Below are 60,664 nucleotides of genomic sequence, written 5' to 3'. Positions count from 1 at the left end.
AGAAGTTAGATTATGCAATTGAACGAAACTAAATTATATAAATATTATTTATGTATTTTTAGAATGACACACGCCATTTAAGAGCTTCCAATAATAGGCAAATAGCATCTGACAGCTTGACTGCGGAATTTAAAATAACCGGAATCCGGAACCTTTCTTTACAGACCTCGATTCTAGACGGAAGCGCAAACGCTGGAAACACGTGTTACTGTTTACATTCAGCCGCCGCTGCAACTATGGATGGTCTCAGGGTATTAGAGCTTTACAGCGGCATAGGGGGGATGCATTACGCATTAAAAGGTATGTAGGAATATCCGCTTGCTATCACTTAGATAACGAGGTTTTAGATACCGTTACGTTAACGCTGTGAACATGATGTCATGTATGTTGTGTATGTCATAAATGTCACTATGAATTGAAAATGGGGGACCCTGATGTAAACAAGACAAACGTCTTTCTCTGGTCTGCATCCCCTTAACAATTGTGTGTATTGAGCCATACTGTATTGTACCCATTCTGCAATCTGTTAAATAAAGTTTTCATTCATCATTCACTCATTCATTCATTCATTCAACATGCAACACAGCTCTCTCCTAAAGCTAGAAATCGCTCGAATAGAATAGAAACGAATAGGGTGAGTGAGAAAGTCTCCTTGATGTCAAATCTGGGACTGCTCCATAGACAAAGAATGGGGCACTGGCTTTGTGGAGCGTTGAGTTATCACACCCAAATTAGGTCATAAACGGCTGCTTGTGAAGCAGGTCTGACTTGTCACACACACATTTGATTATTTCGGGAATTAATCACTTTTAGGGAACAAAACTGTATGTATGCCATACACACGAATATACACACGAATACATTCCTCAAACTGCAACACATTGACAGCTTCCTGCATGGCAGACATTCAGTCCTTTCTATCGCTTGCCACTATCTCCAGCTTCTTTTGCCAGCCACATCTGACCAGCACCTCAAAAATACATAATCACCAAGGGGGTAAAACACTGAAACTGAACAACACAAGAGTCATTATAACAACATACAAGTTATTATGCCATAATTGCCATCATTCTCCAGGGGAATACGCTTCCTTGTGGAACACCACAGCTCACTGGGAGGGGGGGGGGGGGGGGGGGGGTGTACTGTTTACCTCCACCAAGATACTAGGCTACTGACAGAGCTTTAAAGGAACGCATCAACATTTTGGGAAATTAGCTTATCATCTTCTCCAGAGAGAGACAAGAAGATAGATACCAGTTTCCTCTCTGTGCGTTCAGTAGAACGCTATCTGGCTGCACTTTAGCCTAGCTTAGCCCAATGAATGGAAGCGGACAGTGCCGGTTAGCCTTCGGGAGAAGTGTGAGTTGGACAATGCCTAGGCTAACCGGCACTGTCCACTTCCATTCATTGTGCTAAGCTAACATACATTAAGGAAACGTTATCTTCTTGTCTCTCTCTGGAGAAGACGTTAAGCTAATTTCCCCAAATGTTGGCGTGTTCCTTTAAAGGACACAAAAAAGGACATGCAGATTCATAACTTTGAAACCAGACCTTTAAAAATGTATTGCATGTTAGCCCACAATATCCCCCCCCCCCCCCCCCCCCCCACAAAGAGCAATATGGTATTTTGACCACTGTCCATATCATTTAGCCTATTGCCTCTGATTGACCGTTGACACAGTCTCACCCAGTCGTCTCTCCCTCCAGAGAGCGGCGTGGCGGCCCAGGTGGTGGCTGCAGTGGACGTCAACACTACAGCCAATGAGATCTACCGGCACAACTTCCCCGACACGCCCCTTTGGCCCAAAACCATTGAGGTGAGTTGTGGTCTTGGTGGTTGCTGGTGGTGAGGTCAAGCGGATTCCTAACGTCCGGTTAACCCTTTCACTACCACACTACAGAAGGTTTTACTATCACACTACGGACGGTTAGTAAAGGGTTAACCTTCTGTAGTGTGTGATAGTAAAGGGTTAACCTTCTGCAGTGTGGTAGTGAAAGGGTTAACCTGCTGTCGTGTGGCAGTGAAATGGTTAACCTTCTGTATTGTCACAGTGAAAGGGTTTAAAGGGCTAGTCCACACTTTAACCGGTTCAATTGGGGGACCCTGCTGTCCTCGTCATATATCGATCAATGCAGACCGTATTAATTAATGTTGTGTTTCTTTTTCAAATGTAGCCAAGTGTAAAGACCCTAACCCTATCAAAACAGCAGTCAAGGTGTATATTTTCAGCACTACGTTTGTTGAAAAATTATTTCAAGTGTTATTAGTCAAATATGAGTTTCTCTGAATAACGTGAATTCTTTGTGCATTGCATCAGAAAAAGGAGAGTAGTCACGCAAGGAAATGACTAAATCTGTCACAAACCGGGAGTTAATTAAGGTGCATCCAAAAAGCTAAATGTTAGCATTTGTTAGCATCATGCTAGTAGAAGTCAATGGGGGTAAGAGGGGAGGGCTTCCTCTTTGTTTTTTTTTAGCTTTTTTTGTCTGCTTCCAGTATTTCAAAATCCTAGTGCTAATGCTATGTGGATGGACCGAAAAGGAATCGGATAGCCTTGTCAAAACGTGGACTAACCCTTTAAGGCAAATTTCCTCAGTAAAAGCACATGTACAGCACAACGAAAAGAAGTTTGGTATTTGCACTCTGTAACATTTGAATCTAATAATAGTAGAGAGTAGGGGGGAGACGAAGCAAAAGAGGGATCTGATCTCAGGTCAGCCGGGGTCGCCTGCCCCGTGTTTGCAGAGGTGGGAGTCTTAATCACTACTACTACACTATCTCTGCAGAGACAGAGGCCCTAATTCGAATGCATATTAAACACGGTCAATGAACACCATTGCCCTCCTTCCCATAAGCTTCGCAGGGTGTCGTCGTGCTATTTCTGCGCCGTCCCGTGACTGTGCTATTTTAATTGGACGTCCCGGGTAAAAGTGTAACCGAGGAGGTTTTTTTAGTGAGGGGTGAAGTCCATCTGCCCCGTCAGCAGCGGTCGGTAAGGACGCACACTGTCGCCGCTTCCTAGCCTGTTTCCATTGATGATGGAGAAGACTTGGGAGGACAGTTGACTTTCTTTCAGTGCTGCTTTGCACTTCCTCCCCGACACTTCTCTGGTGTGCTGCGAGTGTGACACAGGGTTCGGGTTGCTCTTGAATGCCTTGGATTATATCCAGGGTAGGAGATGTAGATACAAATCATTGAGGGCACTCGGGAGTCGGGACAGATTTTTACATTTTTTTAATGAAATTCTGGGCAATTTACTTATTATTCTGAAAGTGACTCACCCAGTTCTGACTTCCAAAACCAAATAAAATGCTTTTACGATATGCTCCATAAGTAAAGTTCAAGTGTTTTAGTGCCACCTCCGTTTCATATGCTATGCTGTAATGTTGTTATGGCAAATGTTTTGATTCATTTACACACATGAATAAATTCAGATTTTAGATAAGTAATGATGTGGGAAGATTTTGGGGGACAACTTTTGCCCCTGTCCCTGGCTGTTTGGGGGCAGTATTTGATTCATGGGGGCAACTTTACCCTTTGGCCCTGTGTAATTTCTTATTTTCCTACAATACACTAATTATATGATATTTTGTATATGTATGTTGTTAGCCCAAAACATGCATACTGTAATAGACGGGCTCTTTTGCCTTGTGAAACAACATGTTTAAGTTAGGCATGTTTCGTAGTGGTAATGATTAACTTGGTCTGCACAAGAAAAGCTGTGATCCACTTTGGCCCCTATACACCTCCAGTGTTTTCCCATTACATGGTGTTTCCCATACAGAGGTTTATTTCATGGTGTCCCACCGCTAGGCTATATCAGACAGACACCACCAATAGATTCCCCCAATTTGATGAAATTACATTTTTAAACTGCTTACACATTTGCATAGGCTACTTCATTCCATTTTCTGACTCCCAACTGGTCAGACACACCACCGGTCCACCGCATATTCATAGTGTTCTCAAGATGTTTTTCTGTCATACAATATGGCACAGTGCCACAGCTCATTGGCCACGGTTGTCAATTTATGATTAATGATAATCACCTGCTATTTGATTAAAATCACCTGTTCTTTGCGACCAAGATGTCTGCGATCGAATACTATGAATACTAAAAACCTGTAGAATCAAATCCCTGTCTGTTGGAATTAAATGGCCTTGCGACTGTTATTCCATGTCAATTATCCTAGAATATTGTGGCTAATATTTTTAAACTTTTTCATTGTGTTCAGGGGATGACACTGGATGACTTTGACAAACTATCCTTTGAAATGATCTTGATGAGCCCTCCTTGCCAACCTTTCACCAGGTAGGCCTACGCTTTGTGTATGTATATAATGATGTTAAACCTGCACTATATAACTTTAAAAAAAATATCACTTCTTTAGCACGCTAAATCAGTTGAGCTGAACAAGAGAAAACTCATCGAACAGCGATGCATGAACCAGTGAAATACTTCCAGTATTTCAAAATCCTTCTGGTCGGCCATGAGAAGTGCCGCAAAAGCAGAAAAGGCTACAGTCTCATTTCTAGAGCATGAAATGTGAACGACACAAATGTAAGCGTACCCAAAGTTACCTTGATTGAAGAAATTCTTGGTTGCCATTTTCACGTCTTCCGTGTTTTGGTTGGGAAGCATTTCAGTGCATACAATAGCCTGTGTTTCCGCAGTGTTGTAGTATTTGAGTCCAGGACACAGACTCGAGTCCAGGACTGATTTTCAGGACTCATGACTCGACTTGGACTTGAGCACTGATGACTCGGACTTGGACTCGAGCCTTGACTGCATTCGGACTCGGAAGATGCAGATGAGGAAATACAGTTTTTTTTTTATTATTGTTTTTTTTTTTGGTAATCATTTGACATAAGATATTGATGGCTAGTGTATTTGTTTGGCTATTGTGTCACAAAGTAAATAAACTCCCTTTGAAATGGTGACCGCTGTGTCATTTATGTTTAACGTATAATGTAGACCTTTTTTTCAGCTCTTTGACTGCCAGAGTGGAGTGGACTCAACCTTGATGACTTGGACTCGGACTCGGGGAAATGGGACTCGACTTGGACTCGACTCAGGCTCTTCTTTGGTGACTCAGACTTGGACTCGGACTCGAACACTTGGGACTCGAGACTCGACTCGAGATTTAGTGCCTCCACTACAACACTGGTTTCCGGACACAAGGGCTGCATTCTGATCCAAATTGGCACATAACCTCCCCTTGTTGTGTTATTGTGGGGGGCGACAGTGGCTCAGGAGGTAGAACGGTCATCTGGTAATCAGAAGGTTCAGAGCAATTCCCGCTCCTCCCGGGCAGCATGTCGAAGTGTCCTTGAGCAAGACACTTAACCGCTAATTGGCCCCGATGTGCAGGTTGGCACCTTGCATGGTTGCCTCTGCCATCTGTGTGTGATTGTGTGCGTGAATGGGTAAATGTGAGGAACAAATTGTAAAGCGCTCTGGATAAAAGCGCTATATAAATGCAAAAAATACAGTAAATTGTTTTTGTCTTCCATTTAGTGAGCCCTCTGGTGACAACATTCCTGGCATATACAACTACAGTAGTAAACCCTTCAGGTTCTGTAAGGGAAGAACAACTAGTAAACCCTTCAGGTTCTGTAAGGGAAGAACAACTAGTAAACCTTCAGGTTCTGTAAGGGAAGAACAACTAGTAAACCCTTCAGGTTCTGTAAGGGAAGAACAACTAGTAAACCTTCAGGTTCTGTAAGGGAAGAACAACTAGTAAACCAGTCTGAGTCTATGCGAGGGAAGAAGGAAGAGGGAACACTATCTGTGGAAATCGAATTGAGATCTCAATATCTTTTTATTTGTTTGCTTTTACAATCCGACCCCCTTTAAACGGCACAGCGTATGAACAGACAAGGAATTCACTTTAAATAAAGAAACTAAACACTGAAAAACAACACCAGAAATGTTTTCTCACTGCTGTTTTAGGGACTAGCGATACTGACGTTAGTAGCCAAGCTAACGCTACACAAGCATAGCTTGTTAACCTAGTTAGCTAAGTTATTTTGGTTACACATTGGTGTCGTCCAGGCCGCATAATCAGAAATATACCATGGGGTTTAAATGTAGATAACCAGCTATGTTCTGTGCATAAATCCAACAAAACAACTTAATTGAAGCTACTCGCTAGCTTATAGCTGCTAGCACTAGCCATCATACATTAGCCTAGGCCTCTCCAGAAGCATCCATTAGGTTATAATTTGGGTTCATTGTTAAAATAAGTGGAGCCGCCGGGTAGTATATAAGAGGTATAAGAACGATTGTAATATCCGCAATCGCAATACCGGTACTTGGGGAATTGGCACCCAAGTATGGTGATAGTATGGAATCGGTAGGTCCCTGACGATTCCCATCCCTGATTTTCACCCTCCACTTCCCTCTATGCTTTCCCCCATTCCCTTTCCTGTTTCTGTTCCACTGGTGCTTCACCCCTCTCTGTCTCTGTCATTGTAGTCCCTTGTGTCGTTACCGCTGGGTGAAATGCATTTGTTGAAAAACTAAAAGAAACTTTAACTTGAAACGTTTTCCTCTAACATGCAGACTCGGTCGGCAGGGAGACATCGCCGACCCCAGAACCAAGAGCTTCCTGTACATCCTGGAGCTCCTGCCGAGGTCATTATATTATTATCACGTTGTTTTTAATCAACCTTCGCTGCCCTGTAATCCGTCCCTCTCTCTGTGCAGACTGTGAATCATCTCTTTATCTTCCCTGTCGCACCGAGCCTCCGTTAGTTGCTCTGTTTCCCTTCTTTGTCGCCGGGCTATTTCTGTCGGGCACTGCTCACATATCCTGCCCACAGAGCAGATCTATTGTTTTCCACTGTTGCCCTTGTGGGTTTTAAAGGACTTCCAGCACACTTGCTTTATGAGTGAAATTAATTGGAATTATGTCGCCCATTGTAGGTTTGGTATGATGTAAGCATGATGTAAGCACATTTAACCTTCCGTCAAAGGCCACCACAGGCGGTAGTCATTCTTTACTCATCCCCTTCTCTCCTTCTTCTCCTTTTGACCCACGTCCCTCACCGTAGGCTGGCTAAGCTGCCCCGCTTCATCCTGCTGGAGAACGTGAAGGGCTTCGAGACCTCTTCGGCCAGGTAACCATGGGGACGGCTCGGGTTGGGTCTAGAGAGCGGGGAGGGTCGCCATGGTGACACAGCCGGCAGCCAATGGGGTCCCAGGACAGGCCAGGCTGTTTTGACTGTCCTTGCCACTGTGGACCTTCTAAAGCCTTTTTATAGAGCAAGGGAAACACAAGACCGCCCGCTAGCTCAAATAAAGCCCAGGAATGCTGCACTCTCTGTTTCCTTAAGGGAACTATCCACCGCTGTTGCTTTCAGTATTTCAAGAGTCTTATTGAAAAATGACATATCCAACATTTGAAAAAGGGAGACCTGCTGTGCGAAAATGATTGCAAGTAAAGTGTGAAAGGATGGCATATTATTGGCTAACTATTAAAAGTTCTCAACTGTCTTAAAGTGCCAATCTCGAAGATCTCCATTTAAATAAATGTTAAGTCTATCTATCGCCGAATGTGGTAACACACAAGCCTATGGCCCTAGCTTATACAGCATTAGCCATAAGTCATATATTTACATATTGTATTACAAATAAGTACATATATTATTACATAATCATAGTACAGTGTCGCTGTACGTGTCAGGGTGAGTGGATGGGTTACTGTAGTGTTGAGAGCACTCTCCCACGACCTCAAGGATTGTTGAGAGCACAGTTTGCAGCATTTGTTTTGGACTTTTGCAGATACAAAACGTCATTATATGACTTATACACCACATACATATATTACTTATGGCTATAACATAACGTACATTTTCCTGTGGCCGATTAGTACTTTCTGATGAGACCATGAAATGGAGATCTTCAAGATGAACACGTTAAGATCTTTGTAAAATCTTTACCAATAATGAAAGCATCTGTGTTCATAAAATAATATTTCTTGCTGAATTTCAGGTAGCAACCCAACCCCCAAAATCTTTATTTATAGGGTTTGGAATGCACCCATGACAAATACATATAATTTGTTGTTATGTCTTGCTTTGCTTCTCAAGGGAATCATTGGTGAAAACATTAAAGGACTGTGGATACACCTTCCAGGAGATCATGGTCTCACCTACCAGTGTAAGACATCCATATACCATGACACAGCTGACCTGCTGAAGCACTGACATGCTACTTAAATAGCCTTTCCTCACAAATAACCACAGAATCTTCACTATCTTATCTCTATTATATTCTACCCTACTCTTTTCTACTGTCCTGAACCCAGCTTGGTATTCCTAACTCCAGACTGCGGTACTTCCTGGTAGCCAGAGCCCCACCAGGCAGCTTCTCCTTCCAGACCAGTCCAGAGGTGAGAGACAGCCAACACTAAAGCCTCCGACCAACACCTCTTTGAACAAATCGTTCCTTACCCTTTCCTGCTGGTAGACAAGACTACTGTTTTAACACCCAGTCGCTATCTATTAACACAGTGTAATATAGGAACTTTTTTTCCTCAGCAAATCCCTCTGAGATGCATGTATATGTAGTAGGGGTGGGGGAAAAAATCGATAGTAGTATCGCGATACTTTGCGTGGCGATACTGTATCGATACAGGGACGCCAAGTATCGATATATTTAATTATTCATAATTTTCTTTAAAGAAATATGACTTTCTTTTGTATAATTTTTTTTTGTATAAGGAAGTTGCATTGTTCATTTCAATACCTGTAATAGTACAGTAGTCCACACACACGCACACATGTGCATTCAGTTAAGTTGGAATATGACACAGTTCATAACAGTTCAGTTCAGTTTGTCAGGTACATGCAACACAGATTACAGTGTTTACATCTGTCTGCTTGAGAAAATACCATGTTCTCCAATATAAATTATTGAAGTGAGATGAACAGACTGAACTTTATTTTATTAGATAAAACATGTTGACAAAGTTTTACTTTGCAGTTGAAAAAAGGTAATAAATCGCAATATTAATATCGCAATACTCAGCATATCGCAATATATTTAGTATCGCAATACTATCGTATCGTGACTCGAGTATCGTGATAGTATCGTATCGTGAGGCCTCTGGTGATTCCCACCCCTAATATGTAGGCCTTTCACCAGAAGGGTCAGAGCACAGTGTCAGCCATGTTGGCCAATGACCGAACAGTTCCGGGAGGGTCTCTCTTAACAGCCAGGGTGCCCTGCTGCCCCTAGTGGCAGAGCACTACTGCTAGCATTCATTCATAAAAGGGGAACACTTCTTTTTAGGCTGTTTTATTTTTAGGCGCTGCACAGAAAACGTCTTTCTAACTTGTTGGACTTCCTCCAGCAAACCGGTCGCCATTGTTTTCAGCGACTGCTCACTTCTCACCTACCATTCATTCAGCTGTTGTGGAGGAAGGGTCACGATTATTCTCGAACTATTCTATTCTTCGAACCATTCCCATGTTCTTCGAACAAAAGTGTGGCCGTTCAATTCACGTATCTTGCGTAACTACTCTTACTCTACTCTACTCATTCTTCCCATGAAGACGGGAAATCAGTGAACGACATTGCTGTTAAGTGCAAATCCAGCCGTACTCTCTCCATGGTTTTGCAACAGAGCAGGCTGGATGCACAGTCAAAAACACACGTGTTCGTCACACCAGCTGCGAAACGGTCATTGTTTTTCCTTTTTGCGGCCAGATCATAGAGGGGTTTCCGCAGCCCGCTGAGAAGGACGTCCCCGACCCCTCCCACGCCACGCACACTTCCTGTCCGAGCGCCTGCCCGGAGGACGAGGACGCGGAGGGGGGAGGCGTCCTGTACAAGCTGGAGACGGCGCGGGACGCCGAGAGGAAGACGAGTCAGAACAGAGACCTTTCCGTCGGGCAGATCCAGGACTTCCTGGAGGAGGAGCTCAAGGGAGAGGAGGAAGAGGAAGAGAGGAAGGCTCACTACCTCCTCCCTCCTAAGACCCTGCTGCGCTACGCGCTAATCATGGACATAGTCAGACCTGCCTGCAGGAGATCAGTCTGCTTTACCAAAGGGTACATGGCACGCACACACACGCGCATGCACGCACACACACACACACACACACACACACACACACACACACACACACACACACACACACACACACACACACACACACACACACACACACACACACACGCATCTAGAGTTTTTTTTACACTATGGGAAATAACACATCTACAGCATTATAGAGATGTCTTCATTCTTATTTATAAATAATTGTATTACCTGGATAATACATTGGAAAAAAGCCATTGTAAAGTGTTACCAACTATATTCATGTTCTGAATTCATCAGTAAAGCATATAAATGACTCCCAGACACTGTTTAAAGGTCCCATGCATTGCTATTCCTTGCACCATTTGGGCAACTTTACACAATTCCTGTGAGTCTATGGAACACATCTGTAAAGTTTTTTTCAAAAAAAATCATTGTTTTGTTTTTCTAATGAAGTACTCAAAAGCATAATTTTTCTGCCTCAGGATTTCAGGCTGTTATTGGATGGGCTCCGCCCATACGCGCTTTGAGTGACAATCACCCACACAGTCTGCGAGTGGCAGACAGAGAGAGATTGAGGGGGATACTAATTAATTTAACTAAATTGCATTGGTAACTTGTTTCAAATGACAATATATACCTCTCTGAATATTATTGTACGGATCGGAATACGGGTGGGAGCGTGCGCAAAGATATTTTGACAGTGATATGCTGCTCCCGACTGCGGGGAGAAGACTCATCCCCGCGGCGGGTCTTTTTTTTATTCACATATGCACATCCACTGCACACACACTGCACTTCACACACACTATACTATATATATACTATATATCCACACCATATAATTTTGTATCATATATCATACATCTATTCTATTCTATTCTCCACAGCTACGGACACTATGTAGAAGGCACAGGCTCTGTGCTGCAGTCCTGTGTGGAGACGGAGGTAGGCTCTGCCTTCATTACATTCACCTTTTAGGCATTTAGTAGAGGCAACTGTCCAGCACCTTTAAAAACAAGTGTGATAGTAGAATGAGCTCAAATCCTTGTGTCACCTACATAGCAAGTAGACAAAATGAGGAGTACAGAGGGCAGATAGACAGTAACCACACTGGACTAAACCAAACATCTGACACATTGGAAAGAATCAACCCAAAACCAGAGCTAATTGGAATGCTATTTGGCCCTAAACAGATAGTACACAGTGGCAGAATACCTGAGCACTGTGACTGATCCAAAACTAAGGAGATCCTTGACTAGGTACAGACTCAGTGAGCACAGCCTAGCCATCGAGAAAGGCCGCCATAGGCAGAGAGAGAGAGAGAGAGTTTGTCAGCGAATGATCAAAGACGGATCACAGTGGTCGTTCCCGCTCACACCGCTCACAGCTTTTGCTCCTCTCCAGATGGAGTCTGTGTTTACGGGCCTGGAGCTGCTGGAGGACGAGGAGAAGCTGCAGCGTCTCTCCAGGCTGAGGCTGCGCTACTTCACCCCCAGAGAGATAGCCAACCTCATGGGCTTCCCTCAGCACTTCTGTGAGTGTCCATCCACACAGCAGCATGGATGTTGAAATCAAACTGCACTGATGTGTATAACATCTTATGATCGATATAAATTAAAGTAATTCAGAATGAATGTGTGTTTATCTTATTATTATAATGTTCTGAACTCATAACCGATGGCTGACTCAATCAGTCCTATCAACATGTGTAGACTTACTGCACTTTTATAAAGAACCAACATTAATTGAATCAAATTGAACCTTGGTTAAAATGTATCTAATAACTGGAGTCAAATTTTATAGTTTTGTTGGACTGATCAGTTAGAATCCCTATGAACCTTTCTATCCTTGGGGGTTGGCATGCTACTGTATGTGATTGAGGTCCATACAAAATGTATTCCTAATCCCTTTAAAATGATTGCAGTAGTCTGTAAGAGCATCTGAACAGTAACTGCCTCCACAGAGGCCAGACTATGAAAGGCATTCACTCTAGTACATTACACACACAGTTGTCTCTTACCGGTTTAGACAAAGAGCTTGATTTCTTGGCAAGACTGCTTTCTGTATTAGTGCAGCGGAATCATGGAATCTATTACAGTGTGACCTAGAACTAAGCACTCTTGTTTCTTTCTGACGTTTTAGATTCTTAATCAATAGCCGTCCACCATTAACATGTAGTTGTTTCTGTTAATTGCTCTTGCTTGTGAACTGTATTATTATTATTATTATTATTATTATTATTATTATTATTATTATTATTATTATTATTATTATTATTATTATTATTATTATTGTTGTAAATTTTCTGACTATGTATTGATGATTGATCTATTATTTTTAATTGATTGTGTGTTCCGTTACATGTAATGCTCTGTACATTCGGCGCCATTGAAAATTAGGGTCTCCCTCAATGACTCCCGAGTTTAAATAAAGTATAAATAAAAATAAAAATCTATGATGACGAGTCAAAATGGCTGCTGTGAAAAGGGCCTATAACAGGGTCATGTGTGAAAAAAGGCTAGGCTACCCAATGCTAGGAGGTTTGAGGCGTCTCAGACCTAGCGTTGGTACCTCGACCAGCTACCTGTTCTGTTGCTTGCTGTTTTCAGCCTTTGCCTCTGAATGACCTCTATTCTGGGATCCCTGTGTAAGCAGCTTAACTGTTCCATCATACAATGGAGAGGAGAGGAGAGGCAAACAAAACTCAACACAAAAGTCTTGAGATGAGACTAATCTTCTCACAGGGGGGGCTAGCTCATCGTGGGGATACTAACAGAGATTAGTAACCAAGTTAGTAGCTTCAAATGAAAAAAAAGAAAAAGAATTTGATGAAAAATCAGACCCCTTGCTGTGAATAGCTTCAGCGACAGGATAAGCGAAACGGGGTCACAAATAATTTGTTATTACAATCCAACTAAAATGTAATAATATCTGTCTTGTCATTTTGGGGGCGACAGTGGCTCAGGTGTTAGAGCAGTCCCAGTTCGATTCCCGGGCAGCGTGTCAAACTGTCCTTGAGCAAGACACTTAACCCCTATTGCTCCCGATGAGCAGGTTGGCACCTTGCATGGTTGCCTCCGCCGTCGGTGTGTGAGTGAATGAGAAAATGTGAGGAAGAAATTGTAAAGCGCTTTGGATAAAAGTGCTATATAAATGCAGCCATTTATTTACCATTTTGAAATTAAAATAAATAAAAGAATACTGCCAATGGCTTTCAGAATGCATGTCACTGTAACATCCATGCTGTGTCTCCGCCTCAGCATTCTCACACGAGAGGTCTGATTTCAAGAATCAAGATCCTCAAGATTCATTCAAAATAGTTTATTGTCATGTGCACAGTTAAACAGACAGTTTGCCATACAATGGAAATCTTACTTTGCCAGTCCGCCCATCACACAAAATCACACAATACTTGTTTTACTCTTTAATACAAGCAAGTGCTGAAAAAAACAAGGTAAAAGTAGATTTTTTTAAAGGTAAAAGATATATACAAGGCACAGTGAGTAACTTTGACGTTATTGCACGTTCCGATTCACAGTGATTTCTGCACACTATGAGGAACGAAACATTGTTTATACACTCTGTACTACACAATCACACAATTGTCATATCATTTAAACATTGAGGTCACAGGAACTTTCTGATCGTAGTATACGGGGTCACCTGCTGGGAAGTTCCCGATCTTAACCCTATAGCGACTTGATTCTTTTCAAAAGTATATATGGATTTTCATTGATTTGAATCTCTTTTTTTTCATATATTTTTTTTTGCAGCCTTCCCGGAGAAGATGACTACCAAGCAGAGGTACAGAGTCCTGGGGAATAGTCTGAACGTGCTGGTGGTGGCAAGGCTTATACAGCTCCTGGTATCCTAACATACAGTACACACACACAGGAGGAGACATGGAGGGGGAAAAAAGACCGTTCTCTTCACTTTTTCTCCGGTGGTTTACAAATCACCAAAGACTGCTGGAACATGGAAAGATAAAGACATTTCCTGTTTGGAACATTGGCTGTAAAGGTGGCCCTGCTGAAGGTCATGGCTTGTTACTAAGTACTTCCTGATTTTGGAAGTGACATCATTATTAATGAACAATAGAAGTTGTTCCACGATTTGTATCGTATGAGGTTGTGTCAACATTATCTGTGGAAATAAAAAAAAAAACTTTAAAACTCTTTAAGCGTCCTGCTGCAGCACCAGTGTTCTGGTCGCCCAGTCAGTCGCCGAACTACCAAGTCGGAAGTCGAGGAAACGTTGTCATTTTGTAATTTTGTCATTGTGTGTTAAGACTGGACTGCATTGTCACAATGCTGTAAATGGTAAACTGTTTATGTCAATGCCATGACATTTTGACATTAAAGGGAAACCCCACTGCGGATCTGACTCTTAACATGACCGACGGAGGCTGAATCCATACAGACGGATGAGAGTCCCAACCTCGCCAGTTTCTTAGGTGAATTATTTGCCAAAACCACTGCATGTTTTGAATAATAGTTTTAGAACAGTGGTTCTCAAAGTGGTGTCCAGGGTGCGTCTATATTAAAGGCAGCCCAAGAGTGCTTCCGCGTTTCTCTGATTGGCCACGACGCCCATGTGACCGCGCCCGCGGCAGAGCGGAAATAGGCTGCTGCTCCGGCGAAAGAAAGACAGGCATTCTATTGCCATACTCTGCGACAAACTCTAACCATAACCAACTCCGAAAGAATGCCTAAACTTAACCCTAACCTTAACCAACTCCGAAAGAATGCCTAAACTTAACCCTAACCAACTCCAAAAGAATGCCTAAACTTAACCGGCGAAAGAAAGACAGGCATTCTATTGCCATGCTCTAAGACAAACTCTAACCTTAACCAACTCCGAAAGAATGCCTAAACATAACCCTAACCTTAACCAACTCCGAAAGAATGCCTAAACTTAACCGGCGAAAGAAAGACAGACGCTAGTTACGTTTATATAGAGAGATGATAAATTAATTAAACGTAAAAAAAAAAAAAAAAAAAAAAGATTGAAGTGATTCGAACTTGTCACCAACCTGACCGCAGGCTCCACAGCAAGCTGAGGAACGAGTTGAGCTAACCGTCGATGTTAAAACGGGGGATAACGAATGCATAATGCCGCCGCAACCTATGCGTCTCTGCCGCTCCGCTCTGGCTCTGCCGCGGGGCGTGCACGGCGTTGTCACGTGGGGCGTCGCGGCCAATCAGAGAAACGCGGAAGCACTCTTGGGCTGCCTTTAAAGAAGAGGCGTCCAGCGTTCCTTAAGGCAGTTCCAGGGGGGTCCCCAGCTAAATGAGGAATAAGATAAGCTATTCCTTTATTGATCCCCTTGGGGGAAATTCGGGCGTCATAGCAACTTAGGGAGGGGGGAGGGGACGTATGGGAATGGTAATAGTAGAAAGACATAAATATAGGCAATAAAGTTTTATCGGAATATAAAAATAATAATAATAATAATACAAATAAATAAAGTGTAAACAATATTATTAACTCTGAATATAAGAATATGAGAAAGTAAACGGTGTAATTAAAGGTGCAGTGAGGTTCTGGTTTTTATTTAATTGACTAGACGTTAGCCCAAACAGAGAATATGCTCATAGTGTCTCCACTGTTATCTCCCCACCTACAATATAGACGGTCATGGAATTCTGGATAAGCCTACCGGTAAATCATATCTAAACAATAATAACCGTCTGCTCAGATTGGGGTCCCTATGACAACATCTTATCAGCCCTAATGCATATACATTTGGAGGTCCTTGAAATAAATTAAAAATAATTATGTACGAGACGCAGTGGTCTAGACTAGAGGAAAAGCCTGATGTCAAGTGACATAATCTTTTACGAAAATCCAGATATTGCGATCATGAGGTTTTGTCTCAGGGGAGCTGTGTCCACACTAGTGTCGTCAAAAATATCGAAAAATCGATACATATCGATTCTGAATATTTAAAACGGTTTCAATACTAATTTCCCGAAATATTGATATTTCATTATTCATAAAAAAAATTAAATTGTATAAGGAAGTTGCATTGTTCATTTCAATACCTGTAATAGTACAGTAGTCCACACACACACGCACACACATGTGTGTTCAGTTAAGTCGGAATATGTATGATGATGTAATACAGTTTGTCAGGTACATGCAACACAGATTACAGTGTTTACATCTGTGCTTGAGAAAATACCATGTTCTGCAATAAAAATGATTGAAGTGAGATGAACAGTTATTTTTAAATGTGTGATCTAAAGATAAACAAAGGGTTTTTAAAAGTGTTATATTTATCTTCTCTTATAGTACCAGAGAGAAGCTGAGGAGAATCAACCAGCAACAAAAGCAAATTTTAATTTTAAGATTGAACCTTTTTCCCCGTGGTTTCGAAAATGGTATCGAATATCGATACTTTTCAATGTATCGTATCGAAGTTCGAAATTCCAGTATAGTGACAACACTAGTCCACACAAGACATATTCACACTGGCGGCTCACGCTCTGCTAACTGAGCGAGACGCTCGTCCGGCGCGGAATTTCCCTCTCAGTGCAATTCTGTTTCAATACAAGAATTAGTTGATTTAATGTGACTTAAAGACAGACTTAAAGGTGCACTAGGCAGTTTCAGAGAAGGGGGAATTGTTTGTAGAGCCTGCTAAAGAATTACATTACTGTAATTCTTATAATTATTTTATCTTGTATAAATGATTTTTAGTCACTGTGAACCAAACATAAGCCTAGAATATGTTTGTGGGCCCTGCCTTTGTAAATGACAGCAGTGAAATAGTAACTTCTCAGTTCCAGCATTCCAGGGATCCAATCTTTGTTTATTCAGGGATCCAATTTTTGTTTATTCAGTTGTGAAAATATATCTTGGAAACTTCTCTGACCTCACAAAACTACATAGTGCACCTTTAATGTGCACTTCATGTGAATGATTTGGCAAGGCTAAACTGAACATGTCCCATATAACTAATTGTTTTATATTCTGATGTCAATATGATTTTCTAAAATAAATTAAAATAATGACAGTGTTTCATCTTTCTCTTTACTTTGACCTGCTGTGATACACACTCTTATTGCACTGGTGTTTCATCCCTCTGTTTACTTGACCTGTTGTGATGCTTTTATTGCACAGGTGTTTCATCCCTCTCTTTACTTTGACCTGCTGTGATACACACTCTTATTGCACTGGTGTTTCATCCCCCTCTTTACTTTGACCTGCTGTGATACACACTCTTATTGCACTGGTGTTTCATCCCCCTCTTTACTTTGACCTGCTGTGATACACACTCTTATTGCACTGGTGTTTCATCCCTCTGTTTACTTGACCTGTTCTGATGCTCTTATTGCACTGGTGTTTCATCCCTCTGTTTACTTGACCTGTTGTGATGCTTTTATTGCACTGGTGTTTCATCTAGGGCTGGACGATTAAGCGAGTTTAAATTTCAACTACGATTTTGGATAATCAAGATAAAACGATTATTGTCTCACATACCGTGTTGCTCTAATTTTGTCTTGTGTTGTAAATGCAGCGCACCCTTCCTTAACAGCGGTGCGCTCCACCCTCCAAGTCCAAACAGTAGTTTCAGCTTGTGTTTACTCTCACCTGCTGCTCTTATTGCCCTGGTGTTTCATCCCTCTCTTTACTCTCACCTGCTGCTCTTATTGCTCTGGTGTTTCATCCCTCTGTTTACTCTCACCTACTGCTCTTATTGCCCTGGTGTTTCATCCCTCTGTTTACTCTCACCTGCTGCTCTTATTGCCCTGGTGTTTCATCCCTCTCTTTACTCTCACCTGCTGCTCTTATTGCTCTGGTGTTTCATCCCTCTGTTTACTCTCACCTACTGCTCTTATTGCCCTGGTGTTTCATCCCTCTCTTTACTCTCACCTGCTGCTCTTATTGCACTGGTGTTTCATCCCTCTCTTTACTCTCACCTGCTGCTCTTATTGCACTGGTGTTTCATCCCTCTCTTTACTCTCACCTGCTGCTCTTATTGCTCTGGTGTTTCATCCATCTCTTTACTCTCACCTGCTGCTCTTATTGCCCTGGTGTTTCATCCCTCTCTTTACTCTCACCTACTGCTCTTATTGCCCTGGTGTTTCATCCCTCTGTTTACTCTCACCTGCTGCTCTTATTGCCCTGGTGTTTCATCCCTCTCTTTACTCTCACATACTGCTCTTATTGCCCTGGTGTTTCATCCCTCTCTTTACTCTGACCTGCTGCTCTTATTGCCCTGGTGTTTCATCCCTCTCTTTAATCTCACCTGCTGCTCTTATTGCCCTGGTGTTTCATCCCTCTCTTTACTCTCACCTGCTGCTCTTATTGCCCTGGTGTTTCATCCCTCTCTTTACTCTCACCTACTGCTCTTATTGCTCTGGTGTTTCATCCCTCTGTTTACTCTCACCTGCTGCTCTTATTGCCCTGGTGTTTCATCCCTCTCTTTACTCTCACCTACTGCTCTTATTGCCCTGGTGTTTCATCCCTCTCTTTACTCTCACCTACTGCTCTTATTGCTCTGGTGTTTCATCCCTCTGTTTACTCTCACCTGCTGCTCTTATTGCCCTGGTGTTTCATCCCTCTCTTTACTCTCACCTGCTGCTCTTATTGTCGTGGTGTTTCATCCCTCTCTTTACTCTCACCTGCTGCTCTTATTGCCCTGGTGTTTCATCCCTCTCTTTACTCTCACCTGCTGCTCTTATTGCCCTGGTGTTTCATCCCTCTCTTTACTCTCACCTGCTGCTCTTATTGCCCTGGTGTTTCATCCCTCTCTTTACTCTCACCTGCTGCTCTTATTGCCCTGGTGTTTCATCCCTCTCTTTACTCTCACCTGCTGCTCTTATTGCCCTGGTGTTTCATCCCTCTCTTTACTCTCACCTGCTGCTCTTATTGCCCTGGTGTTTCATCCCTCTCTTTACTCTCACCTACTGCTCTTATTGCTCTGGTGTTTCATCCCTCTCTTTACTCTCACCTGCTGCTCTTATTGCTCTGGTGTTTCATCCCTCTCTTTACTCTCACCTGCTGCTCTTATTGCTCTGGTGTTTCATCCCTCTCTTTACTCTCACCTGCTGCTCTTATTGCCCTGGTGTTTCATCCCTCTCTTTACTCTCACCTGCTGCTCTTATTGCCCTGGTGTTTCATCCCTCTCTTTACTCTCACCTGCTGCTCTTATTGCCCTGGTGTTTCATCCCTCTCTTTACTCTCACATGCTGCTCTTATTGCCCTGGTGTTTCATCCCTCTCTTTACTCTCACCTACTGCTCTTATTGCTCTGGTGTTTCATCCCTCTCTTTACTCTCACCTGCTGCTCTTATTGCCCTGGTGTTTCATCCCTCTCTTTACTCTCACCTGCTGCTCTTATTGCTCTGGTGTTTCATCCCTCTCTTTATTCTGACCTGCTGCTCTTATTGCACTGGTGTTTCATCCCTCTCTTTACTCTCACCTGCTGCTCTTATTGCTCTGGTGTTTCATCCCTCTCTTTATTCTGACCTGCTGCTCTTATTGCACTGGTGTTTCATCCCTCTCTTTACTCTCACCTGCTGCTCTTATTGCACTGGTGTTTCATCCCTCTTTACTCTGACCTGCTGCTCTTATTGCCCTGGTGTTTCATCCCTCTCTTTACTCTCACCTGCTGCTCTTATTGCCCTGGTGTTTCATCCCTCTCTTTACTCTCACCTGCTGCTCTTATTGCCCTGGTGTTTCATCCCTCTCTTTACTCTCACCTGCTGCTCTTATTGCCCTGGTGTTTCATCCCTCTCTTTACTCTCACATACTGCTCTTATTGCCCTGGTGTTTCATCCCTCTCTTTACTCTCACCTGCTGCTCTTATTGCCCTGGTGTTTCATCCCTCTCTTTACTCTCACCTGCTGCTCTTATTGCCCTGGTGTTTCATCCCTCTCTTTACTCTCACCTACTGCTCTTATTGCCCTGACTCACTGCAGAGAGTCCTCAGAACACGGCCATCTTTTATGATGATTACAAGTTTTATTGAAATCATCTGGGATATAATTACCCTCATCTTATATTGGCCCCCAGTGGTACCCAGTAAGACATATTCAAACTCTTATCCCTTCATTACTGAAATCCAATACACACAAACAGGCACACACACATCCACGTACACACAGGCACACACACGTACACACAGGCACACACACGTACACACAGGCACACCTGCCTGGTTACTCATCTCCTGAAAACATGTGATAGGACCCTCTCATTCACCCAGTAAAGTGGTATAAATGTTTTGAATTACACCCCCCCCCCCCCCCCCCTTCCTCCTCAGCGTTGGTATGTTCAGAAGGCATTTTGGTTGTGAATGAGCAGAGGTCAAAGTTTCATGCTAGGGAGGCATTACAGTGTCTGGTCAGGTCAGACGCTCAGTATAGTGTGTGGAGAGCGTCCTGGGAGCATCCCTCTATCTCTCTATGGCTCGGATACTGCGGCTGTCGCGGCCGCTCTTCATCCTCCTCCTCATCCTCCTGGTGGGCCTACTGGTGGGGGACACGCAGCACGGACGCACCAAGAGGGACATCAGCAATGACCAGTGAGTCTGGGCTTGTGGGAGGACAGGAGCGCGCACTGACTTTCTGCGGGTCCGGGGGATTTTGGGTGGCTGGTGGGGTGGAGTGGGGTTGGGTGGGGTGGGGGCTCAAGGTGGGATGTTATTTGTTTAGAATCTTTAGGGTATTTCTGTCAATACAGACAGTACAGTAGAGAGTACTATTTAAACTATGGTCACTCTTTTCTGATACTGTAGATATCTTGCTCTCTTTTGAGAGAGGCTTAAACCCTGCTGATAGTCAAGTCAAGCCAAGTTTACCCAAGGAAGCACATTGCCACGTGTATTTCTGAGGACCTACGGGAGTGCAGTGCCTGATGTGAAGTCGATTGGGTGATGATTGGATAAGCGGTTCTGGAGAACGCTGCAAGCAGCCATACTGTGGTTCTCCAGGAAGTGCTTCTCGGAGGCGAGCAATCGTCCGCTCCAAACGGGCCACATCCCAAACAGGGCACTGCACTAGTAGAATGAATTTGCAAAGTCTAATAATTGAGAATAGTGTGGAATTTTCCCTGTAATTAAATTAAACATCACATAGAGAGATCTCATTTATAGAGATCAAACTACTGTGGAGAGCGAAGTGTTTTTCAGCGTTCCTTGGGGCCACTAGACGAGACGCTCTGGTCTTTTTGTACGGTGCGTTATTACTCGGTGATTCGATCCCACACAGGCCTCGGATGGTGTCGGAAGATGGTCACCTGGTGTTTTCTACCGGGGACAATAAGGAGATTCGCTTCCAGCCCTCTGCCACAGGGAGGGTCAAAGTGGGGACCGAGGACCTCACGCTGCTCCTGGGTCAGGTGAGGTCAGGGTCATAGACACACTAGGGTTGGGCTCAATTCTCTTTCAATTCGATCAGCGCACTTGCTGATTATGGAACTTCATTGTCATTTATTGGTCAATAGGTTGGAACTTGGAATAATACAACCTTTTCAAGTCAAAGGTCTTTTCAATATTTGAATTTGAGAGAAAATCCACTTCCTGAGAGGGAATTGAATCCAACCCTGACACGCACACGGTCGCAGGCACGCATGCACACTCTTTTAAACCTCAATATTAAACTGAGACCACAAACGTTCATAAATGTTGGCAAACATATGTCTTGATGAACGCACCTCAGGGTCGCATCGGAAATTAAGACTGTTCCTTCATGTATATTCATTCCCTAGCCCTTAATCTAACCTTAATTCTAACCATAGCCCTAAGCTTTAATTTCCCTCAGAGGATTAATTACCTTAATGTATTGTCCTCTGGGAAAGACTTGACCTATATTCAAAGAGAGGACTGAGCCAAAATGAGGTCACTTTCCCTAAAAGTCCTCACTTCTTAAGTCCACAACTCAAACTGGCCCCCATAAGTATAGTGTACACACACACACATACAGACACACACGCACACACACACACACACACACACACCTACACACCTACACACCTACACACACACACACACACACACACACACACAGGTAGGCAGGGACTACAGATGAAAACTAGCTCATTAGCAAATTCTGGCACATTTACATTGATGTGGAAACTGAAGATGTTGATTAATGTGCACTGTCCTGGGTAAAAAATTTATAACTTAACATAACACACACACACACACACAACCTTGACATGTTCAGCGCAGTACATATCGTTATATTCTTTAGAGACACTGGTTTACTAATAGCATGTTTAACATAGAATTGGCACTGTGCTGAAAAGAGGGAATATTGATTGCAGTCATAACTGATTCACACCTCACCAGTTATGACTAAGAAGCTATATCTTATGATGCTGAACTCTGAATCGATTTGCTTGTCCAGGATTCATTTTATTCCCTCCGGTTGAATAAAGGAACTAGCAACAACAAGGTCTCATCTTGCGAGGACCTTCAGTGTAAAGCCTGAGCGTGTCATGTGAGAATATGAATGAGTAACAGTTCACTAAGCAGACGCAGCGTTTTGGCCTCGACCAAAGATCAAGACTAAAGTTGTCCTCTGATATTTCCCTTTTACAATTTGTTGAAAAACACACAGCGTTGATGTTGTTTTCCGAGAACACAATGGACAGTTTATACCATATATAAAGTTTACCTCCAAGTTGGGGCGTAAAGATCTACACAAATGTTAAGATGTTTAGACTACAGGCAGGTATCTAGTTTAGACTACAGACAGACAGGTGTATAGTTTAGACTACAGACAGACAGGTGTATAGTTTAGACTACAGACAGACAGGTGTGTAGTTTAGACTACAGGCAGGTATCTAGTTTAGACTACAGACAGACAGGTGTATAGTTTAGACTACAGACAGACAGGTGTATAGTTTAGACTACAGACAGACAGGTGTGTAGTTTAGACTACAGGCAGGTATCTAGTTTAGACTACAGACAGACAGGTGTATAGTTTAGACTACAGACAGACAGGTGTATAGTTTAGACTACAGACAGACAGGTGTATAGTTTAGACTACAGACAGACAGGTGTATAGTTTAGACTACAGACAGACATGTGTCTAGTTTAGACTACAGACAGGTCTCTAGTTTAGACTACAGACAGGTGCCTAGCTTAGACTACAGACAGAAGGGGAGAATCATAAACAGTTTAACATTGTTGCCACACTGTATTGAACGTACATCTTTTACACTCTTAGATTCTGTCTCCACGGTCTGTCTGTCCGTCAGTCCCGTCTCGCTGATTTGTGTGAGTTTGTCTAATTCCAGGTGAAAACCAACAAAGCTGACATTGACACTATAAAGGCCTCTGGAGGAGGAACGTCTCCTGATGTCACCAACAAACTCAACCAGCTGGACACCAGGGTAGGAATGAAGAGATTTGGAATAGCACTACTGTTTTATTCATTTATTTATTTATTTATATTGTTAAATTTTTTTTTGTATTGGTATCACATAACACACACCCTAAATACTTGTGGCCTGTGTTGATAATGCTTTGTGTAAATGTATTTTTCCAGACAACAGCACTGGAGACAAAAATGACAGCGCTTGAAACGGTAAACAATTAAACGGTATTCAGTACCGGTTTGGTACAATGTCTCAGAAAAATATGAAGCTGTATCTTTTATTATCAGTGAGTGTTTATGGAACAAGGTTAACGTATGACGTGTGATATGTTGAAACTGTCATAGAAGTTCTCTTCTCTTCTCTTCTCTTCTCTTCTCTTCTCTTCTCTTCTCTTCTCTTCTCTTCTCTTCTCTTCTCTTCTCTTCTCTTCTCTTCTCTTCTCTTCTCTTCTCTCATCTCATCTCCTCTCTTCTGTCTTCCAGACAGTTCAGAAGAGATCTTGTACAAGTAATCCTTGTACAAATGGAGGTACCTGTCTCAACCTACTGGACTCCTTCCACTGCGTGTGTCCTAGCAGCTGGGGTGTGAGTAACATCACACTAAAGCCACTCCCATTTATATTCTAGTCATCTATCAGATGCTTTTATCCTGACTGAATTCAAGAGTAGAATGAGACCAATTGTTTTCCAACTTAGCATGCAGATGAAATGTGCTACACTGTACAACAGTGCCTAGTAAATACTCCAAATACTGTACATGCAGCCTACCTATTAATACATTCTTTCTGAGTATTGTGTGTCTGTGTCTATGTGTGTTACCAGGGTTCTAACTGTGCCGTGGATGTAAATGAGTGTCAGATCTATGCGGGGAGTGCTCTGGGCTGCCAGAACGGAGCTACATGTGTCAACACGCCTGGCTACTTCACGTAAGGCTTGGTGACTATATTATACATTATTCACTTAGGAAAAGTGGAACGATTACCACCCACTGACCAATTCACATGTGTTATTTGTGTGAGTCAGGGTTTGATTGATTGAAAACTTTATTAACAGATTGCAGAATGGGTACAGTACAGTACAGCTCAATACATACAATTGTTAAGGGGATGCAGACCAGAGAAAGACTTTCGTCTTGTTTACATCAGGGCCCCCCATTTTCAATTCATCATACAGGGCACTTCAATAGTTGTGAACATGCACCGCTCTCTCCTAAGTGCTAGGAATCAGAGAGAGCCCTTTGAATCTGGAGCTCCATAGACAATGAATTTTTTAGCCCAAAGATGTTTGTGTGAGCTCTTATTAGTTATCAGTACTAGAATGTAAACCTTGTTTGGGTGTGAGGACTCAACTTTCTCTTTTGTTTACAGTATAATAATAATAATAATAATACTAATAATAATAATAATAATAATAATAATAATAATAATAATAATAATAATAATAATAATAATAATAATAATAATAATAATAATAATAATAATAATAATAATAATAATAATAATAATTATTATTATTATTATTATTATTATTATAAGTATAATAATAACTTGGTTTTGTATAGCGACTTTCATAAACCCAAGGCCGCTTTACATAGGGCAAAAAACAACAATAACAAACATGGTAGACAGACACACAACATTTAGGGGTCAAAGGCCATGTTGAAGAGGTGAGTTTTGAGGAGTTTTGCCATGCTGAAAGCTCTGTCCCCAAAGGTCTGCAGTCTGGTTCGGGGAATGGAGAGCCAGGTTTCTCCTTTTCTGATTTTTAGCTTTAGGAAAGAGTGGTGCATGTTCACAAATACTGACTGAACTGTCCACAGGAAGAACATGTGGGTGACATTCCCCTTTAATATATTAATAACAATGAAATAAAACAAATATCATAATTAGATATATATATATCCTTTATTTTGTGTTTAGTCTTTTAACACAAGTTCAGTCTGTACTTCTTTTAAGAAAATATCTTACGAAAGTAATACCTCTGTGAAATGGTTATTAGCACAAATGATAACTCATTATTCCACATAATAATAATAATAACCAAACTTAATGACAGATATAAGTGCTGAAGTGGAGCGACACGTTCTTTCTGGACAAAGTAGAGTTGGTGAAACTCCCATCTCAGACGATATTATCTATTATTATATTACTGTCTGGTCTTCCTTCCCAGTATCTTATAAATTATTGATTATGTTCTAATGAGCAATATCCTGGCTGTCTCTTCTATCTATTGATTTTCAAATCATTCTACGCTATTGTCTCTTACACCGCTCTATATCTTTATTCTTTTTTATACATGTATATTGATTTCATGTCGCTTTTCTGTACTCTGAGTTTTATGCTAAACTCTCTCTCTCTCTCATTCCACCCACTTAGGATATTTATATGAAATATTGAATTCGTGGTCCTCCACTTGCCACAGCCTAATGGAGCTGTATGGTGTGTTACTGTATCTCTCTCTCTCTCTCTCCCTCCCTCCCTCTCTCTCTCTCTCTCTCTCAGTTGCACCTGTTCTCCTGAGTGGTCCGGGGCTCTCTGCACTGTGCGCTATGATGACTGCAGGACCGGGGGTCAGGACCTGTGTGTGCACGGCATGTGTATCGACGCCGACCGTATCACCGCTGGACAGGTGCGCTTACCTACAGTATCCGTTCACTGTTCCCAACACTGTAGAACACCACTTAATAATAAATCCCTGCTCGAAACTTTAAAAAAATATATATATAATAATTCACATACATGTCCCCTTTAGAAGATTTCAAGGTGTTATAGATTTGTATGTGTAATTTTCTGAGTAATAAAAAAAAAGCATATATTCACAGAGCTTTTAGAAATGTGCGGAATAAAACTATTGCTTTCCCCCCAAAATTCCCCCCAAATGTCAAAATCATTAAATAAATGTTTGCTGTCCCAAAAATGTTTTTTGTTTACAGTACATGTATCCCATCCCTACTTCCTATTTCCCCATGGTGGCCATTTTGCTCTTATGTCATGCTCAGGATGGGATTCCTTTCCACCCCCACTGTGTGAATATGGTTAATGCAATGCACATATTGTTGATTATTAAACCTATACAATGTAGTACCGATGAATGCACTTGATTAATTTACATCCTAACTTTCACCCAAATAGACATTGTTTTCTATTGTTGTCACTCCACAAGCTGAATGAATTTCTTTCCTCGTAAAAACCTTTGCCAAGTCCATTTTCAAGTCTTTTATTTCCCACTCGCATAGTTTATTGTTTTTTAGTTTAGTTTAGTTTTTTAGTTTACCCTTTAGCTCTGTGTAGTTGTCACAACCTCCTCCTTTGATTGACACGTGAGGGTTAGGAGGTAGTTATTATACCAGTGATTAATAGTTGTTTTACCAGTTTGTCTGGGAATTCAAACTTCAGGTCACAATCCCGCTTCTCCGACCTTTGGGCTACCGCCATCCCTAATGAGAATGTGATGGAGCTTAAAGGAACATTATGGGAAATGCTGCTTACCATCTTCTCCAGAGTCAGACAAGAAGATAGATCCAATTTCATATCTGTGCGTTCAGTAGAAGGCTATCCGACTGCAAGCTAGCCTAGTTTAGCACAAATGAATAGAAGCTGATACGGACTGCTAGCCTAGCTTAATACTTCGGGGGAGGTGTTCTTGGCCAACAGCTAGGCTAGCTAGTCCTTATTCACTTCCATTCATTTGTGCTAAGCTAGGCTAGTTCGAAACCGGATAGCTTTCTACGGAACGCACAGAGGGGATAGAAAAGGAAAGTGAAATAGTCTGGTTATAGGGCCAGGCTGAACTAGCCACCACATACAGTAGAATGACTTGCCACTGGCCAGGGGCTACTACACTGTCCATCTCTCTAGGCCTACCTGTATATTTAGGGTGCTCAGCAGTGTCCTTCTAAAGCCCTTCTCCAGTCCCTAAATAGTGCTGTAAATGTCGATACCCGTGCTTTTTAAAAACGGCACATAGCGGCCCAAGTATCTTCGCTTCGTAACGACCATCTAGACAAGGAAGGTTACCGGTATCTCTCTGAACTAATCTCTCTCCCCCTGCTTCTGGTAATAAACTCTCAGTGATGGATGTTCAGTCACAAAGGAGTAATTTTACCGGGCTAAATTAATGCAGGCTCGTAAAAAGCTGGTAAGGACACTAAGTACCGTTGTCCTGATGGCGTGGGTGGGGAGTGGAAAGTTGTGTTTTAATTATAGAATAGCACGGAAGAGCGGGATAATTCAATTTCAGACACACCGTCAATATTGAATTGGATGCACTGGTGTCATTTCAGAATTAGCCCGCGTTGATCTAGTTAAGCGCGGTGCACACTGTGAGACGACCCAGCGCTGCTGCTGTCTGGCACTCTGTGTTCTCCACACCGGCTGACCTCGCTCAATCTTACACAAAGTGATATTCAGAGTACACTAAGAGTACACAATATTAAGAATAGGGATGTCCCGATGGGATCGGACAGATCGGAATTGGAGCTGCTCCCAGCACATTTTAATTGATTGGTATTGATCGTATCGGGTATATTAAGCCCAATTAGATCCTTTTTTTGTTAAATGAAAACAATTAATGGAAAGCTGTGATGTAGGCTATTCTTATATCTAATATCGGCAGATACTCAATATTACATTTGTTTAATCTTTAAATATTAAATCGGGATCAGGGGCAGAAAAACATCCCTAATTACGTACAATTAATACAACTTGGATGAAACGGGGACTTGGATTAAAAGGGGGAGTGTAATTCAATATTAGGAAGTTGTTCCTCATGTTTTGTCCCCTGTCTCGTTCCACCTCCAGCCCAAGTATCAGTGTATCTGTGACAGTGGGTGGGACTCCCCGCCTGGGAACCCGTCCTGCGTGGCGGACCTGGACGAGTGCAACCTCCCCAGCAAGCCGTGCTCCACCAACCCTCTTGTGGCCTGCTACAACACCCAGGGCTCCTTCTACTGTGGGGCCTGTCCTGCAGGTAACGTGCCCTGCTACAACACCCAGGGCTCCTTCTACTGTGGGGCCTGTCCTGCAGGTAACATGCCCTGCTACAACACCCAGCCAGGGCTCCTTCTACTGTGGGGCCTGTCCTGCAGGTAACGTGCCCTGCTACAACACCCAGGGCTCCTTCTACTGTGGGGCCTGTCCTGCAGGTAACGTGCCCTGCTACAACACCCAGGGCTCCTTCTACTGTGGGGCCTGTCCTGCAGGTAACGTGCCCTGCTACAACACCCAGGGCTCCTTCTACTGTGGGGCCTGTCCTGCAGGTAAGGTGACCTGCTACAACACCCAGGGCTCCTTCTACTGTGGGGCCTGTCCTGCAGGTAACGTGCCCTGCTACAACACCCAGGGCTCCTTCTACTGTGGGGCCTGTCCTGCAGGTAAGGTGACCTGCTACAACACCCAGGGCTCCTTCTACTGTGGGGCCTGTCCTGCAGGTAACGTGCCCTGCTACAACACCCAGGGCTCCTTCTACTGTGGGGCCTGTCCTGCAGGTAACGTGCCCTGCTACAACACCCAGGGCTCCTTCTACTGTGGGGCCTGTCCTGCAGGTAAGGTGACCTGCTACAACACCCAGGGCTCCTTCTACTGTGGGGCCTGTCCTGCAGGTAACGTGCCCTGCTACAACACCCAGGGCTCCTTCTACTGTGGGGCCTGTCCTGCAGGTAACGTGCCCTGCTACAACACCCAGGGCTCCTTCTACTGTGGGGCCTGTCCTGCAGGTAACGTGCCCTGCTACAACACCCAGGGCTCCTTCTACTGTGGGGCCTGTCCTGCAGGTAACGTGCCCTGCTACAACACCCAGGGCTCCTTCTACTGTGGGGCCTGTCCTGCAGGTAACGTCAGCCTCACGAGGGCCGCGGCTGTCGGATGTCATGTTCACGTGGAATGAGACACGCAACTGTTAAGATTTTTTTTTTATGTATCAAAGTAGGCTATAGTTTGTATGACAAAACTTTGACTTCTTTATGACAGTTCAGGGGTCATTGTGTGTGTGTGTGTGTGTGTGTGTGTGTGTGTGTGTGTGTGTGTGTGTGTGTGTGTGTGTGTGTGTGTGTGTGTGTGTGTGTGTGTGTGTGTGTGTGTGTGTGTGTGTGTGTGTGTGTGTGTGTGTGTGTGTGTGTGTGTGTGACTGTGTGTGTGTGTGTGTGTGTGTGTGACTGTGTGTGTGTGACTGTGTGTGTGTGTGTGCGCGTTTGCGTGTGCTTGTCTCACTCCTTCTCAAATCTCCATATATCCACTAATGGTCAATGATATGTCTAAATGTCTGATATTATTATTATAATAATAAAACATATATATATATACTGTATATATCATGTATGTGTCTTTGTGCCCCCCCCCCCCCCCCCCCTCAGGTTGGCAAGGCAACGGCTACAGCTGTCGGGACGTGGACGAGTGTGCGACTAACAACGGCGGCTGCTCCATGACTCCTGTGGTGCAGTGCCTCAACACCATGGGCTCCTTCCACTGTGGGCCCTGTCCGCCAGGTACGGAGCAGGAAGGAAGAAAACAAACAGACCACAATGTCCTCACGGCTAGTCAGAATTGCATAAATCAGGGTCTGTGGCAGGTCAGGTAGCAGGTAGCAGGTCAGGGTCAGGTAGCAGGTCAGGGTCAGGTAGGTCAGGTAGCAGGTCAGGTAGGTCAGGTAGCAGGTCAGGGTCAGGTAGCAGGTCATGTAGCAGGTCAGGGTCAGGTAGCAGGTCAGGGTCAGGTAGCAGGTCAGGTAGCAGGTCAGGGTCAGGTAGCAGGTCAGGTAGCAGGTCAGGGTCAGGTAGCAGGTCAGGTAGCAGGTCAGGGTCAGGTAGCAGGTCAGGTAGCAGGTCAGGTAGCAGGTCAGGTAGCAGGTCAGGGTCAGGTAGCAGGTCAGGTAGCAGGTCAGGGTCAGGTAGCAGGTCAGGGTCAGGTAGCAGGTCAGGTAGCAGGTCAGGGTCAGGTAGCAGGTCAGGGTCAGGTAGCAGGTCAGGTAGCAGGTCAGGGTCAGGTAGCAGGTCAGGGTCAGGTAGCAGGTCAGGTAGCAGGTCAGGGTCAGGTAGCAGGTCAGGGTCAGGTAGCAGGTCAGGGTCAGGTAGCAGGTCAGGTAGCAGGTCAGGTAGCAGGTCAGGGTCAGGTAGCAGGTCAGGGTCAGGTAGCAGGTCAGGGTCAGGTAGCAGGTCAGGTAGCAGGTCAGGTAGCAGGTCAGGGTCAGGTAGCAGGTCAGGTAGCAGGTCAGGTAGCAGGTCAGGGTCAGGTAGCAGGTCAGGTAGCAGGTCAGGTAGCAGGTCAGGTAGCAGGTCAGGTAGCAGGTCAGGGTCAGGTAGCAGGTCAGGTAGCAGGTCAGGTAGCAGGTCAGGTAGCAGGTCAGGTAGCAGGTCAGGGTCAGGTAGCAGGTCATTTTGATTATTAATTTGTTGATTATTATAATTTTATTATTTATTCATACTTTATGGCATTAGAAGTTGTTTACATTACATACCGTAGTTGTGTACTTCTGGGTGATGATATTCACACTAAATTATTTTGATTCGGTATGATTACCTGTTCCTGTAATGTTACCTGTTCAAACATTTTCCAAAGCGTATACTGTTCTTCATCTGAAGCCTTCATTTGTTGAGGGCTGACAGAACTGGCTTGAGGTGATATTATTACCAACCGATCAAGATATCCATCCCTTCATCCAAATGAACAAATTGATTAATTCATCCCTTCATTCATTGATTGACTGTCTGACACGTTGCATGTCTCCAGGTTACGAGGGAGATGGACGTTCCTGTACTCAGGCCAACATCTGTGCCACCAACAATGGAGGCTGCTACCCCACGGCTACCTGCTCCTCCAACCCAGGTACACACCGCTGCTCCTCTAACCCAGGGATACTCAGATATTACATTCACCACGTCCGCCATCACTGCCGGAGTGCCCATGAGCACTGGGCAACCCAGGACTCTGACCTCTCTGATGAAATGATAAGATAAGATATTCCTTTATTGATCCCCTTGGGGGAAATTCAGGCATCATAGCATGGGGGAGGGGGGGGGGGGTACAGGTAGTAAAAACAAGCAGTGTAAACAATATAACAAGTCAATATAATTAACTAACTAACTCACTGAAATATACAGTATTCACATAAGTATGCATAATGTAGTGTTATTGTCCTTTTTAGGTTCCTAGTAGTTGTAGTGGATGTAGTGGTAACTTAATGCAGAGTGGATGGGGGGTTCTCTCTGTGTGTGTGTGTGTGTGTGTATCAAGGAGAGACATGCATACAACGATCTTCCCACATTGTAAAATGACCTATAAAGTGAAGCAATCATTATCTACACACACTCACACACACACACACACACACACACCGTTTTATGACTGCGTCTCATGACCGGTGTGTGGATGAGGCCGGGGTCAAGTTTTACTGCCTCCAGAGGCTACTGTCTCACACCATCTCCTCTGCAACCGGTTCCATCCGCTTTGAACCGGGCCTACTGCATGATGATGATGATGATGATGATGATGATGATTAGGGATGCTCGATATTGGCTTTTTTACCGATACCAATATACCGATATTGTCCAACTCTTAATCCCCCCCCCCCCCCCCCCCAAAAAACTTAATAATTTCAGGTAATTAACATTACATATCTCTTGTCGTGTAATTAACACAACATTATGCATACTTTGACAATAAATAAAATAATAATTTGTTCTTACTTGCTTGCCTGGGTAAATAAAGGTTAAATAAATGTAAAAAAATAATAATAATAATTTAAATTTTTTTAAAACCGATACCTATATTTTCCGATATCACTTTTTTATGCCAATATCGGACGATAATATCGGACATCCCTAGCACATCACATGACATATCACCGATCGACATGTCGCATGAACACCTCGTATCACCAAAAAAGTCCATTTACAGTAAGAATATGAATTTGAATCAGAAAACACTATTCGCCTAATATAATGACTGTAGAGGAATTTGACAGTGGTGACATTGACGGGGAGGCCAGTTCCACAGTACGGAACATGTAATGCCGTTGTATTATTGCCCACTGAGTTGGTGTGTATCTGTGTCCGGTCCAGGCTCTACCCTACCTGTGTGCACCTGCCCGCCAGGCTTCGTAGGTAATGGGTACGGCCCGACCGGGTGCACCCAGAGCAGCAACGTGTGCCAGACCAACAACCCCTGCGTCCACGGACAGTGTGTGGTGAGTCTGGTCTGTGTGTGTGGGGGGGGGGGGTTAGGATGGTACAATTATATATTATATACAATTAATTGTACCTATAGATAATTTTTTTATGTAGAGTAATCATTAAAAAAAAATTTAAGCTTTTTCCTTTGATGCTTCCAACACCTGGAATGCTCTCCAACTGTGCCTTTAAAAGTATGATCTCTGACCACTGTGTATCAACTTGTAACTGTCTTAACAGATTTGTATTGTTTATTCTTATTTATTGTGTCTTTATGTATGAATCTGCTTATGTCGTCACTGTAAATGAGGGTGACCTCGGTGTCTCACAGGTTGAAATAACGGTTTGAAATGAAGTCGTTAATCGCTACACCTTTTTTCGGAAACTGACGGCCAAATTTTTTTAGTACCATTTTTTTTTTTTTTTACCATTTTTTTAAAGTACCGGTGCCCCTTTTCTTCCCCCTTGTGCTCATAATTCCCCGCACCCAGCCCACAACCACCGGTTACATCTGCACCTGTAACGCCGGCTGGCAGGGAACCCACTGCGACCAGGACATCGACGAGTGCGCCAGCCTCCCCTGTCAGAACGGAGGCACCTGCACCAGCGGCCTCAACAGCTTCACCTGCGTCTGCACCAGCCAGTGGACCGGCACGCTCTGCCAGACCGCACAGCAAGGTACCGGGACGGGGGGTTGGTGTGTGTGTGTGGGGGGGGGAGCAGCTTGTGAAGACTCGCCTGCTCTCTCAGTACATACTGTAGTGTTCTTACTCAAACGCTTCAAAGTCATAAACAATGACAAATTTGCCTTAAACGTCATTCTAATAGCAGTAGACATAACACCAGTGAAACTGAAAGAAATAAATGAGAGCTATGGAAGAGAACAAGATGAGAATCCTTGATATCCTTGAACCTGTGTGTGTTTTCAGTGTGTGGCGGCTACCTCAGCGGTCCTGCTGGGACCTTCAGCCACCCGAACACTCCAGGTAGCGAAGACTATGACCACGGGATAGACTGTGCCTGGGTGATCCGCGTCGAAGCCAACAAGGTCAGTCAATGTCTGTCTGTCTGTCCCACTGGTGATCTATCATCCCGAGCAGAGCTAGGAAGCATTTTATCCATCTCTGAAACGATAACACAGTACTGAAGAGGAAATAAAACATTCTGACCTTCTCGGAGACGGACAGTTTGTAGATGAGTGATGTTTTCAAATCGTCTAAAAGCTTGGAAGGAGTGGTTTGTACATTCGTCGTTAAAGACATCAGAGGTTGTGTACTAAGAATACCCTTCGACTATCGACTATGAATAGGCTACAATTAGGCAAATTCGAAAGACATTTGAATATGAATGATACTATTTAAATATTATTACCACATCACAAGTTCATTGTGTGTTGTATTTGCTATTATGGGTAGTACCAGTAGGAACCAATCATTGGGCATTGGGCTATGCTTTTTAACACCCATATTATGACACATTTCCCCCAAATCACGAAAAAAAGGGACCAAGAACCAGTAATGCGTTCTCAGTTCTCAATTTACATTTGGTAGCCGTGCCGGACTCAGGCTATTTGAAGGGCAGGGGCGAAAAAGAAAAAAGGGCACCTACTGCACAACATCAGCGAGCAAAAAGCTATGATGTGTCATGTGTGGGGAAATAGTCCTCATCCTTGATTAAGATTAACATTAGATTAACATGTAGTCTAGGCAATCCAGATTAAAAGTATAACCACACCTCTATGATAAAAACACACAGGGAACAATACACATTTAAAATGTTTATTTCACAAACACCTCCAAAGAAAATATGTTGGTTATTTATGTGATTATATAATTTTAAGACCCAACAAAAATCATCTCTCATTTTTGCCACTCAAAAGTGCACTTAAGCGTATCGTTTGGGGGGGGGGGGGGCACATTGTGGGGGCACATTGTCAAGTCCGCCAGTCCTCCAGTCCGCCAGTGTTTGGTAGTTGAATTCATATATATATTTTTTTCAAATTCAAATGAAGTTCTGACAGCCCTATTGTGTACATACAGATGATGAGGTATCACATTCACACACCAAATTGGCTGTACAAACCACAAGCACTACATTTCTAATTACACTGCGTGATGATGTAACAGAGTAGCAGAATCAGCACTGTGTGTGTGTGTGTGTGTGTGTGTGTGTGTGTGTGTGTGTGTGTGTGTGTGTGTGTGTGTGTGTGTGTGTGTGTGTGTGTGTGTGTGTGTGTGTGTGCGCGTGTGTGCGTGTTTGTTCCCCACAGATCATACGCATCACCTTCTCCCACTTTGAGCTGGAGAGCAGCACCAACTGCAACTACGACTTCCTGCAGATCCACGACGGAGACAGTGCCTCGGCCCACAAGCTGGGCAAGTACTGCGGCACCAACAACCCCAACGAGCTGCTCAGCTCCCACAACACCATGTACTTCTGGTTCCACTCCGACCCCTCCATCAGCGCCGGGGGCTTCACCGTCGTCTGGCAGGCCCGGGACCCCGGTAGGTGGTGTGTGTGTGTGTGTGTGTGTGTGTGTGTGTGTGTGTGTGTGTGTGTGTGTGTGTGTGTGTGTGTGTGTGTGTGTGTGTGTGTGTGTGTGTGTGTGTGTGTGTGTGTGTGTGTGTGTGTGTGTGTGTGTGTGTGTGTGTGTGTGTGTGTGTGTGTGTGTGTGTGTGTGTGTGTGTGTGTGTGTGTGTGTGTGTGTGTGTGTGTGTGTGTGTGTGTGTGAGTGAATTGGATCCTTCAATTAAGTAGTCCTCCCAGCTAACTTTCAACTCAATTTATTATTTAAATTGTATTTTAGCTGAAATGAAAAATGCCTTTTTAACTGTTTTAGATCACTTCCCCATATCGGGTCATATTGTGCACCTATTCTCTATCAATTTCTTTGTATTCTTATATCAAAATCCAATCATGTTTTTTTCCTGTAAAATAAAATAATACGAATAAGTGATCAAATAAAATCCCCCCCAAAGTTCCGTCCCGCCTGCCTATCCCGTTTCACTTGGAAATACATCACCAGACGGAAGCTAGATACTCTCGACGTTAAATGTAACAAATGTATAAAATTGGTCCATGCATCAAACATGACTTACGGTATAATACTATTTTCTCTTATACTGTATGAGTAATCAGACTAAGGTGTACAACATAAATCTGCTAATTTCTCATCACACTCTGATTGTAATTTGAGACACTAAAACCATCACACCTCCTCACCAGTCAGTAATTCCGGGGCAAAGCTATGCTACCTTCGTCCCTCCCCTCTCTCCAATGACTTCACCGTGGTTAACACCAAAGATAAGCTAGCATGATATTTGGAACTATCACTGACATGTATTTAGTATCTGGATCTAAAGGACTAAAGTATCTAAAGGACTCCACGGTGTGTTCCTGGCTTCTATGGTACCCGAAGAAAGGCCTGCGCTCCAGGCTGCCGTCCCCCTGCTGTCTTACAATGCATCCTGCTGTCTCTCACCACTTCCTTCCCCTTTCTCTGAAGTGTGCGGAGACCAACTGACCGCTCCATACGGCAGCATCAACTCCCCCGGTTACCCCGGCAACTACCCACCCAGCCGCGACTGCTATTGGACGGTGGATGTGGCGCCCGGCCTGCTCATCACCTTCGCCTTCAGCACGCTCAGCCTGGAACACCACCCTGACTGCACCTTTGACTTCCTAGAGGTGGGATATATCATGTGTAGGCCACAGTACTTTTAATGGTGAAGGACACTTGTACATGCCCACATGGACTATTATTATACTGTAGAAAACATATAGGTTCTGCCTCCAGAATGTTTTAGATGTTTTATGTGTAGTTTTTGCCTTCAGAGACATCATTTCCTTACTCATCTCATCTGTTTTTTCTATATTGGTATATTCTATGTTAGATTACTGATTGTCCAGCCATACAATAGCCTATATGGCAGATTCTCAACATGTGTTGTATCATATATGTGGATTTATTGCCATATGTTTGACTTTTTTACTATTTGGTAGACCAACTGGAATTCTGGCTAGTGTGGTGCAACATTTGTTCTGAAACCTTTTTCAAAATGTGTCCCTTTTTCTATACAAACTTTATGAACTGTCAGATCAAGACTGATGTGTACATTTAAAAAAAAACGGTAACATGAATTAATCTGTCATCACTTGTCAGATCCGTGACGGCCTTCTGCCTGACGACCCGGTTCTGGGGAAGTACTGCAGCACGTCGTCTCCGCCCCCGCTCCGCACCACGGGCCCTGCCGCCTGGGTCCACTTCCACTCCGACTTCATCGTGACAGACATCGGCTTCCACATCTCCTACATCACCTCGCCATGTACGACCTCATCACATATAGTACCAGTCTGGCTGTTCACTAGCTTTAAAGGAACATGCCAACATTTTGGGAAATTAGCTTATCGTCTTCTCCAGAGAGAGACAAGAAGATAGATACCAGTTTATTCTCTGTGCGTTCAGTAGAAAGCTATATGGCTGCACGTTAGCCTAGCTTAGCACAATGAATGGAAGCAGACAGTGCCGGTTAGCCTTCAGGAGAGGTGTTAGTTGGACAATGCCTAGGCTAACCGCCACTGTCCACTTCCATTCAGCTAAGCTAATTTCCCCAAATGTTGTCGTGTTCCTTTAACGACCAAGCATTTATTAAAGACAGGCTTTTATTTAATTTGCACATCAGACTGAGAAGCCACGAGTGAAACCCATGTATGCATGTAATCCACTGCAGACTGACAACGTTTTTAACAGTATTATTATTCCAAGTGTCTTTTGTGTTATCTTGCACGTTTTTCAGTGTTTTCAGACTGCCATGTTGAAGTCCCACTCAGCTGTGATTTGGCTGTCTTTCAACAAGCTGGCTCCTCTAAAAGGAAAACACCAACATTACGGGAAATGCTGCTTACGATCTTCTCCAGAGTCAGACAAGAAGATAGATGCCAATCTCCTCTCTGTGTGTTCAGTAGAAAGCTATCCGGCTGCAAACTAGCCTAGCTTAGCACAAATTAATGGAAGCGGCCTAGCTGTTGGCCAAAAACACCTCTCCCGGAGTTTTAAGCCAAGCTAGCGGTCCGTATCCACTTCCGTTAATTTGTACTAAGCTAGGCTAGCTTGCAGCCGGGTAGCTTTCTACTGAACGCACAGAGAGGAAATTGATATCTACTATCTTCTTGTTTGACTTTGGAGAAGATATGTTCTCTTTAAAGGTATATTTAATGGGCAATCAGGTGGCGTAGCGGCGATTGCGCTCGTCACCAATGCAAGAGGCTGCGGTCTCGACTCCCGGAGAGTCAGCATTGCCTTGGCTTGGGCTGATCGCTATACTAACTCGTTTGGCTGGGTTAGGGGGAGGGAAGCTGTGGGTGGGAAACTGGCGTTGTGGACAGCGACGCCTACAGGTCAGGTCTGGGCGCTTGCTCAGCGGAGGCAGGACTTGATGAAGGCAGCGTGACCTCCCACGCGTTACACTTCACCAATGAGAGCCCTCGCTGCCAGGTGAGAAGAGAGCCACTGGCTGTCGCCGCACGTGTCGGAGGAAGCGTGCGGATACTTCAGGGTTCCCTTGTACTGACCAGTAGGAGAACATGCGCACAACAACCAGGTAGGGGAGGGGGGGGGGGGATTGGCACAACAACTAAATTGGGACGGGGAGAAAACAGAGAAAATCGGAGAAAGAGAGATACAAAAAAAGAAAAAAAAGGTATATTTAATGAATCGGGATTGAGTATGTTATGTCTTGGCGTCTCAGCGGACCCAGGCTGTGGTGGTGTCTACACGGACAGTGAAGGCATCATCATCTCTCCCAACTGGCCCAACAACTACGCCCACAACCGCCAGTGCATCTACCTCATCCGCCTGCCGCCCAGCGAGGTGGTGTCCCTCAACTTCACCGACATCTCTCTGGAGAGCCACAGCGTCTGTACCTTCGACTATGTCGAGGTAGGGAGGGACGGTGACAAAGCTTTCTTCCTGCTGATCTGGGATCCATGACCGAGGCTATAAAATAAGGAAGGGTCGTCACGTCACAGTGTAGCATGTGTGTGAACGCACATTGGTGCCAAGTGTGAAAAACCTTCAGTTCGACCGACATTGAGTTGAATGGGATCAGCCGTCTCCTCGTTTATGACCATGTCATTTAAACAGGTTGTTATGTCGGTTGTCGGAATCATCGGCAGTCTGTTGCATTGTTTAACTAGCTAACGTTTGATATATTTGTTGATGTATATTTCTCCAGATAGCTAGTATTATCTTTTATTTTAAGTCTGGCACCAATCAGAGCATAGATTCTGATATAATGATGACCCTTCCTTCTTTTATAGTTTCCCTGTACGTGACGAGGAACACTTGCCTTTGTGACCTTACTCAAATGAACAGACTGAAGCCGACTCTTTTTTAATATTATAATTATAATTGTTTTAAAATAGAGTTTCTAACTTATTGCCACCTTATGTAATTTAAGTCTAAATGGCATTCCTCCTTTTTTTGTTTATTTATTTATTATAATTTTTTTATCAGTGCCTTCAGGAAATCGCAATAATTCATGCAAATTCAACCAAACTTGTATTTGTGAGGGGCTTGCAATTTATCATAATTCCCGCTATTTACCCACATTAAATGTCCAAATTAAATACAAATGTAACTGGTACTGAGCAGTATAATATACAGTATATATAATATAAACTTTATTTGTATTGCACTTTTCATACAGGAATTTCAGTTCAAAGTGCTTCACAGCAGTAAAGAAAATACAGGCATATGATGAGCATAAAGTGCAGACATAAAACATCATTGGTTACAGACATATAAAGCGAGCATTAAAAAAAAGAAGAAAAGGTCATCAATGTTTGGAATGTTTACGGTTTGAAAAAAAAAGGCAATAATAAAAATAATAAAATAGAATATACAGAGTAAAAAAGTGCGATAAAATAGTTAAATAAAAATAATAAGATACAATAACCTTTAGAACAGAGCAGTGCATCTCTCATACCACTTAATAGAACAACAGAGCAGTTTAATACTTTGAGTTTCTTTACACAGTTCAGTTCTAATTTTACCTTATAGAACAACAGAGCAGTGTGTCCCTCTTAACTTAACAACAGAGCAGTGCATCGCTCTTAACACTTTATAGAACAACAGAGCAGTTCATTGCTCTTAAAGAGCAGTGTATCGCTCTTAACGTTGAGTTTCTTTACAAAGTTCAGTTCTAAATTACAACAGAGCAGTGCATCGCTCTCAACTAAATGACAGTGCACAAGAGGTAGTGAGATCAAATCAGCATAGAACTGACACATGCATTTGATAGGAAGAGCAGTGACATCTCCAGAATATGTGTGTGTGGTTTGCTATTTCTTGTCCACACTCCCTCCAGCATAGTTTCTTTGCTGGTGTTTAATTGCCCTGTATTTCTGGTGTTATAAAGAATCTAATTATGTTTTTTCCACCCAATCTCCCTCCATATCCTTGATCCTGTGGTTGATTGTTGTGTCTTACATGTGTTATACCATTCCTTCCTTATCTCTATTTCTAACTCTTTCTCCCAGTTTTCTTTTATATACAATGTTGTATTTCCCTTACTGTCCATTATTGCCTGATATAGTGCTGATATCACCCTTCTGTTTTACGCCAAATGTATATACACTCCTTTTCTGGACACTTTTGTATCACAAACAGTACTGTATTTGCAAATCTGATATGTCATAAATGTATAGATGTAGCAGTACTGTCTATCTGTATGTCATGTATGTCATATATGTTATGATGAATTGAAAATGGGGGACCCTGATGTAAACAAGACGAAAGTCTTTCTCTGGTCTGCATCCCCTTAACAATTGTATGTATTGAGCTGTACTGTACTGTACCCATTCTGCAATCTGTTAATAAACTTTTCAATCAATCAATCAATCAATCAATCAATCAATCAATCAATCAATCTCTCTCCACCCCCCCAGGTCCGCGATGGCAGTGCAGAGACGGACCCGCTGATAGGGAAGTACTGTGGCACCACGCTGCCTGCTCCCATCCTCTCCAGCTCCAACACCCTGTGGATCCGCTTCAAGTCAGACAGCTCGGTCAGCCACGCAGGGTTCAGGGCCCTGTACACCGTCGGTGAGACAGGCACCGCACACACACGCACTCACTCACCCTATATCGGCATCCATATTGGTATTGGCCAATGATTATTTTTTATATATCGCCAACTGATATGCTGTGAAGGTTTTTGTTGTGTTGTTGTTTTTTGCCACACATGTTTTGTTTGGGTACCTGCACGACGTGCATAACAACATAGTAGTTTGCAGAAACAGAAATGAAGACATAGTATTTTCCATTTTACAGTGTCTTATCACTTTCAGTATACATGTACAACATTGGATTGTCGTAGGAACTGATAGGGACCATTTCAAATCGATATCTGTCGGACATAACATGGCCATAAAATGGATTATTGGCAGAGGTGAGACCAAGTCATTGTTCTGCAAGACCCAAGTCTCAAGTCTTTACACTCGAGTCCCGAGTCGAGTCCCAAGTCTCAAGTCTTTACACTCGAGTCCTGAGTCGAGTCCCAAGTCTCAACACGGGCAGTTCCCAAGTCAAGACTGGCAAGTCTCAAGAAAGTCACATGTTTTAAACTTTGGGTTTCGAGTCCTAAATACAAATGTAATGCCATTTCAAAATGTTAAAGACAACAGAGTAATAGTTAGTAGTATATTAAATTGCGATGATTCTGCACTGACACACAACTTCCTTCTCTGCTCGAGCAACTTGATTGGCAGCTGACAGAACTGTAAACATGGAAATTAAGTAAATTCACTTTACACTGTTTATGGCATAATTTATTTAACATTTTGGGCTTTTGGGAAGTATCAAGTCTTTGAAGTCATAAGGCTCAAATCAGAGTGAAGTCATGAGTCACTGATGAGTCAAAGTTGAGTTGCAAGTATTTTAGGATTTTGTCAAATCTGAAGTCGTCATCAAATCTATCACTCGAATCTGATTTGATTATTGGTTATCATGTTGAGCAAAATGTTGTGTCACACACACTAGCAAACCTCGGCCACAATGCTTAGAGGAGCTATTGTTGTATTGATTTCAAGGAAGGTTTTGACTTACAGTACATGGTCAAAATACTGTTTAAATTTTTTATTTTAAAGGCCCAATAAGTGATCCAAATGTAAACAAATGGTAACTCCACCATCCAAAGATAAGAATGGAATGCATTTTAATTCTCAAGTTGTTTGGCAAATACGGAGTGTTTAATTGTATATTTCTGTATGATGTGGCTGTTAGTGTTACGTCGGTTACACACTGGAGACAAACAGATCTGCGTTTAGATTTACAAGCAGGTTTCAGCAGCACTTTGCCCTGAACTACAGCGACCGACAGTCAAGGACAGATGCCACATACATCACCGCTCCCTGTAATGAAGCTGAGCACTGAGGCGATGGTCGTAATGTGATAGAGACACACTGTGTTGTCCGGCCACTGCTGTCTCCCGCCCCACTTCCAGCCTCTCTCACACACAACCCCTAATTGTATCAGCTCCCTGCTGCTAGACTACCTAACACAGTTAGCATGAATCCCCATCCTAGAGCGTCTTCCACCAGCATACAGACTGGAGTTGGAGTCTGGTGCGTGCGTGCGTGCGTGTGTGTGTGTGTGTCTCCATTTCCCCCTCTAAATGTCTTGATGTGATATAGGATATGAAATATTCAGTAGTGATGTGATTGTGCTGTGTCTGCGTTCTTCCATTTGATTAGATGCTACTGAACCAGGCTATAACCGGCTACTGTAGGTCACACATGTCAGGATTTACTGCCCTCCACACGAACGCACACACATATTTCTGACCTGTGCAGCGGGGGTAATGAGTTAGCTCTGGGCGGGCTGAATATATGAGCTCTGTGGAGTGGCGTGGGTGTTCTGTGTCACGACCGGTCTGGATATCAAATGAGATTCCTCCTAAGGCAGCTGGACTTCCCCTTATGTTAGAGACAGGAATGATAACCTTACTGTCAAACTCAGTATCCTTAACAATGAAATGGGCTTTCCTCTAGACATTGTGGTAGTAAAACCTTTTTTTCAGTCCATTACCGCTTTTCCAATATCCTCTCGCAATTTGTCCAGCCTTGGCTTTTAATTCTGCATGGGTCAATTGGCGAAGCTTAGGGCAGAGACGACATTCATTTAACCCTTGTGCCTTCCTCACTACATAGGGAGATAATGATGCTTAAAGGCTTTCACTTCCCACTGGGGACAGCCGTGGTAATAATGAAATACTGGGTTTTCTAACCGCAAACATACAGTATGTCCATGTGTTTCCTACCACCAATCAACCCCCATTTTTATTTTTAGATTATATCATGAATTCTAATCAATGGCACTCTCTCTCTTTTTCTTTCTCAATGTCTCTCTCTTTCTTTCCCTCTCTTTCTCAATGTCTCTCTCTCCCTATTTCTCAATGTCTCTCTCTCCCTCTCTCTCTCCGGCTCTCTCTATCTCTGTCTTTCTCTCTCTGTCTCTCTCTCTCTCGCTCTCCCTACCTCTCTTTCTCTGTGTCTCTCTCCATCTCCCTCTCTCTCTCCATCTCCCGCTCTCTCTCCATCTCCTGCTCTCTCTCCATCGCCATCTCTCCATCTCCCTCTCTCTCTCCATCTCCCTCTCTCTCTCCATCTCCCTCCCTCTCTCCCTAGGTTGCGGTGGCACATTCTCTGGGACGGGTGAGATCCGCTCTCCCTACCATCCCAACTCCTACCCCCACAATAAGGAGTGTGAGTGGGTCCTCAATCAGCCCCAAGGCTACGTGGTCACCCTCAGCTTCCTCTCCTTCGGCATCGAGGGTGGATCCTGTCGCTATGACTTTGTGGAGGTTGGTATTACATTATATATCAAATATATATAAAAAAAAATAGTCTATGAAGTGAAAGTTGAAGTTTATTTATATGTATATATATATATATATATATATATATATATATATATATATATATATATATATATATATATATATATATATATATATATATATATATATATGTCTGATTAATACAATACAATACAATATCATATATCATATTACATTGTTGGGGGCGACAGTGGATCGGTAGGTAGAGCAGTAGTCGTCTGGTTATCTGGAGGTTCCTGGTTTGATTCCCGCTCCTCCCGGGCAGCGTGTCGAAGTGTCCTTGAGCAAGACACTTGCATGGTTGCCTCCACTGTCGGTGTATGAATGTGTGAGTGAATGGGTCAAATGTGAGGAACAAGGGCGCCCCAGTGGCGCCCCAGCGGCACGGTGGTGTAGTGGTTAAACACTGTCGCCTCACAGCAAGAAGGTCCAGGGTTCGATTCCCGCTTGGGGACCAGGTTTCCATGATGCCAGTTACCCAGGTGGGGTATCTCCCAGGCCTTTCTGTGTGGAGTTTGCATGTTCTCCCCGTGCTCGCAAGGGTTTCCCCCCCCCCGATAAGATAAACCCAATGGAAAAACATGCACAACAACAAGATCGCTAACGCTGTGGCGTCCTTGACGAAGACGGACAGGAGCACTTGGATTGGTCCCCTGGCGCGGCTCACGTTGACGCCTGTCTGCTCCCGGCTGCCCTTGGGGGGGAAGGACGACGGGATGGGTTAATCGCAGAGACGAATGCATGCCGATTAATGACCTCTGAGCAGGTCCTAAATTATTATTATTTATTACGATTCCCGGACCCGTCGTTATTTGCCGAATGTCTTCCCCCCACTCTGTCTCCCGTTCCTCCTCTCTCTCTCTCTACTGGACTGCCCAGTAGTATAAAGCGATAAACGCTAAAAAATAAATCTTTAAAAAAATGTGAGGAACAAATTGTAAAGCGCTTTGGATAATGTTATTTACACTACTTGTTGCAGGAAGAAAGCATTCTGCATTATGAAGGACACTAGTCTCCCAGCACTTATTGTTTTATTCTCAAGTTAGCTTTTATCTATTTTTTGTACTATTGATATGTTTTAAGGGTTGAGAGAGAGAGTCTGGGTAAAATGCATTTCATTACATTATGTAATGACTGTACACTGTATGGCTGACCCCTATTAATCGATTAGTCGACTAATCGGTCGAATGGGGCCGTAGTCGACTGGCCAACCTCTTAGTCGAATATAATAAAAAAAAAAGAAAAGATTATATCATTTTTTTCAAAAGAAAAGAGGCCTAGAAGCGTGGCTAACGCTAATGGCACGCATACCAGAGGCTAACTGCCTACGAAAACAGGCACAGAGGCACTGAAAGAGGATTTCACCCATCTAATGAACACACTAGACTAGACAAATATCAAGATGTATCCATCAGTGGACCAATTGCATGCTTTTGCAGAGGACAAGAAGCCTTCAGTCGACTCCTTCAGACATTAAGCACCCCCACAGCCCAAATGGAATGATAAAAAAAATGATAATAAATAAAAAATAAAAATAAAACGATTATACTTTTTTTTTTTTTTTTTTTTTTTACCAATAGTCGACTAACGGCAAATTTTGGCCAATCCTAGTCGACCATCCAAATCCTTAGTCGGGGACAGCCCTAGTACACTGTACCTTCTAAAACATATGACAAATAAAACTTGAACTGATATTTTACATCCAGGTGACGTCGGGGTTATCTCTCTGTTGTCTAACTTCAGGAGAGAGTGGTGCACGTTTACAAACACAGACTGAACTGGAAGAGGAAGAGCATGTGTGCATTCTTAAAATGGGTGACATTCCCTAAGTGTATAGGGTCCACGTTGCATTATGGTTCGTACACAGTGGCATTTAGTCTTTAGACAATCAATACAGTTTCCTCATCCTCTCACACGTCCTCCCAGCCCCAAGTCAGAGATGGCTTTTACCTGCTATATGTCTCAATTACTGTAGTTCATATATATATACGTTTGTCTCTTTGCCTTCTCACCACCCAGGTGAGGGACGGCTCCACGTCCAGCTCCCCCCTGCTGGGGACGTTCTGCGGCACCCAGGTCCCAGCCATGCTCCAGTCCACCCAGCGCTCCATGTACGTCCGCTTCAAGACCGACTCCTCCGTCAGCAACCTCGGCTTCACCGCCGCCTACGGCTCCGCCATGGAGGGTAAAGGCCACGACTGAGAGGAATCATGGGAAATGTAGTCCTTTTTGTATAGCGTCCAAATGAGTCCAGGAGGCAATGAACGGTGGAACCTTGTGTCAATGTTGTGCGTTACTTGGTCTGAGGAGGCCTGCACAGTTGTAGCTGTTTCAACCACTAAGGGGACTTTTTGCATCATTTCCACTGCTGTAAGGTCACAGTGGATACATGGGGCTTCCTACTGTAGATGATAATATTGCTGTTGCCATTATATGTAGTGTACAGAAAGTTTAAATTACGTAAGGCAGGCGTTCTCTTTTGGTCGTCGAGGGCCATTGTACTTCCTGTATTTTCGCTTCCTGATAATTCTGCAACCAAAAATGTGACAGTATGCTGACCTTTGACCTACGATCAGTATGCTGACCTGTGACCTACACACAGTATGCTGACCTGTGACCTACTGTACTAACAGTATGCTGACCTGTGACCTACGCACAGTATGCTGACCTGTGACCTACTGTACTAACAGTATGTTGACCTGTGACCTACGCACAGTATGCTGACCTGTGACCTACTGTACTAACAGTATGTTGACCTGTGACCTACGCACAGTATGCTGACCTGTGACCTACTGTACTAACAGTATGCTGACCTGTGACCTACTAACAGTATGCTGACCTGTGACCTACTAACAGTATGCTGACCTGTGACCTACATACAGTAGGTGTGTTGACCTGTGACCTTTGTACAGTAGATGTATTGACCTGTGATATGTGTACAGTATGCTGACCTGTGACCTACTTACAGTCTGGCACTACACACAGTAGGTGTGTTGACCTGTGACCTACGTATTGTATTGTGTGTTGACCTGTGACCTTTTTACAGTAGGTGTGTTGACCTGTGACCTTCGTACAGTAGGTGTGTTGACCTGTGACCTACGTATAGTAGGTGTGTTGACCTATGACCTATGTAAAGTAGGTGTGTTGACCTGTGACATACGTACAGTAGGTTTGTTGACCTATGACCTAAGTACAGTAGGTTTGTTGACCTATGACCTAAGTACAGTAGGTGTGTTGACCTGTGACCTACTGTACGTACAGTAGGTGTGTTGACCTGTGACCTACATACAATAGGTGTGTTGACCTATGACCTATGTAGAGTATATGTGTGTTGAGCTGACTCCTCTAGGGCTGCTGAGAGGATGTGCCTTATAACTTCAACAGCAATTGACCCATCTCAAACCCTGCCCTCTTTTCTTGATCCTCCAACCACAACTGTTGTTTCCTTCGGACAAACAAAGATGATTGTATGATCAAGAAAAGAAGACCGGGGTTTGAGATAGGTCAACTGAGGTGGTGGGTTTTGTAGTTTTGTCTTTTACAGAAATATCTCCATCTGAGCTGGGTGTTAAAACTACATCCATGGGTGGTGTTGTATTTATATTCTGTCTCATGCCTTTAGCTGAACCTATTGACCTGGGGATGACGGAGGACGTTTTCAAGTCTTCCCCTTGTCTCTGTCCATATTCTGTGTCGTAGGTTGCGGTGACACCCTGACAGCGCCATCAGGCATCATAACCAGCCCCAGCCACCCCAACCCTTACCCCCACGGTGCCAACTGCACCTGGTACGTCAACGTCGCCCCCGGCAACCTGATCCGGCTGTCCTTCGACTCCTTCAACCTGGAGAGCCATGCCTTCTGCAACTATGACTACGTGGAGGTGTACGACAACGGAACGGTGCAGACCGGGACCAAGATCGGCAGGTACTGGTCGTACTGGTTCATACTGGTCTAATTTAACCCTCTCCTTCACATTATTCACAGAGACCTCTGACCAGGGACCGTGTGTTTTGCTCTGAAGGCCCACACTAGACAGAACCTAGCCGATTCACCTGTTGGTTGCTGGTCCAATCAGAGCTCAGATATCATGTATTCTTAAAGGAAAACTCCAACATCTTCCCTGGAGTTAGACAAGAAGATACATACCTTTTTCGTCTCTCTGCATGCATTGGGCTTAGGGAATGCCTGGACCGTTAGCCTAGCTTAGCTTCATCACTGGAAGTGGGGCAGACATCTAGCCTAGTTCACAGTCAGGAAATATACAATCAAACACAATCAAAATACAACTCCCAAACGTTCCTGTAAACATGTTGTGACCTGTGTATTTACCACATCTCCCAGTCACACAAGTCTCCCAGTCACACAAGTCACATGAGTCTCCCAGTCACACAAGTCTCCCAGTCACACAAGTCTCCCAGACACACAAGTCTCCCAGTCACATGAGTCTCCCAGTCACACAAGTCTCCCAGTCACACAAGTCTCCCAGTCACACAAGTCTCCCAGTCACATGAGTCTCACAGTCACACAAGTCTCCCAGTCACACAAGTCTCCCAGTCACACAAGTCTCCTAGTCACACAAGTCTCCAAGTCACACGAGTCGCCCAGTCACACAAGTCTCACAGACACACAAGTATCCCAGTCACACGAGTCTCCCAGTCACACAAGTCTCCCAGTCACACAAGTCTCCCAGACACACAAGTCTCCAAGTCACTTGTGTGACTGGGAGACTCGTGTGACTTGTGTGACTGGGAAACGCATGTGACTTGGAGACTTGTGTGTCTGGGAGACTTGTGTGACTGGGAGACTTGTGTGATTTGGAGACTTGTGTGACTGGGAGACTCGTGCGACTTGTGTGACTGGGAGACTTGTGTGACTGGGAGACTTGTGTGACTGGGAGACTTGTGTGACTTGGAGACTTGTGTGACTGCGAGACTTGTGTGACTGGGAGACTCGTGCGACTTGGAGACTTGTGTGACTGGGAGACTTGTGTGACTGGGAGACTTGTGTGACTGGGAGACTTGTGTGACTGGGAGACTCGTGTGACTTGGAGACTTGTGTGACTGGGAGACTTGTGTGACTGGGAGACTTGTGTGACTTGACTTGTGTAACTGGGAGACTCGTGTGACTTGTGTGACTTGGAGACTTGTGTGACTTGGATACTTGTGTGACTGGGAGACTTGTGTGAATTGTGTGACTTGTGTGACTTGGAGACTTGTGTAACTGGGAGACTTGTGTGACTGGGAGACTCGTGTGACTTGGAGACTTGTGTGATTGGGAGACTTGTGTGACTGGGAGACTTGTGTGACTTGTGTGACTTGGAGACTTGTGTGACTGGGAGACTTGTGTGACTTGGAGACTTGTGTGACTGGGAGACTCATGTGACTTGTGTGACTTGGAGACTTGTGTGACTGGGAGACTTGTGTGACTTGGAGACTTGTGTGACTGGGAGACTTGTGTGACTTGGAGACTTGTGTGACTGGGAGACTCATGTGACTTGTGTGACTTGGAGACTTGTGTGACTGGGAGACTTGTGTGACTTGTGTGACTTGGAGACTTGTGTGACTGGGAGACTTGTGTGACTTGGAGACTTGTGTGACTGGGAGACTCATGTGACTTGTGTGACTTGGAGACTTGTGTGACTGGGTGACTTGTGTGACTTGGAGACTTGTGTGACTGGGAGACTCGTGTGACTGGGAGACTTGTGTGACTTGTCTGACTTGGAGACTTGTGTGACTGGGAGACTTGTGTGACTGGGAGACTTGTGTGACTTGGAGACTTGTGTGACTTGGAGACTTGTGTGACTGGGATACTCGTGTGACTGGGAGACTTGTGTGACTTGTCAGACTTGGAGACTTGTGTGACTGGGAGACTTGTGTGACTGGGAGACTTGTGTGACTTGGAGACTTGTGTGACTGGGAGACTCGTGTCACTGGGAGACTCGTGTGACTTGTATGACTTGGAGACTTGTGTGACTGGGAGACTCGTGTGACTTGTGTGACTGGGAGACTCATGTGACTTGTGTGACTGGGAGACTTGTGTGACTGGGATACTTGTGTGACTTGGAGACTTGTGTGACTTGGAGACTCGTGTGACTTGTGCGACTTGTGTGACTGGGAGACTTGTGTGACTTGGAGACTTGTGTGACTTGGAGACTTGTGTGACTGGGAGACTTGTGTGACTTGGAGACCTGTGTGACTGGGATACTTGTGTGACTGGGAGACTTGTGTGACTGGGAGACTTGTGTGACTTGGATACTCGTGTGACTGGGAGACTCGTGTGACTGGGAGACTTGTGTGACTGGGAGACTCATGTGACTTGTGTGACTTGGAGACTTGTGTGACTGGGAGACTTGTGTGTATGGGAGACTCGTGTGACTTGTGTGACTGGGAGACTTGTGTGACTGGGAGACTTGTGTGACTGGGAGACGTGGTAAATACACAGGTCACAACATGTTTACAGGAACGTTTGGGAGTTGTATTTTGATTGTATTTGGAGTATATTTCCTGACTGTAGTGAACTAGGCTAGATGTCTGCCCCACTTCCAGTGATGAAGCTAAGCTAGGCTAACGGTCCAGGCGTTCCCTAAGCCCAATGCATGCAGAGAGACGAAAAAGGTATGTATCTTCTAGTCTAACTCCAGGAAATATGTTAAATAAGCTAATTTCCCAAAATGTTGGAGTTTTCCTTTAACATCTTGACAACCAGTGGTGGAAAGAGTACTCAAATACTTGGGGCGACAGTGGCTCAGGAGGTAGAGCAGTAATTGGAAGGTTCCCGGTTTGATTCCGGCTCCTCCCGGCAGCGCGTCGAAGTGTCCTTGAGCGAGACACTTAACCCCTAACTGGTCCCGACGAGCTGGTTGGCACCTTGCATGTTTGCCTCCGCCGTTGGTGTGAGTGAATGGGTGAATGTGAGGCATAAGTTGTAAAGCGCTTTGGGTAAAATAGCTATATAAATGCAGTCCATTTACTCAAGTGGAAATGCTGGTATTTCAGTAGTACAAGTAAAAGAGCAGCAAGCTTAATAATGAGGTCGCCAAACCTGTAGGCGGGTTTACAATATTATCACAAAATACCTTTTTAAAGAGTAATCAAGCAATGAATGCCATTTCTCCCTATTGTGTGTTACCACAGGTACTGTGGGCGTATGGTGCCTCCGTCCATCACCAGTACAGACAGCCTGCTCACCCTGCTGTTCGTGTCAGACGCCAGCCTCTCCACCGAGGGCTTCTCCGCCAACTACATCTCCATGAACGCTACCACCGGTATGCTGCCTAGTCCAACACCACCTCCCTCATGGTGACAGTAGAGCTGCCTAGCCCAACACCACCTCCCTCATGGTGACAGTAGAGCTGCCTATAGCCCAACACCACATCCCTCATGGTGACAGTAGAGCTGTCTAGCCCAACACCACCTCCCTCATGGTGACAGTAGAGCTGTCTAGCCCAACACCACCTCCCTTATGGTGACAGTAGAGCTGCCTAGCCCAACACCACCTCCCTCATGGTGACAGTAGAGCTGCCTATAGCCCAACACCACCTCCCTCATGGTGACAGTAGAGCTGTCTAGCCCAACACCACCTCCCTCATGGTGACAGTAGAGCTGTCTAGCCCAACACCACCTCCCTCATGGTGACAGTAGAGCTGCCTAGCCCAACACCACCTCCCTCATGGTGACAGTAGAGCTGTCTAGCCCAACACCACCTCCCTCATGGTGACAGTAGAGCTGCCTAGCCCAACACCACCTCCCTCATGGTGACAGTAGAGCTGCCTAGCCCAACACCACCTCCCTCATGGTGACAGTAGAGCTGTCTAGCCCAACACCACCTCCCTCATGGTGACAGTAGAGCTGTCTAGCCCAACACCACCTCCCTTATGGTGACAGTAGAGCTGCCTAGCCCAACACCACCTCCCTCATGGTGACAGTAGAGCTGCCTATAGCCCAACACCACCTCCCTCATGGTGACAGTAGAGCTGTCTAGCCCAACACCACCTCCCTCATGGTGACAGTAGAGCTGTCTAGCCCAACACCACCTCCCTCATGGTGACAGTAGAGCTGCCTAGCCCAACACCACCTCCCTCATGGTGACAGTAGAGCTGTCTAGCCCAACACCACCTCCCTCATGGTGACAGTAGAGCTGCCTAGCCCAACACCACCTCCCTCATGGTGACAGTAGAGCTGCCTAGCCCAACACCACCTCCCTCATGGTGACAGTAGAGCTGTCTAGCCCAACACCACCTCCCTCATGGTGACAGTAGAGCTGTCTAGCCCAACACCACCTCCCTCATGGTGACAGTAGAGGTTTTTGTTAATGCTCAAACCCAATTAGAGCTGATCCAAGCTGCCAGGTTATGGGTTGGTCAGGATCTCTTCTAGAAATTCCTCTTCCTGCATCTATCCTGCATTAGTACTACAATATTAGCCATGGTAGATGTTCTCTATCCTGCATTAGTAATACAATGGTAGCTATGGTAGAAGTCCTCTATCCTGCATTAGTACTACAATGGTAGCCATGGTAGACGTTATCTATCCTGCATTAGTACTACAATGGTAGCTATGGTAGAAGTCCTGTATCCTGCATTAGTACTACAATGGTAGCCATGGTAGACGTTCTCTATCCTGCATTAGTACTACAATGGTAGCCATGGTAGACGTTCTCTATCTATCCTGCATTAGTACTACAATGGTAACTATGGTAGAAGTCCTCCATCTATCCTGCATTAATACTACAATGGCCATGGTAGAAGTCCTCCATCTATCCTGCATTAGTACTACAATGGCCATGGTAGAAGTCCTCCATCTATCCTGCATTAGTACTACAGTGGTAGCCATGGTAGAAGTCCTCCATCCTGCATTAATACTGCATCTAGGTATATAATAAAGATTTCAAATCAAAATCAAATTGATATACAGCACTCAGCTGGTTTCCAGATAATTCATTATGTTATCTGAGACGTGAAAAAGAACAGAATATGATTTTTACAAGCAGCAGTTTTGCAGTACACATGCCGTACACATGCAGTACACATGCAGCACACATGCAGCACACATTCAGCACGCATGCAGCTCACATGCAGTAAAAACGGGACACCTTCTGTATTATATATACAGTAAAGTCTATAAAAAGTTGACCTCTTTCATGTTCTGTAAAGACCAACGTTGATACAACGCCTCACACTTCCAAGTCCTCACCCTCTGACGTTGTTATTTTCTCTCTCTCTCTCTCTCTCCTGCCCAGACTGTAGCGAGACCTTCACCACTGACACCGGCTCTTTCTCCTCGCCCAACTACCCCAACTACTACCCTACCAACCGAGAGTGTATCTTCAAGATCATAGTCCAGATCAACATGCAGATCATGCTTAACTTCACCGACTTTGAGCTGGATGGATACCCTCCCTTCTGCTACTATGACCACGTGGAGATCAGGTGAGTGATAAGTTCTTCAACACGGATGAGTCCACATTCAGAGAGATAGCGGTCTGGTCTTGTTAGGCTTGTTAGTCCCACGTTATCAAGATGGCGGCAGAGTGAACCGACTTCTCTTAAAACACACTTTGCAGCATCCTATTTAATGGGAATTCAGTAGGATTACAGTGCATTCTCACATGATATACATTTGTAGTTTTGATTAGCTTGACTGCCATTGTCCTAGTTTACCCACCTTTTGGTAAAAATATGGTAGTTAGAATGTTTTCTGATATGTTTTCTCTTCCCAGTCTCCTAAAGGCTTAGAGACGACCTCCCATGCTTTCTTCCCCTATGTGGAAGTGCAGGTTTTGAGCAGCTTCCACACTTTCCTCCCCACAGGGACGGCGGGTACGAGACGTCTCCGCTGATCAACAAGTTCTGCTCCAACCAGGTGCCGCCGGTCCTCGTGTCCCACAGCAACCGTCTCTGGGTCAAGTTCAAGTCCGACACGTCCGTCACACGCAGGGGCTTCACCGCACACTGGGACGGCACACAGACAGGTGCGTGTGCGTGTGTGTGTGTGTGTGTGTGTGTGTGTGTGTGTGTGTGTGTGTGTGTGTGTGTGTGTGTGTGTGTGTGTGTGTGTGTGTGTGTGTGTGTGTGTGTGTGTGTGTGTGTGTGTGTGTGTGTGTGTGTGTGTGTGTGTGTGTGTGTGAGAGTGTGTAGTAGGCATGTCTACATGCACTTAATGATATGCACTGCTTGCTACTTTACATATGGATTGCTTGATAATAATAATAACAATTCATTTTATTTATGTAGCGCTTTTCAAGAACCCAAAGACGCTGACAATAAGCAGAGAAAACAGAGAACCATAGAACCACAGGGAACAAGCAACAGTATTAATACACAAGACATAAAACCACAAGTAACAAGCAACAAATACAAAAGCCAGACTCCAGGGGAACAATCAGGGAAGAAGTAAGGAAACCGAGGGGAGGGAGGGGGGGGGGGGGGGGGTCGGAGGGGCAGGAGACGGAGAGAAACGGGTGGAACGGGATAGGGAGCTGGTAGGTTATGGGTAGGGAAGGTTGTATGCTTGGGAGAACAGCCAGGTAGGTTTTGAGTCGGGATTTAAAGGTGGAGAGTCTCTGATAGTCTGAGGGAGGGTGTTCCAAAGTCGGGGTGCAGCTTGTGAAAATGCTTATTACTCCAGATATGGGTGCATAAGACCATTTCTGTCCCATCAAAGACCACTATATCAACCAACATATCTTTTGGCCATATCATCCAGCCCATCTCCCCTCTTATCACCCCAGCGGCACGGTGGTGCAGTGGATAGCACTGCTGCTTCACATCATGAAGGGTTGGGTGGGTTTGAACCCCCGGCAGGAGTGTTCCATTACCCTTGACCAAGGCACTGGCATGAGACTTGGAGTTGGTCCCCAGCAGGCGTTGGACTGTGGCTGCCCCACTGCTCCCGAGTCGTTACACAGCCAGGCTAATGCACATAGACTGAAGTGAACCCGGGTGGCGGCACCTCACGTCATTTTATTTTGACTTACTCAGAAGCATTTTATTTTACTTTAAGCATAAAATCCAGGGCACTTATTTGTCAAACACTTACCCCGAAGTTGTTGAAATGGTCCAACTTCTCAAACCTCTGTTTACTGGGCGCTGCCGTGATGCATCCAATGCAACTCGGAGTGAAGATAATGCATTTTATGGTCTAATAAAGACGTCAGCCGCCAGTAAACACATTCTGAGAAGTTGGGCCATTTCAACTACTTCAGGGTGAGTGTTAAAGGAACACGCCAACATTTTGGGAAATAGCTTAACGTCTTCTCCAGAGAGACAAGAAGATCGATACCGGTTTCCTCTCTGCGTTCAGTAGAAAGCTATCTGGCTGCACGTTAGCCTAGCTTAGCACAATGAATGGAAGCGGACATGACCGGTTAGCCTAGGCATTGTCCAACTAACACCTCTCCCGAAGGCTAACCGGTCATGTCCGCTTCCATTCATTGTGTGTGAACGCACAGAGAGGAAATGGTATCTATCTTCTTGTCTCTCTCTGGAGAAGACGATAAGCTAATTTCCCAAAATGTTGGTGTGTTCTTTTAAGTAGCCCAGATTTTATGTTTAGATCATATAAAATGCATTTGAGTAATAAAATAAAACGACATGGCATACCGTCGCCCAGGTCTAAAGTCCATTTCAGTCCGTGCTAATTTGCCTGGCTGAGCGAGCAAAGCGCAGCGGTACATATACAGCCGGAAACCAGCGCGGTTAAATGCAGAGGATGCGTTCCTGCTACATGTAAATGTGCATGTAAACAAAAGGTTCCCTTGACCTTTGCTCTCTCTCCTCCTGCAGGTTGTGGAGGGACCTTGACCTTTGCTCTCTCTCCTCCTGCAGGTTGTGGAGGGACCTTGACCTTTGCTCTCTCTCCTCCTGCAGGTTGTCGAGGGACCTTGACCTTTGCTCTCTCTCCTCCTGCAGGTTGTGGAGGGGCCTTGACCTTTGCTCTCTCTCCTCCTGCAGGTTGTGGAGGGACCTTGACCTTTGCTCTCTCTCCTCCTGCAGGTTGTGGAGGGACCTTGACCTTTGCTCTCTCTCCTCCTGCAGGTTGTGGAGGGACCTTGACCTTTGCTCTCTCCTCCTGCAGGTTGTGGAGGGACCTTGACCTTTGCTCTCTCTCCTCCTGCAGGTTGTGGAGGGACCTTGACCTTTGCTCTCTCTCCTCCTGCAGGTTGTCGAGGGACCTTGACCTTTGCTCTCTCTCCTCCTGCAGGTTGTGGAGGGGCCTTGACCTTTGCTCTCTCTCCTCCTGCAGGTTGTGGAGGGGCCTTGACCTTTGCTCTCTCTCCTCCTGCAGGTTGTGGAGGGACCTTGACCTTTGCTCTCTCTCCTCCTGCAGGTTGTGGAGGGACCTTGACCTTTGCTCTCTCTCCTCCTGCAGGTTGTGGAGGGACCTTGACCTTTGCTCTCTCTCCTCCTGCAGGTTGTGGAGGGACCTTGACAAAGACAAAGTTACAGAGATGGCGCCGCACCGAACGGCTGCCTGTCTGTGCGCTCCGTCGAGACTGTGTTTACTTTTGTTAATATTTATAGTTTTTAGAGTTTTGTTCGTACCAACTGTTGGTGCATTTAATGTATATGACCGTCAGTCACTCATAGACATTGGATTACGGGAAATTTACCAACTGGATTACTCACTGGACCAGCTTTCCGAACCGCATCAATGGCCTGAAGAAATTCTCCGGAGATTAGGACCAGATCCTTTGTTCCTAGATCCCAGGAAAAGAGGACCCAGACGACGAGGAAAGAGGGCTGGGATCCGTAACAGGCTGAGATCCAGACGCCACCGTACACCACTGCCCAGTATATTGCTAGCCAATGTACAATCAATTGACAATAAACTGGATGACATCCGAGCAAGGATTCAATATCAAAGAGACGTTAGGGACTGCAACGTCCTCTGCTTCACCGAAACATGGCTCACACCGGAGGTTCCAGACCACGCGATTCAACCGGCAGATCACTTCTTTATCCATCGCAAGGATCGGACATCAGCAGAGTCCGGTAAACAACGTGGAGGAGGTATTGCCTTCATGTTTAACAAAAATTGGAGCGATCCAACTAACGTGAAGGAATTATCCAACCACTGCTCCCCAGAACTGGAATATATAACCATCAAGTGTCGTCCTTTCTTCCTCCCGAGGGAGTTAACGGCGATCGTCCTGATCGGAGTGTATATTCCACCGCAAGCCAGCAACAAGGTTGCGCTCTCCAGACTCCACGACGAGGTAAATAGAATACAAGTGGCGAATGTTAACGCCGCCATTTTAGTGCTGGGAGATTTCAATAGCGCCAATCTGAGAAAGGTATTGCCTGACTTCTATCAGCATGTGACTTGCAACACCAGAGGCGGTAACATCCTAGATCACTGTTACACGCAATTTAAAGGTGGCTACAAGGCTCATTCTGATAGTGGCTTTGGTAAATCAGATCACGCGTCCATCTTTCTTTCACCAAAGTACAAACAGAGAATTAAAAGTACTCCTGTAGTCTCGCGAGAGGTGCAGAAATGGGATTTGACGTCAGAGGAGACACTCCAGTCAGTGTTTCACTACACAGACTGGAATGTGTTCCGCGACACAGATAACATTAATGTCCACACGGAAACAGTGCTGGACTATGTTTGTACTAGGGTGAAAGAAACAATCCCCACTACCAAAATGAAAGTTTACCCAAATCAAAAACCCTGGGTAGACAAATCCGTCCGTGAAGCTCTGAGAGAGCGCACCAAAGCATACAACGACGGCCTAGTGGCAGGCAACATGAATGACCACAAGGTGGCGCGATACAACGTAAGGAGGACAGTGTCAGAGGCCAAACGGCGCTACAGGGATAAAATTGAACTCCAGTTTGAACAAGCTGACTCTAGAGCTATGTGGCAGGGGCTCAAAACGATGACAGACTACAAAGGCGCCTCCCTCAAACTGAACAGTGACATCTCCTTAGCAAATGACCTCAATACCTTCTATGCGAGGTTTGATGCTGGTAATAACAACACCAGCTCACAAGCCTCGGCAATGGGGGGGGGGGGGGGTCGGCTGCTGATGGAGGCGCAGTGTTCAGGGTAACAGAGCATGAGGTGAGGCGGACCTTTAAAAAAGTGAATATCAGGAAGGCAGCAGGTCCGGACGGCATCCCCGGCCGCGTCCTAAAAGTCTGTGCCGACCAACTGGCCCCAGTATTCACTGACATATTTAACCTGTCCTTAGAACAGGCTGTCATCCCCACCTGCCTGAAGAAGTCCACTATTATCCCTGTACCCAAAAAATCCAAGCCTGCTTGCCTCAACGACTACCGCCCTGTAGCTCTCACCTCCATAGCCATGAAGTGCTTTGAGAAGCTAGTAAAGGGCTACATCTGCTCCTCCCTCCCCATCAACATGGACCCCCTGCAATTTGCATACCGCCCCAACAGGTCCACGGAGGACGCCATAGCCCATGTGCTGCACACAGCAGCATCACACCTGGACAAGAGGCAGGGGAACTATGTGAGAATGCTATTCATCGACTACAGCTCGGCATTCAATACCATAGTCCCCTCCATACTCATAGCCAAGCTCAGGGACCTGGGCTTGGGCTATGACCTCTGCCAGTGGGTCTTGGACTTCCTGACTGGCAGACCCCAGGTGGTGAGAGCAGGCAACTGCACCTCCTCATCCATCACCCTCAACATAGGGGCCCCCCAGGGCTGTGTTCTGAGTCCCCTCCTCTACTCCCTGTACACACACGACTGTGTGGCTCAGCGGAGTAGCAATACAATCATCAAATTTGCTGACGACACAGTGGTGGTGGGCCTGATCTCTGCCAACGACGAGAGGGCCTACCTGGAAGAGGTCAAGGTCCTGGCGGGATGGTGCCAGGAAAACAGCCTCTCCCTGAACGTCAGCAAAACAAAGGAGATGATTGTGGACTTCAGGAGGTCGGGGGTCAAGGACTACAGCCCCCTCAGCATCGACGGGGCACCGGTTGAGAGAGTCAACAGCTTTAAGTACCTCGGAGCCTACATATCCGAGGACTTGACATGGACCACACACATTGACAGTGTTGTGAAGAAGGCACGACAACGCCTCTACTTCCTCAGGCGCCTAAGGAAGTTCCAAGTCAGCCAGAAGATCCTTAAGAACTTCTACTCATGTACAATAGAGAGCATCTTGACCGGCAACATCACCTCCTGGTTTGGGAATAGCACTGCACAAGACCGAAGCAGACTACAAAGAGTGACACGTTCAGCCGAACGCACAATTGGAGGGGGGCTCCCCACCCTCCAGAACATTTACTACAAGCGTTGCAAGGGCAAGGCTAAGAGAATCATTAAAGACTCCAGTCACCCGAACAACTGCCTCTTTGAACTGCTGCGGTCAGGCAAGCGATACCGGAGTCTCAAGGCGAGCACAGAAAGACTCAGAAGAAGCTTCTATCCCCAGGCCATCAGGCTGCTAAACGAACAATGAATGAACACTACACAACAACAACCACCAAACGCACATAGCACACACATCCACACGCACACACTCACTTTAAACAAACACACTGTAGCACCCACTCCACACACTTTATAGCACACACCCACTTTAAACAAACACACTGTAGCACCCACTCCCCACACTTTATATTTATGGATGAAGGATTGCACTACAACTCGTACACCTTACTGTAAATTGTACCTAAAATTGTACCTCATCCCATTTCTGCTTTGCACTAGATAGTACTGTACATTAGTACACTGCATAGTATTGTGTATTGTATATTATATGGTAACTCAGAACATTGTACATATGTCTATACCGAACACTGTGACCTCATTTTCTTCTTCTAAATTCATGCTATATTATGTTATTATGTTATTTGATACTATCTTGTCTAGCACAGTCTCTGGAGCGTAACAGTAAGAAGCATTTTGTATGAAAGTATTCTGTACTTCTGTATGACAACTATTAAAGAACTTGAACTTGAACTTGAACAAGTTCAAGTTCAAGTTAAAGAACTTGAACTTGAACTTGACCTTTGCTCTCTCTCCTCCTGCAGGTTGTGGAGGGACCTTGACCTTTGCTCTCTCTCCTCCTGCAGGTTGTGGAGGGACCTTGACCTTTGCTCTCTCTCCTCCTGCAGGTTGTCGAGGGACCTTGACCTTTGCTCTCTCTCCTCCTGCAGGTTGTGGAGGGACCTTGACCTTTGCTCTCTCTCCTCCTGCAGGTTGTGGAGGGACCTTGACCTTTGCTCTCTCCTCCTGCAGGTTGTGGTGGGACCTTGACCTTTGCTCTCTCTCCTCCTGCAGGTTGTGGAGGGACCTTGACCTTTGCTCTCTCTCCTCCTGCAGGTTGTGGAGGGACCTTGACCTTTGCTCTCTCTCCTCCTGCAGGTTGTGGAGGGACCTTGACCTTTGCTCTCTCTCCTCCTGCAGGTTGTGGAGGGACCTTGACCTTTGCTCTCTCTCCTCCTGCAGGTTGTGGAGGGACCTTGACCTTTGCTCTCTCCTCCTGCAGGTTGTGGAGGGACCTTGACCTTTGCTCTCTCTCCTCCTGCAGGTTGTGGAGGGACCTTGACCTTTGCTCTCTCTCCTCCTGCAGGTTGTGGAGGGACCTTGACCTTTGCTCTCTCCTGCAGGTTGTGGAGGGACCTTGTCCACTCCGACCGGTGGCTTCTCCTCCCCCAACTACCCGCTGGCCTACCACCCCAACGCAGAGTGCTACTGGCTGATCAGAGCCAGCCAGGGCAGTCGGATCTTCCTCTCCTTCCCCAACTTCCACCTGGAGGCCAGCGTCAGCTGTCGCTTTGACTACCTGGCGGTGAGTAACCATGTGACGCCACGCGGGCTCTTTCTTAAACCGCTAAACATGCAACCGTTTCCTGTGGCTCCTTTTCCCCGTACACACACTATAGGTTTACCGCTGAAATACTGTAGTGATTCACCATTATGCACATGTAGTATTTCTGTAGTGGAATATTATAGAAACGTATGATGGAAATAACATATACATGTTCCCCTTTAATGCATCCTGGGGTGATCAGATTATATGAATCACGTTGAAATAATAACAAGTATAACCCAATGCCTAGCTGTACTGTATGTTGGCAATAACACTGATTGGTCTTGATAGAACATACAGTATATTGATTTAATCTCTATAGAAATACATTTACATTCTATCTATTAGGTGTATGGTGGTGGATAATGGGTCTAGCACTTGATTAGTCTTGGCAGAACATGTATTTATTGTACTTTTTTTTTTTATCCAC

The 60,664-nt window shown here is 44.8% G+C and overlaps 1 protein-coding gene across 1 annotated transcript; it reads left to right on the top strand.

Annotated features, from left to right (window-relative positions):
* The first annotated feature begins 222 nt into the window (after nucleotides 1-222).
* On the top strand, nucleotides 223-15,164 carry trdmt1 (tRNA aspartic acid methyltransferase 1). The gene is made up of 11 exons (XM_084326313.1): nucleotides 223-300; nucleotides 1,708-1,817; nucleotides 4,237-4,313; nucleotides 6,567-6,638; nucleotides 7,058-7,123; nucleotides 8,096-8,165; nucleotides 8,314-8,397; nucleotides 9,717-10,060; nucleotides 10,937-10,994; nucleotides 11,454-11,583; nucleotides 13,823-15,164. The coding sequence occupies exons 1-11, from the start codon at nucleotides 237-239 to the stop codon at nucleotides 13,921-13,923; spliced, it is 1,176 nt and encodes a 391-aa protein (XP_084182439.1). The 5' UTR covers nucleotides 223-236; the 3' UTR covers nucleotides 13,924-15,164.
* The last annotated feature ends 45,500 nt before the right edge of the window (nucleotides 15,165-60,664 follow it).

The sequence above is a fragment of the Notolepis coatsorum genome (genome assembly GCF_963971535.1).
Source record: "Notolepis coatsorum genome assembly, chromosome: 12".
Taxonomy (NCBI): Eukaryota; Metazoa; Chordata; class Actinopteri; order Aulopiformes; family Paralepididae; genus Notolepis; species Notolepis coatsorum.
The sequence above is the reverse complement of the archived record's forward strand: the minus strand, read 5'-3'. Positions and strand labels throughout refer to the sequence as shown.

What these genes read in the sequence shown, in the direction of transcription:
- trdmt1 (XM_084326313.1), top strand. Translation starts at nt 237, where the DNA reads ATGGATGGTCTCAGGGTATTAGAGCTTTACAGCGGCATAGGGGGGATG. An exon ending in TCATGGTCTCACCTACCAGT is followed by an intron (nt 8,166 to 8,313) that starts GTAAGACATCCA and finishes TCCTGAACCCAG; the next exon opens with CTTGGTATTCCTAACTCCAG. An exon ending in GGGCTTCCCTCAGCACTTCT is followed by an intron (nt 11,584 to 13,822) that starts GTGAGTGTCCAT and finishes TTTTTTTTGCAG; the next exon opens with CCTTCCCGGAGAAGATGACT.